The sequence below is a fragment of the Micromys minutus genome, assembly GCF_963924665.1.
Source record: "Micromys minutus genome assembly, chromosome: 2".
Lineage (NCBI taxonomy): Eukaryota > Metazoa > Chordata > Mammalia > Rodentia > Muridae > Micromys > Micromys minutus.
Window position 1 is genome coordinate 63,646,935 of NC_137971.1, and position 72,089 is coordinate 63,719,023.

At 43.4% G+C, this 72,089-nt stretch overlaps 1 protein-coding gene and 1 pseudogene across 2 annotated transcripts; one reads left to right on the forward strand and one right to left on the reverse strand.

Annotated features, from left to right (window-relative positions):
- Window positions 1–10,631: 10,631 nt before the first annotated feature.
- On the reverse strand, window positions 10,632–12,197 carry FOXI2 (forkhead box I2; the record flags this gene model as incomplete). The annotated part of the gene is made up of 2 exons (XM_080912401.1): window positions 10,632–11,065; window positions 11,693–12,197. 2 exons carry the CDS (start codon window positions 12,195–12,197, stop codon window positions 10,632–10,634), a joined length of 939 nt encoding a protein of 312 aa, XP_080768527.1.
- A 9,040-nt stretch (window positions 12,198–21,237) lies between these two features.
- LOC308417632 (KH homology domain-containing protein 4-like) lies at window positions 21,238–32,422 on the forward strand (annotated as a pseudogene). Its single transcript has 5 exons — window positions 21,238–21,319; window positions 21,667–21,765; window positions 22,641–22,783; window positions 30,215–31,475; window positions 32,240–32,422. The product of its transcript is annotated as a KH homology domain-containing protein 4-like (transcript).
- The last annotated feature ends 39,667 nt before the right edge of the window (window positions 32,423–72,089 follow it).

Consider the following 72,089-nt stretch of genomic DNA (forward strand, 5'->3'; position numbering starts at 1 on the left):
ACAGAGTGTGGGAATCCATTCGCTCCACTCCATTTTGGAGTAGCATCTGCGGAGTGAGACCACAGGGGGAGATAAAAGGATAAGCCATTCATTTAATATTTACTGCAACAAACAGATTTAACCCTACAACTTATATATATATATATAACAAATATATATATGCAATAGCTCCTTTAAGGGAAATAATGAGAAAGGTTCTGAAGCTGAGTGAAGATAGAGTAGGCTACAGTCTGGTGATTGATTATTCATGTCTGCACAGGAGTAAACATGGGCACATAAGTACAATGCATTTGAATGGAGTCATGTCTCAAAAAGACTTCCTAGCTCTCAGATACTTAGAATTTTAAACTGCTTTAAACCATTGCAATATCTGCTATAACTTCTAGTTAGGAACAACTATTTGAAGACATTCACCATAGATTTTTAGGTTTTAGGCCATACCTCAATGCTTCTTTTTCTCTGCTTTATTATGGGATTTCGACCAAAATAATGAGCCTGTCCTTATCCTCATTTGGACTCCTGACAGCAACCCTAATGCTTTTAGGGACATGAAGTTCCTCCTTTGCTGTTTTCCATTCATATCCATCCTCCTTAAGACTCACTTCTTGATACTTAATTTCTCTATTACTCCCTCCCTACTAACTCCTGCTGCTCAAAAAATAGTGTCACCTTTAAAACTTCTAATTTACTGATTTAGTTACTTTTAGTGTGTGGTATATCACCCATGTACCCTCCTCTGTCACTCCACACACACACACACACACACACACACACACACACACACACACACACACTTTATTTCTTGAAACAAGGTCTTTCCATGAACCTAGAGCTCACTGTTTTGGCAAGGCTGGCTGGTCAGCAAACTCCCATGATCTACCTGTCTTGGCCCCATGATGTTCAGGTGACCAGAACACATGGCTGGCTATGCCTGGCTCTGTGGATGCTCTTGCTCACTAAGGAATCTCTCATTCTTAGCTTCACCTTCTGATTTCCAGAGAAAGCAGAGATTGGTATGAGGATCCCTGCTCCCCCCTCTCAGGAAATGGCAACTATTCTTAGCACCTTTTCCCTCTAGTCTAAAAGGAGAAAATGGCTTCTCCTTTTCCAGACCAATGCCTTTGCTGTGCACACAGTAGCCTGCTGCTCTCTTGGGGACATTTCCTCTCTGGTCTTCAGTCTGCCTTTTACTTTTTGTCTCCTGTTGTCACTTTGTCCTCGCATCTCAGCATGATCTTGCAAACACCAAGTCAAACTGAAGACTGACTTTGACCTTCTCCTCTCCTTCTTCTCCATCCTCTAAACCCATCATCCACCCCTGCATCTGTTGAAACTGCCTGTTTCTCCCTAGGTGTCCACTGAGAAATGAGCAGGTCAAGAGAGGGTACTACGGAGAAGTAGTTCATTCTTGAGGACATCTGCGCTTCCTTTGCCTTTCTCACCTGTGCTGTGGATCCTCCCGTTCTCTTCATTTTTCAAAGCCAACATTTGGCTTTGGGGATCGTCCCTATCAATGTCTGTTTCATGAGTCTCTTCTTATGAATTTTCTTCCTTATTTAAAGCCATTTTTCTTTTCCTTCCCCCACATTCCCTTTCTCCTTTTTTGTTTTGGAATAGAGTTTTATTAATAGTCCAAGTTGGCTTCAAAGTCAGGCTCCTCTTCTCCCAGCCTCCTCGGTGTGGGGATTAAAAGTATGTTACTGTGTACCCAGCATCTACTTAGTGTAGAATCTAATGGAGCTGGGGAGATGGCTCAGAGGTTAAGAGCACTTGCTGCTTTTACAGAGGACCTGAGTTCCTAGCATCTATATGAAGGCTCACAACAGTCTATAATTCCCATGTCAGGAGATCCAACAACCTCTTCTGACTTCCAGGCACTGTATGCATGTGGTATAAACATATACAAGCTAGAAAAAAACCATCCCTCCCCATAAAAAAACCCCAAAGCTCATACATAATAAAATTTAAAAGTCTTTGTTTTTTTTTAACAAAATAAATCATATCAGTTTTTCTTCTTTTTAGGTGGTTGATTTGCTAGATAGATAAAAGTGTGTTCAAATTGCTTACCCTATAAATATATTCATTTTATTTACTTCTTTAAGCTTTTCTTCATTCCTTGGGAATTATTGTGTGTTCCTGATAGTCAACTATTTTTATCACTGTTGATCTCTGTCTTTGCCATATTAACGTGTCTACATTAAGTTATATTTTAAAGTTAATATTGCTATAGCTTTTCAAATGCTTGAAATGTGCCTGCTAGGTCTTTTTATGTGCCTTTCGATTTTCTTTGAGGTTTTATTCCATGCATATTTCTTCTTGACAGCCTACTAGGTGGGAAATACAAACACTAGATCCTCTGGCTTAAGAAAAGAATGTATATCCTACATCTGTTATCATGACCACTGTGCATTTGCATGTCTTTCTCTGGGGTTGCTCTTAACTCTTCACCTTCTTCTTTTTTATATCCCAGCCGGTCAGAGATCAGCAATTTCATTCTGATAGCATTTGGTAATCTCTGGTAAACATCTTAGGCTTTGGGGGCCAAAGGCCAAAAGCAGTGATGTCTCATGATTCCCATTTGACAACAGAGAGACAAATTTCCACAGCAGAGTTTGTCTGCTGTGTTTTTGTTGTTGTGTTAAAATCCTAGTCTGGAATGGCTTGGTATGGTATGGTGATGCATCCTTGTAATCTCAGCACTTGAGGGAATGAGTCTGGAGACATGCCATAAGTTCAAGGCCAGCCTGGGTTATATAATAAGAGCCCATTTAAGAAAGAAATAGTAACTAATCACATATAATAATAAAAACAGTACCGAGGACAAAAAGCTTATCATCTGGAATCGATTTGTTTTCTCCGTGCCCTTTCTGGCCACAATTCTTTGATTCCTGCACTCAGACTTGACTTAATCAGTAAATGGCCTTTACTGATAAGAGAACCCCTTAAAACATTGTTGGTGGAGGCTTCATTTTCGGTTTTGTGCTCTTGTGAAGACAGTCTGTTTTGCCGAGACAGTTTCGGTTAATTTGTTTTCCCCATCATGGCTCCCATGAGGCATAAACAACCATGTCTTAAAATGTACAAGAGAGAGCAGTGAGCTGAATATAAAAAAGAGCACATTCTATACATACCTGAGAGTTTCACAGCAAACCTCACGATTGTCTACAGTTAACATACACTAAGACTGCAAATTACAAATTTGATTTTTTTCTCTTCTCTTTGACATGTAGGATTTATCTGGGTTATAGAAAAATAGATAGGACACATCTATGCATGTGACCCTGATGATGCTGCGATATGGGTGACCAAGTCCTGCCCCCTTCGGTTTGCAGTGTGTAGCCACAGAAAAGCCACACTGGTTTTATCCAGCTTCTCAACTCTGTCTATTGAACAGAGGCAATCATATCTCAACAACTGAGCAAGCCAACCCTCAGTAAAACCACATTTATGGATTCTGAAATTTTAATTTTATGTCATGGAATAGTCTTCTTCATTTGAGTTTCTCCAGCTGGTAAGCATCATGAAAATAATCCAATGATAAACTGGAGAAATAACTTTATATTATGTCCTGATAGATTCATTTCTTTTGGAAACCATAGATTATATTCATTTAGTAGTCTTGTTTAAATTCTAAAGTCCTGCTTACTAAAGTAGAGTTAATTTTTAAAGGATTAATTGTTTTATATGTATGACTGTTTTGCCTGTGTGTATATATGTGAACCTCTTGTGTGTCTGATGCCCATGGCAGTCAGAAGAGGGCATTAATATTGGTTCTTCCAATGCTGGGAAATGAACTGGGGTCCTCTACAACAGCAATAAATACTCTTAACTTCTGAGCTATCCCTCTATTCCCTAAACTAAAGTTATAGAACAAAACCCCAAATATAACCATATTTATATTTCAATTCACCCTTTCTGGATTGTTCTATGTCTGTTCAACTATGCACTTATATTCATTCCCATCTCATGGAGCTGGTCTTTGTAAAAGCCGGCACAGTCATCTAAATGCTCTCGGTGAAGTTTTAGTGGGTCCAAGCACATGGCATTTCCTGACTACTTCCAGTTAGTGTATAAACAGGCAATGCAGACAGTGGGGGACAAGGGACTTTAGGTCAGACAAAGAAGGCTTTAAATTTGTCCCGCTGCCCTCAGGATGTCATTAAATTCTGTGAACCACAAGTTTGTCATTTCTAAGGCTGGGCTGGCAACACTCGTCTCTTACTACCGTGCACGGCTGTCCCAATGCCGCAGCTCGTAGTAGAGACTACATGGAGTTTGCTATTACTCTGACTTCACACAGTCCTGACTGGTGCTTTGCCGTGAGGTTATCTGGGTGCCCGGTACAAGACCCCTGTTCTGAACTGTGCCTTTGAACAGGTAGGAAGACTGTAGGGGAGTTCACCCAGTCTTTCTCAGGAGGGCATCTGCAGCACATGTGACTCTCCATGTACCTAACCCCAAAAAACCCTAACCCTTCTTAAAAGGCCACAGAGTCATGATTAGCCTGGTGGCTGCAGAACAGGATGGTACAACCCCACAAAGACTCCTTGTCATTCAGGTATGTGAAGAGCCATTTTCTCTGTGGACTCCCCATTAAACTGTCAAAGAGGCACTGGGTTTGCTGTGCGGATCAGCCCTCATGAAATCATCAGAGCTTAAGAGTAAGCTCCCTCTGAGCAGGTCGGCAAGTGGAAGCACCCGTATATATTCCTCGTTATCTGAAAATCTATGGCTCTTTTCTGGTCTAGATCTCATTTCCGTCTTCTGCTTGAGATGGAGGCACACAGTGTGTGTGCTAACAGACTCACAGTTGGAGCCCAGCAATTGGAATACCCTTGCAAAAAAGAGAAGTCCTATCTTGTTAGGAAAATATTGCACTGGTACAAGTTCTTTCTCATGATGCTTACATTTTGCTCATGTACTAAACCTATTAGCCAGGGCACCAGAGGGGGGGGGGAGTAAGAAGACTAAAAGAGAAGCCAAAATTTATTTCTAGATTATTATGCAACCAACAATTCTTTTAAAACTTTTTTAAAAAATTTCTTTCTTTTTTTGTTATATTGTTAAAACATCAGGACAAATAAGTTTTTTTTTTTTTACCTTCCAGTTAAAAAATACACAATTCACAACATACAGGCTTTTCACCCTAGACTTTAAAATGAAGAAATCAGATAAAGCAATGTATGCCAAAGAACAAAACAGCTAAGTGTGTGGTTTTCAGGACTCCTGAAACTAAAACCTCTCATTAAAGTATTCATTCTACTGACTCCGGAGTCCATCCTCCCCTGGGATCTGCCCGTAGGCTCCTTGTTGTCAAGTGGTCTCAGTCGGGGCAGGTGAGTTTCAGTCAAAGGTCCAGGCTGCTTGGCTCAGGTGTTGACACTAATAGGTGCCTCAGGCAGCTCCCAGCCACTGGTGCGTGCAGGAGTGAGGGTCTCTGGGAGTGGGTGATGGATTGGGGAGCCATTAAAGGCTTGGGGACAAGCACTTCCAGAGGGCATAAAACTGAGCTTTTACTCATGCATCCCATTTGTCTCCCACTCAGTAATTGAGCCAAGTGAGAGCCCATGAAAGATCCCAGCAGTGGGACAATGTAGTGTCTTCAAGTCCTTGCTGCCTATGTGGGAGCTAAGGCTGGTCTTCTTGGATAAGGAGATGGGGATCAGAAGCATGGGGTAGAGGATGGGGTGGTCTGGAAAAATGCTTCAAGGGGAGATATGCACGTCTGGTTAATCACTAAGGTGAGAGAGACCACAGAGGGGATACCCTAAATATTCCATGACAAAGCAGACACCTTCATGCATGGCTGCTTCTGTGTTTGCACTGGAGCACACGAACCCAAGATCTAACCAGATCATACTGACCCTGTCAACTTTAGCTCTGCCCTCGCTCTATCTCAGATCTGTGTCCTAGAATGGCACCCAAACCCTAACACAGGGCGCTCAGCTGCAGGGGCGTCCAAGGTTGTATCTGGATCACATCTGGGTCACTGAGGTCCAGTAAGATTGTCTTCTGTAAGGGGACTCAGAGTCTGGGATGGAAGAGTGTATGGGACACACTGGGTACAGGGGTGCTTTGCTCTCCATTCACTCATTCAGTCATTCATTCAACAATTACCAGCTGCCCAGGTTGCCTTTACAGTGCAGATATTGACTTTGGGGAAAGGACAAAGGAGAGCCAGGGAAGTTGGGTGCAGAGAAGAAGCTAAGTTTCTTGGGACTTAGCTCAGTATTTGCTGTGATCCCCCACCTCAAAATGCTGTGTTGGTATCATGGGAACAAGCATGCTCTCCTGAGACTTGAGAATGTAAGGAAACAATGCACTTTAAACATCAGTAACACTCTTGACACTCTGGTGTTAGTGTGTCTGGTGGATGAATGGGGGACCCTAATCTTTAGGAAAGAACACAGGCTTCATTTGTTCAGTCTTGAGGCAGGGATAGAAGTCTCGTGTGCGAAAGTCTAATTTAGTATAGCATTCGTTTATTATCTTCAGAGAAAGGGTAAAGCTTTCGGTGGACTGTGTTCAGAAGTTACAAAGCTGGCCAATGGGAGCAGTTTCTGCATTGCAGAGGGCTTGGCCTCAATGATACTGCTTAACATGCTGGGACTCAAGGCTCTCAGTGTTTCAGCTCATGGATGCAGAGAAGCCCCAGTGGAGTTCTACCCTAGAAAGCTTGGATCCAGTTCCATAGATGACAGGTCTCCCAACAAGAGGACAGGTCTTCAGTTAAACTCAGCATATGCTGCTGTGGGGAGGGGAACAAAGCAGACACACACTAGCTAGGGTACACATGCCTATACCCAAACCTTGAGGTTAGGGAGAGGGAGCCGAGCATGGAACACAGGTGGTGCAGCTAGTCAGTGCAATCGCTCTGGAGCCAAATAACTTCCATCCAGCCTGTGCTGGGGCTGCTCTTCATCTTTGTCCTAACCATGGGGAGGAGGCTCTTGCAGGGCAGCAACTGGCACATACCAGTTTTGGCTAGACTGACAAAGATAGATTCTCAGTTGGTCCTCCAAAAAAAAAAAGAAGTATTGGCTGAATCACATTTTCTAAACTTGTGGTACTCAAATTCTGCTCTATTCTGTAATGTTTCTGTGATTTTCACCCATCTTGGTCCAGTTCTCAATGCAAGCATGGCCTTCTCAGAGTATTGTCTGAAGACATCATGGGTAGAAGGAGTGTAATGAGTGAATTTTCCTTTGAGGATTCTGGCTGGGACAGTTCTCTATTAGTGTGTGTGTGTGTGTGTGTGTGTGTGTGTGTGTGTGTGTGTGTGTGCGCAGAGGGAGAGAGAGAGAGAGAGAGAAGAAAAGCAAAAGAAAAAGAGGATCAAAAAAAAGAACTAGGCAAGGTGTCTGTAATCCCAGCATTCAGGCAGCCTGAGTGGGCTCTCTCTCTCTCTCTCTCTCTCTCTCTCTCTCTCTCTCTCTCTCTCTCTCTCTCTCTCTTTCTCACATAGAGTAAAGCAGGATATGTTGGAAAGTGTTAGTGTTAAACCCCTTCAAAACAAAAAGGAAGGAAGGGAGGAAGGAAGGAAGGGAGGAAGGGAGGAAGGGAGGAGGGAGAGAGGAAGGAAGGGGGGAAGGGAGGAGGGAGGGAGGAAGGGAGGAAGGAAGGAAGGAAGGAAGGAAGGAAGGAAGGAAGGAAGACCCACAACAGAAGCTATGGTCATCACAGACACACTCCATGTTTATTTGACATGTGAAATGAGAACTCACATCTTGAAGTCAAGAGCTCCCTCTCACTTTCTCAAACACGCTGAAGGAACATTGGGGTTCCTTGGGAATATCTATTTTAGATTGGAGATTTTTTTCCTCACTCAGTGACCAATTCATATCTAGGGAGATTATGGCTCATGCTATTAGTTATGCCCTTTGGCTTTTAAAATCCCAAGACTATTATGACTTAGTTGGTGGTGGTCAGAATTCCAAATAACCCAATGTGCAGGCATTTTGAATTGACATTTCCCTCTTAATTTGAACCTTGTTTCTGTGTTTGAAATGGTTCAGTTGCATTTAGCTGTCTTTTCAGATGAAGAACTAGGTGTCCAGTAGGACACCATCATTTGCTGTGACATCTTATGCTGTGGGCTCACAGTTACCTTAAAATGTTGGCATTTTATGTAAGTTACACCATTTCAAAGGCAACAAAGAGGGGGAGAAGCGGGGCATAAGTACCATGACGGGGTCTTTAGCAACATGCTCTTTGCCTTGCCAGTGACACCCTGGTTTATTCATGTGCAGCTTTAGAGAGAAGGTCAAGCTCGCCCAGTCTGCTTTGTTTGGTTTCTGGTTTTGCTTTCAGCAGAGTTTTCCTCTACGAAAATAGTCCTTTGAGATGCTGGAGTTGGTAGCACCAGCACCTGTGAGTGCCTCCCCTGCAAATATTCACCCAGACACGTGGACTGTCTTCGAGAAAGAATAGATTCTGTTTGACTTTTGACACCACCACTTTCCAAATATCCACTTTCCAATATCCATTACTACTTGTGTGGTGTGTGTGTGTGTGTGTGTGTGTGTGTGTGTGTGTGTGAGAGAGAGAGAGAGAGAGAGAGAGAGAGAGAGAGAGAGGGAGGGAGACAGAGACAGAGACAGAAAGACAGAGAGAGATGGAGAGTGAAAAAGACAGAGAGAAGGGGTGAGGGAGAGAGAGAGAGTATTCTTGTGACAGTGTCAGATGTAGCCCAGGCTTGCCTCAAGTTCACTATGTAGCTAAGGCTGACCTTGATTTTTTTTGTCTCTGACTCTTTTTGTTTGTTTGTTTGTTTATTTGTTTGTTTTGTTTCTGAATCTTAAGTGCTAGAATTACATTCATTTGTAACCACACTCTACTGGAGTATTTTAAATTATGTTTTTCTCATAGAGAGCTCATCTGATATACCATTACTTGTTAGTACTATATAACTTTGAATGACCAATCCATCTTTAAGTACCCCGAACTGGCATTTAGGCAAACAAAACACTGGAAAAAAGATGTTTTCCCCTCTCAATTTTAATAGAAAATCTAGCATTAGAAGCAAAAAATAAACACAACTTCCCATGATGCAACTGTCACACAGCCATGACACCGTATAGTATCCAATTTTGTGGAAGCCCTGATGTAAGTTGCATTGTATTTCTTCTTGTTGCAGCTAGTTATTTTTTTTCCTTTCTAATGTTCATGCAAAGACAGAGTGTAATGTGGGATGTTCCTTTTTAGTGTGCCATTCTACTAAAACAGGCTCCTAAATCCAAAACCCCTTTTATTTATCTTTCCAATAACTTATATTCTCCTGAATTTTAAAAAATCGAATTCCTTTTGGAGAGAGTACGGGTTGACTGCAAGCTTGGCTAAGCAACACCAAGGCCACCCACTCAAGCACACAGGTCACCTTTTCATGGTAGCCACTGAGATAACACAGCACCCAGCAACCTGGAGCCAGGGCTCTTGCTGTTCCTCTCCAGGACACTGCAGGTTCAGAGGACCATGGTTCTCCCAGTGGGCAGATCTGGGATAAGCCAAGGCAAACCTGCCATGTTGGTGCAAGTGGGCCGGTCTCACTAAAAGGGCAAGGCTGATGTGGCTTAAGAGTTTGTTTGCTCCCTGCTCTCTTCCAGGAAAAGTACTTCTCCTATCTGTCCTGGAGTAGTGTGCCTATGAATCCCTGTCTCCAGGGTCCATATTCCCAGAGAATGCCAGATGACACAAAGATTCATGACAGATAGCTGGGACTTCAAGGAGCTCCAGAAAGCACAGAGATCCAAATAATTTTGAGTTCCCTGCCAGTCGCTGTGAATATGAACAGGGCCTGGAAAGATTCTGCTTGTCTGAGAGCAGCCACAGTAATGCGGAAGGTAGGCATAGACAGACACCCAAAACACCTGTTTCAGGTGAGCTTTAGTGAAGTGTGGGCGGTGGTGGTGATGGTGGTGGTGATGGTGGTGGGGGTGGGGGTGGGAGTAGTGGTCAGGTAAGGCAAACCCAAAGCTATCCAGGGATTCCTAGGTGCCAGCCCCTCTGTGGTCTGGGGACAGTGAGGTTCTGTAAGAAGGGCACTAATAATGCCAGAAGGACAGTGACAGGGGAGGGGGCTGGTGTCTCCAGGTACCCATCTCTGTTGAAACTGCTCTTTCCGACCTCCCAGATTTGGAAAGATCCCCTTTCTATGCAGCCTAAACACAAAAGTCCTGGACTCCCCTCAGTGTGCAATCTCATGAGGGTGGGAAGCAGCCACCAGTCCTCACCTCAGGGTTGCTGCACCCCTACCCCATTTCTCAGCTGCCCCAAAACAGGTGGGCCAGAGACGGGAGCCAATCACAGAAGGGCCCTCTGGATGCTCTTGCAGCTCATCTTCCTCCCATCCTCTTACCAGCTGCAAGACATCTGTCTGGAACCTGGAGACCTCCAGACTTCTTTAGGAACCTATTGCCCTTTAAGAAGGCCCTCTGGGCTCTCTGTCAGAAGTGTATAAGAAGAGGGTATATTCCGCCTGGTTGATGGGTACCCAGCAAGCTGTACCTGCCTCAGCCAGTCCACACAAAGCTCTGCCATTTCCTATGCAGCACCCGTGGGGCTCCCAGGAGAGACTGATTCAGGACCTGAGCTCAGTGTTGGAACAGAGTACCTAGCTAGTCCCCAGCCTTTCTTCAAACTTCAGTCCCATCCCGACTGTAGATGAGGTGCCCCACCCTAAAGCCAGTAGCCCCTGTCTGATAGGCTGGAGCGAAGCCCTGGGAGGTGTTAGGAATCTGAGGACCATGGGCAGCCAAGGTTGGTGGCCTTCGCAAAGAAAAGTCTTGGGCCAGTCCATCAGGGAGAGTGCTAAAGCCGCAGGCCAGGGCTCCTAAGGCCTTGGAGAAGCTGGAGAGGCAAGTCGCAGCTTCTGGTGCTGGCGGGGATGGCGAGGTCTGCGGGTCCTGGGAAGCCAAGCTACGGGGCTCCAGTGCAGCTCCCTCCGGCCTGCTGGCTCCGGGCACAGCTGCCTCACTAGTCTCCCCTCTCCGCCTCCTCTTCCTTCGGAAGTTCCCGTTGTCGAACATTTTCTCGCAGTTTGGGTCCAGCGTCCAATAATTACCTTTTCCTGCAGAGGAAGGTAGTTCAGAAAGTCCTGTATTGCACTGGTCCCTGCAAAGGGTCCTGAGCGCTTTTCCTCCCAAGCCTTGAGGGTTCACTTTGTGTTGGGAATGGGCCTCCACAATCGGACTGCAAGAATTGAGTGTACCAGAAAGACCCAGCCATAGACCCTTGAAATATCCAAGCAAATCAAGTTGGAGGCTGGAGAGACTGCCCAAGAGATCTGATCTGGGCTCAGACAGTAGAGCCCAGCTCACCACATCTGGCCTCTGTGTGGGATCCAAAGCTCTCCAGAGGCACATCACTCCTTAGCCTGCCCAGATCTTAAAAGGTGGTTCTATTTCATTTTACAGGGAGGTGTTTCAAGGTCCAGAGACCTTAAACTCCCAAGGCTACTCACTCAGTTGACTATCTCTAAGTAGGTCTCAAGCAGACTACCAGAGAACATAGAGCTGGAAACTAAGACCTGAAAACTCTGCAGCCATCTGGGAAACTGTCCTTGCCTAAAACGTCTTCCCCCACTCCCAGCCCCCGCCCCCGTGTCACCCCACCAGAGCTCTCTGGTTTGCGACAGCGCGTTCCCCCCAGGGTCGCTTCCACCCCAGCTGTCCCGGGCACATGTGCTGCTGTTTACCTGGGTCGTTCTCATCTCGGGGCACCTTCTTGAAGCAGTCATTGAGCGACAGGTTGTGGCGGATGGAGTTCTGCCAGCCCGCCTTGCTGCGCTTGTAGAAGGGGAAGTTGCCCGCCACATACTGGTAGATCTGGCTGAGCGTCAACCTGCGCAGCGGCGCGCTTTGGATGGCCATGGCGATGAGCGCCGAGTAGGAGTAGGGGGGCCTTACCAGCCTCAGCAGCTCCTGCTGTCCCGATAGGCTCAGCCACGCGAGATCGGTGCCCGCGAGACCGCCCGAAGCGCCGCCGAGAAGCGAACCCGGCATGGCGAGGGCCGCTGCAGCATAGGATGCAGCCGGTCCTGGTCCCGCCGTGTAGGGCGCCGGGCTAAGCGCGGGCGAGTTCACCCACAGGCGCCGGCCAGATCCCAGATCCGCGCGACCATAGCTCGGGGGATGCGCGATGGCCCGGGGTAGGCTGTGAGGGACTGAGCAGGAGCCCAGGCCATCGCAGAACCCAGCCATATCCAGCTCTCCTCCGGCCTGGGCCGGTGCAGTTGGCTCCGTGCCGAAGCTCATGGGTGCTCCATTCACCCAGCAAGGTTTCCCTCACACTCCTAACCTGGGTTCTTTAAATGCCACTGGGGGAGGAGGGGGCACTGGGTGAGAATATCCTAGGTGGTGAGTCTCCTCCCTTGTCACCTTGGTGGAGTGAAGTCCATGTCCCCGCCCTCCCTCGGGTCAGTTTTCAGCCCCGCCCTGGGACACCCAGACAAACAGTCCTGGAACTCTCCCAGGGTACCTAGGTCCCTCTGGGTTCAGAGTCCTTCAAGGCCTGAAGTGTTCCTGAGGATGAGTACTCAAAAGTTTTCTCAGATCCCAGCTCCTAAGGCTAGGGAGCTCTGCTCTCAGCACTGGCCCGGTTTGCCCACCTCAGATCCAAATTGAGAGCAATTGTCATGCGCATAAGTTCCTATTGAAGTCCTTGGGTGTCAAGAAGAGGCCTCAAGAAGAGGTATAGAGAGAGCGTTGTCTGGAGTCCTGCCCCATACCAGAAGGCAGCCTGGTTCATTTCACTGGAAATCCCAGAAATCTCCTGCCCAAGGAATCCTGATTTTCAGATGCTGGAAGAGTCTGGGCCCTTACTTGATGTGTTTGTCGTATAGCCTGGACACCTAGTACAAGCAGCAGTGGCAAAGGCCTTCCTGGGCATTCCCTGAAGAACTTATAAAACTGACGTCTTCCTTGCAGTTGTGCCAGCCGCTATTCCTCCCTCCCTCTGTTTGCTGAGGAACAAGGCTGCAGGCTTTCCTAGTTGTCAGACTCTGGGCTTCTCTCCTGTCCCAGATCCTGGTTCACCAGCACATTCAGTTTCCCAGATGCCCTTGTCTTAGGTATCATGGGGGCTCAGCAACAAATAAGGGTATGGCTGTGGCGCAGAGTGGTACAGTCCCAGCTAGGGTGTCTCCGAATCGTTTACTGAGGCCAACTGACTGGAGAGACAGGATTTCTGGCACAGAAGAAATAAGAGGGTGGGGAGGGGTGGGTACCACTGTGGGTCCCATCATCCCCCAAATTATCGTCTCCAGTATGAGAGACCAAACTGTTGAAATTGGGCTGACCTAGGGACCCTTCCTGGTTACCACAGCAACTTGATTTGTTGGTTAATAAAGGGAAAGGTTCGATCCGGCCTGGCTTTTGGCTGAGGAGGTGTCTGCTGGTTGGGACAGTAGTTTGGCCTGTCCTTGAAATGAAGGACTTCTGTGCTGTAATGATAAATAGACACCATGTGACACCATCAGTGAATGAGGCAGTTTGGCAGGTGCAGGAGGAGGTGAGATTCCGTCTAGCGCAAATGTGGCCTCTGTACCTTAGGAAGACATTGGTAAAGTAAGGAGAGGTAGTGGCCAGCCAGTGACAAAAGCAGCCTGGAATTGACTCATGAGGCCTCTCTAGCCAGACTGTGGCCCTGCCTCCATTCCCCAGATGGCTGGTTGGGGGAGCAAGTACCCTCATATACCTCTGATACTACTAACCCTCTCCAACACACACCACACACACACACACACACACACACACACACACACACACACTCACACTCAGGGAGGGGAAGAGGAGGGGCAGGGATAGAGACAGATAGAGACAGAGGGACCCAGTGAGAGAGCTTCCCCTCCCTCCCTGGCTTCTCAAGAGGTGTTATATATTGCATTTCCCTAAATAGCACCCAATGCCACCAGCCTCTCTATTGGACCATTTCTACCAGGTGCTCACAATTTTAAACATGTTCTCTGTGGGTTTAAAGAGAACTTTAGTAACCACCTTTTGAGGGGAGTTTCTTTCCACCAGCAAATGTGGTAGGGTTCTCCACAATGTCAGCAAAGGGGCACCCACCCCCTTCCTTAACCTGTCACTGGTTTGGGACCTTTCTCCACCTGCTGGAATTTTGCTGTAGATGAGGAAGCATCTTCTAACAGTCTGAGTATCACAAGATAGCATCACAGAGGCTGTGGCTCTGCCTCAGCCACATGGTCCCCAAGACAGTCCATTATGAGAGCCACAGCCAGACAGTGGGGTCATGTGAATTTATCTTTAAGAATTCACCTGCTTTCTCTGGTTTCTCTGTTGAGAGGTGTCTGTCAGGAACGTGGCTGTTCCTTAAGGAGGTTTTGATGATCCAAGGTATTAATCGGAGAAGACGTTTGCCTCACACTGTGATGTGAGAGGGAAGTTTTGTTTTAACCACAGTTGACTGTAATATAAGTAAAATGCTGCAGTCCTCGGAGAACATGTCACTGGCACAGAGACAGGCTAACAAACCAATGGAGTGCAATGGAGAGATGGGCTCACCCATGTACAGCCAGCTGACTTTCCATAATGAGCCGAAGAGGGTACATCAGGAAAAAGGGTCACGTTTCCAATAAACAGTGCTGGGAGAAACTCATATCTACATGCAGAAGGAGGCTTGACTCTCATCTGTCAAAAGTTGACTTTTAAACGATCAAAGGCTAAAGCATGAGACATGGAACAACGGAACTGTAGGTGAAAAACACAAAATCCTCCAGGAAAGAGTACATCCTTCTAAAAAACAATCCTTAAATCATGCACACAAAAGCAAAAAAAGGCAAACCAGATTGTGTTTCACTGAAAAGCTTCTGCACAGTAATGTCATAAGCTACTGAATGAAAGAGAGTGTTTGTGAGTCGTGTGTCTGAAAGGGGGGATGATAAATATCTGGAATAGACAAGGAACTCCAAACTCAACAGCAAGTAATAATAACCCGGTCCAAAACGGACAATAAACTCAAATGCCTAAATTCTTTCTTCAAAAGATAGTGTGCGGACAGACAACAGGTATACAAAGATACCCGACACTAACAGCCACCAGAATGATGCAAATCAGAACAGCACAATGAGACAGCAACAAACGAAAGGAAGACTAGCTGTCATCATGGAGGTAAGAGATAACCGGTGTGCTGAGGAAGTAGATAACAGGAAACCCTTCAACACTCTTGGGGAAAGTGCACATTGATGCAACCTTTGTGAAGAACATTCCAGGGGATCCTTAAAAAAAGATAACTAGATAACTGCGTATAGTTCATCAATCTTCCCAGTATGTGTTCACCAAGAAGCTAAATAGTCACTACCACAGCCACATTTATTGTGGCTCTATTCACAATAGCCAAAAAATAAGAGTGCAAGCTTGCAGCAACAAATAAGATGTGGTATGTACACACAATGAAATACTCTAAACACATAAAAGAAGGAATATACCATTTATGACAACATGCTGGACTGGAGGTCAGGTTCAATAAAATGAGCAGAGCACAGAAAGATAAGCACTGTATGATGCTGCTCATGTATAGGATGCAGAAGTCTTGGCCTCATAGAAATTGAGAGACAAATGGTGCTTAACAAGAGGCTGAGAGTCTACCATGGAAACTAAAGTGCAGGGAGAGATAGGGGTAAGAAGTCTTGGGTGCTAGGATGCAGTGAGCAAGGTGACCACAGATAGAAGTTGTGAACTATTTCCAGAAGTAGAAGAAGGAATTTGGGATGTTTTTTATCATGAAGGAGCAGAGGAGGAGAAGAAGGAGGAGGAGAAGGAGAAGGGAGGAGAAGAAGGAGGGAGGGGAGGAGGAGGAGGAGAAGGAGAAGAAGGAGGAGGAGGAGGAGGATAAGGAGGGAAGGAGGAAGAGGAGGAGGAGGAGGAGAAGGAGGAGGAGGAGGAGAGGAGAAGGAGGAGAAGGAGGAGGGAGAAGGAGGAGGAGAAGGAGGAGGGAGAAGGAGGAGGAGGAGGAGGAGGAGGAAAAAGGAGAAAATATGATGAGTACTTGACAAACTACATGGGTGAATCTGTGTATTTAAACATGACCCCATGATTCCTTGTAGTATGTGCAATTTTGGCTATGTGGACTAGTTAAAAATAAAGTTAAAACCGTTCCCCTGGGTTGGGGGACATACACACAGTTCTGAGAGTCAATTCAGTGTGAAGTTTTAAGAGCATGTTGAGTAGTCTCTTGCAATGCAAACAAATAGAGGATAGCCTTTCTCTTTGCAGGTACTTGTCTTTACAGATTCTTTCTGTTGAGGCTTTAACTCATGAACACTGTGGGCTCTAGGACCTCCAAGATCAAGTAAACCTTCCTGTAACAAACATTACAATTTGTACTAAATTTTTTATCCCCCCTTCTCTGATGGTCCAGCCTGCTGCCTGCCTTTAGAGTGATAGCTTTCTCAGCTTTCAACAGACTGGACCACAAAATGACTTCCAGTGGACAGAGTACAGTAATTTTTGGGAAAATGTTTTAACACCTGAATCATCTTTGAAGAACCCCGATGAGAATTTTTCAAAGAGAAAAATAAGTCTAAAAGAGAACTCACAGGGCTGAGATCATGCCCTAGTGAGTGTCAGGGCAGGAAAACAGCCCTAGGCCATTTTCTAATCTCTGACCCTTTTGAAGTGACCCCATATACCTTGTGGACAGTACCTACCTTCCAGACATCTACCACCAAACACAAGCTCACCTATAGGTGTGCTCACACCTGTACCCACACCCACACCTGCAGCTGCACCCATGACTGTGCCCACAACTACACCCACACCTACAGATGCACCACTCCTGCAGCTGCACTCAAACCTTCAGCTGCACCTGCACCTGTAATCACACCTACACCCACACCTGTACCTACACCTGCACCCACATGTGCCTACACTTGTACCCACACCTGCTAATGCCCCATGCCTACAGCTGCACCCACACCTGTTGCTGCTATTATAACTCCTCTTTTACCGGCCAAGCCTCTCCTGTGGGCAGCAGTGGTGTGCAGCACAGAGACACTGAGGTGTGTGGCTCTGTGGCCTGTGCTTCTACTTAGGCTTCTCAGCCATTAGAGATTCAGTTGGAGGAACTTTATCACGTGAGGCATGTCACTGGGGAAGGAGGAGTGTCTTGTTCTGTCTTTTATCTCCTGTCTACCACGAGATGAATATAGTTTCTTTCTCCCCACTCCCATGCCGCTCCTACTACCATTATGTATGGCATTATGCCTGAGCTTGAGCTTGTGGAGCCAAAAACAAAGATGTGTTGAAAGCCCTGAAACTGTGAACTAAGATAAGTCTTTCCTTTTCTAAGCTTTTGTCTTAAGTAATGATGATACAAAAGTAATATGCTCAGTTAAACATTTGACTGTTTATGCACGTTAAACTCTATTCCAAATACGCTATTATCTATCTATCTATCTATCTTATCTATCTATCTATCTATCTATCTATCTATCTATCCATCCATCCATCCATCCATCCATCCATCCATCCATCCATCCATCTATCTATCTATCTATCTATCTATCTATCTATCTATCTTTTATCTGTCACTAGGGACTGAACTCAGGACCTTTCATGTGCTAGGAAGACATTCTATACCTCTGGCCTAAGCACACACATCCTTGATATAAAACTGAAGAATGAGTTTGCATCTGATGCATTTTTCTCTCAACTTCCTTTTACTGGGGGAAGCACTGGCCAGGATTTAAGTATAGCTCGTTTAATTAATTTCAAGACTTGTTTTGCTTTTTGTGTATTTTAACTTTTATTCTAAAATAAAAAATCTCAAACATAAAATTAAGACATAAAAAGTACTGCTACTTAATTTTTGTTTTATTCTGTAGCAATCAGTATTCATCAAAAACAAAACCTTTATGTTTTCAGATCAGAGTCCTGTGCCTTAAGTTCTAGAACAGTCCCTGCCTCCCATTCCTGGCATTGTATATAAACTTATATAAACTCTGGGACAAATTCTGTACATTGAGTGTGGAGAGAGGCCCACATTTGAGCCTGTCCGGTGACATATTTCTAAGACTCCTGCATCCCACAAATGCTGGAAGCCAGGGCTGATAAAGCTGCCCTGAGAGGTAGCATGAAAGCTGCTAATGTTTGTCACACAGAAAAGCACAGGCCGCAGTACAAGAGGCTGGGAACCTGCTGTGAAGAGGCTTCTTCCACAATGGCCATGGCCAAGGCCTCAGTGCACTTCATAACCCTAGGGGGTGGGTGTGTCACCCTGCTTTGGGATTGTTCACTGTGTATCAACCTTTCTCAAGTTAGAAAAAAAACTGTTGGCTGACAAGGGCATGAAGCTTGCATTTTGTATTTCAGTTGTGGTGAGAAAATAGGGTTTTGAGGGAAATTAGAATGATGTAGGTACAATTAGTGAGTCATGGTCAGTGGGTCTTTGGTGTACCTAACCTGTGGACTTTTCATCTTCCTGACGCCTCTGAAGTTCTGTTTGAGTTAAGGTGGTTTCAGTCCTTATGCTGAGGAGAGATGTGATGCTGTGAGGCTGAGGCTGGACCACTGTCCCTGACATGGAGCTTGGCCTGGAATTTTGGGGGTGATGGCAACTGGGCCCCAAGATGGTGCGTGGACTTTTACAATTCCAGTCCACAGGAAGTCTTCCCATATGAACTGCTGCTGGCTTTGTCCTCAAGCGGTGGTCTCTGACTGAATCAGCCACCCCACCAGGAGTTACAAAGTGGAAGTTTTAATCTGCCATTTCTCTACCATCCGTTAACTGACAAGTCTCTACTTAAAAAAACTATCAGCGAAGCGAATATGACAATTCTCTCGACTCGTCTGAACTACAGCTCCTAGATGATCTTCACAGGACTCTTTCCCTTATTGAATAGTTTTATTATAATTTCTTTGGAGGTAAGATGTTTTTCAGCAGTCCAGGCTGGCTTCACACTTACTGTGTAGCCCAGGCTGGTTTTGAATTTGGCAATCTTCCTGCATCTACTTCTGAGAACTGGGATGACAGCGTGGCGTCACCTGGCATTTATTTCCCAAGTGTCAGAGGACGATGACAATGATAATGATGGCAATGGTGGTGATTTGGACAGGGTCTCATTGTATAGTATTGGCTGGTCTGTAACTTGCTATGTGGAAGAGACTGGACTAGAACTCACAGAGATTCAAATGCTTTTGCTCTCTGGGAGTAAAGGTATGCATCACCATGCTCAGGCAATTCTTACAAGCAATGCACTCACAAAAGTCAGTTAAGTCACTGCTAATTTCATATTATTGCTTCTACCTCTCTCTCATTGCCATTATTAATCTTTATATGTTTACTGTTTCAATATATTGCAATTAAATGATTTTTATATTTTTCAAAAGCAGTCTTGGGTTTTTTCATAGGCCTAGGGTTTTAGTATAAGGTCCTGGCTCTTTTTCCACTGAAGCATTAATACAAAACCAAAATATAGAGGTGGGGAGAGGGCTTGTTTTCCTTGGAAGAAGTAACCTCTGAAGTTAATATACTTTTGATTTAAATCAAATGCTTAGAGTTTTTTTTATTTTTTAATCAACGTTTACTCTACACTTGAAGCTAGATAAATTGGTTGCTAATAAGGTCACCATAATTCCTACTTGTTTTATTAGATAAGTAGACGAACGTTAGCATTAACAGGATACTAAATGAGGCTTAGATATCTTCTGTACACACACACACACACACACACACACACACACTAACTTATACCCCAAGAGTCATGCATTGCTGAAACCATGCCCAGAACCTGTAGCTTTTTCATGGGTGGGTCTATTTCTCTGCATGACTCACTACAGCAATGGCTCCTGGTCAGGTTCACCTTTCTCCACTTCACTTATGCTCACAGCTTTGAATTGGCTGAGAAGTTAGAATACATGGTAATATATTCTATGTATCTACACAGGTAATTCACCTTTGCAGATTTTTCTTTCCTGTATATATTTACTAATTAGGTATGATGGAATTACTTAGACATTTAGAGTTATGAAAAACCTAGAAATCAGCAAAGGACACAGGCAGGAGACAAGGGTATTTGCAGGTAGCGAGCTGTCCTAAAGTCTGAGTAGACTGAAAAAGGAAATAGTGGGCAAAAGATCCAGTTCACTCAGGTACAATTGGTTGTGTTAACTATTGCCTGTGTGATCTGGGATGCCTTATCTCGGCCTCTCAGTTTCTTCCTCTTTAGATTGGCAAGAGGAATCAGCTCCCAGGGCTCAGCCTCAAACCCAGGATCAATGTGTGAATTTGATCTCTGGAGCTGGACGGGGGGCAGTGTTATAATGCAGTTAAGTAGGAGCTTTCAAAAGTTGCATTGCATGTTCTTTGTTCAGAACAACAAATGAGAAACCGAGTCTGGAAAGAGAGAGGCTACCTTCCTTACACTCCAGACTTAGTCAAGAGGGACCTCTTTCCTCCAGGGAGCTTCTTGCCTGTGATTATGTGGTTGTGCCGCCATCTAGTGGTAAATAACAGTCTGCTTGGATAAGGGATGTGATAACTGACAAAATTAAGGGTGTATGAAGAATTCATAGACATTAAAAAAGATATCTTTGAATCAAATTTATCTTAAATATATAACCTTTCTTCTCTGGACTTAGCTAATTAAAAGTAAAAAAAACCCACAGAACAAAGTTGTTTGTTACAAAGTTTTCTTTAGTATTTGTTTCTTAAAACTTGAATATTAATTTTTGTGACATGTGTGTTGATATTTTGAACACAGTGTAGTACAGCAGTTAATCATAGGGCTCGGGGTTGGCCAGTTCACACCAGCACAGACAGGACAGGAGGTCCCATCCACCCTTCTTAGCACTCAAAGAACCGGGCTGGCCACAGCATCTTGAATTCTGCACTTGCTGCTTCTCTACCTTGAAGTTTCACCCAAAAACACTCATGAAGGTACAAGCTGTGACCAGAGAGCAGGGGACACTCTGAAGTTCTGGCACATTATTATTATTATTATTATTATTATTATTATTATTATTATACCTTTTAGGCATGTGCCTTAAATATATATGTGCATCTCTCCCATCTCCCCTCCCCCCTTTCATAAAACCCAGGTTGGTCCTAAATTCAAGCTCTTCTTGCTGGTATCACAGCTGTATGTCACTTCCCCAGACAATAAGGATTTTCTGAAGCACTGGGAAGGAAAGGCTGGACCTTTGGCACACAGGACAAGTGCTCTGCCACTGAGCTACACCCTAGCCTTCAAACCTTCTCGAGCTTTAGTTTTGTGTCGATAAAATGGGCCTCACCTCGAGTCACGTCTATCAGAAGCATAAAGATGTCGTGGGAACCTCTGTAACCTATGCCGAGTTTTGCAAGGGTATAAAAGGTTTTCTTTTGTGAAAGACACATCCTTGAGAAGTGTGGGTACGTATTATTCAATGTGGTTTTGTAAAAGTGGAACATTTTAAAGATTTTTTTGAAATGTGTCTCTGGGCATATGCAGGAGCTTGAGAAAGCCAGAGGCATCAGGTCTCCTGGAGCTACAGGTCCAGGTGGTTATCAGCTGCTGGATGTGGTGCTGAGAACCAAACCTCAGTCTTCTGCATGAGAAAGAAGTGCTCCCCCACACTAAGCCATCTCCATCACCCAAACTTAAATTCAGTTTTGCCCTTCTCACCAGAAGTCTGCTGAAAACTCAACCTTTGTTTGTGTTTTTCTCTGCAGACGGCGGTGTGGTCAGTCTTGTGGATCAGAGAAATCTTAAAGCAGGTTTCAAAAGTTGTGCCAGGGGCTGTCCAAGTACTTACTGCTACGTTTGCCCTGGTAGGGTCTTCCTGTGTATTCTTATTCTGCTGGCAAAAAAGCCTTCATAAGAAGCTGGGGTCCCATAAAGGCTTTCGGCTGCCGAGATCTCATACCCGGCAGGAAGCAGTGAGAGAACTCTTGTTTCCGAGGATGCTCTAGACAGAAATGGCAACTGAACTCCAATTCAAGACAGCGGAGGGGGTGGGGGAGCAGGAGACTCCACAGCACCTCCTGTAAGTGTTGACAGGTGACAGTGGATGTCTTCTTGCATGGGTGGCAGCCTGGTCTGGGCTTGCTCTAGCAGAGGTGTGTAGCCTTAGCAATGGCTAATACCATCATAACCCTTTCTCCTTCAGCTCTTTCTATTATTTTATAAGTTGATGTCTGTCAAACAACCCTGCTTGTGACCCTAACTCATCACTAAGGAAAGCATAATACACATTTGCACACATGGTTGGAACATTTGAACACCTGTCATGGTGGTTGCTTGCGGTGAGGTTTCCCACAGTCACTCCATTAACTTGAGACCACGGGACTCAGTAAATCTCTAAACTATGAACATCTCCCCTCCCCCACCAGTCACTGGTGAGTGGTCAGTTCACATGTCCCATGCTTGTGAACTCTAGAGGTAACTTCCAGGGAAAAGGAGCCCCCCCCCCCCCCTTTAGACAGGCTTCTTTACTCCTGACTGCAAACAGCTTGGGGACTTTTCTTTCTTCAAGACATGGCACTATTAATAGTCTAACAAGTTACAGTGCATTTTATGTGTGCATTGGGCTTAGCTCATTCCTAGGATAGCTTCATGGCCACACCAAAGAGGTCTCACAGACTCCACGCAGAAACATGCTACTTCAACATCAACACAATAAACTAAACACCTTGGATTACACCAGCTTCTGTGCTAAAGCCCGTGGGGCGGACAGCTGTCTGTGAAGACGTGAGGCAAGTGTCTAAGGGTGCTGTGGAGCAGAACAAAGAGCAAGGTACCCTGCTGGTTCACAACAGAGATGCTATGGGCTTAAGTCTGGGAGCGGAAGTGATGGCTCAGTGGTTAAGAGCTATAGCCGCTCTTCCAGAGGACACTGATTGTGTTTGTTTGTTTGTTTTCCAGTGCCTCCACGGTGGCTTGCAACTATCTGTGATTCCAGTTACAGGGGATCCAATGCCTTCTTCTCACCTCTGCAAATGGTATACAGATATTCATTCAGGCAAAACTTCTCTTCACATACAATATAATAATAATGATAATAATAATAATAATAATAATAGACACAAAAGCCTTGGGCTTGTTTGGAGAGCATTTGCTATAATAAAAGCAATTTGGGCCAGAAAGATAGCTCAGTGGGTAGAGGCCTCATGACTTGAGTTTTATACCCAAATCTGGTGGAAGGAAATGATTTACTCTAAAAAAAAAATCCTCTGATTTCCACATGCATGCCATGGCCTGCTCCCCTCCATTAGTATGATTAGGATTATAGTATATGAATATAATAGAATTATATAGTACTAGTAATGATTATAATAAACATAAATAATTAAAAATAAAAATAGGCACTATGATTGTAAAAAACTCAATTTTTTGTTAGTTTTTAATGTGCCTTCTCCACCGACTCCTTGATTCCTGAGCATTTAAGCTTAGGCAATTATAAAGAAACCACCAGAACCAGCCCTTCTACTCTGGTTCTGCCCAACAGTGAGTCTAAACATTTAGTCTAGCCCTCTGGGTTGAGTGCTTAGCCACCTTGTTTTCTTATCTAACTGGAGGAAAGGTGTGTGGGAGAACCTCACTGGGTCCTGTGAGTGTGTATACCCTCCTATTAGGGGGTAGTATATGGTATACTTTATAATATCCAGATATCAACTGTCTCTTGAGTAGAGACTGAATTGATTCCGTCTTTTTGTGACTTAAGAGAGAACCTGTCTGGTTCTTGGGCACACATATCAGAGATGTGGGAGAAATTGATATCTTGTCTCAGGAAACCATAGGACAGTACCTCCCATGCCCTTAACAGCCCAGATGGAGACTGTCCTCAAAGCGTCTGTCTATGATGAACAGACCCTCTGCAAAGCCACAGGTAACTTAATTGCCAAGACACCTTAACTGATAGTCTCCAAGCCCTGGACACACTTTGACCACTCCCACCCAGAAACCAAACTCTCATTTGGCTGCTGAGTCCCTACCTGCCATCAAGACTCTACTTTTAAACAATTCATCACTCCAGAGGAAAAAGAAATCAAGTCTCATGAATCAAAGCAAGATAGCTTTACATTTCTTCTAAGAACTTTCCTGGGGTCCAGAATCTGCCTGCAGGGAATCCTGGCTTTATTTCCCAGGCACATTCTTCTGAGACCAAAGGTGATCTAATTTCTAATTACAAAGGACCTTTGAGCAGCTCAGAACTAACAGCCCAAATAAGCTTTGACCCCTGGCTGCTTTACCTTCCAAAGATGAGAGCACAGTTCCTGCAATTCAACTCCCAGCTTCTGAAAGCACATCCACAATAGTAACAGCCTGAGTTCTCAGAGAGGAGGTCTCCGGCTTAACCTTTGCTTACAGTGAGGTGGATATGCTTTACTGGGCTCTTTACAAGACCACAGCTTTCTGGGGAAAGTAACAGCCGTGTCATGCTTCCCATACGCTGACGGATTAAATAGTTGTCACAACCCCCACTGCATCCTTCTGGCTTTGATTTCTATCAGAGGCAGAATTGAACGGTTCACACATGGCCAGGTTTAGTGCACCATCCAGCTGTGTCCTGGGCAGGACAGCAGCCTTGTAGCTCTGCAGTTCCCACTTCTGGTCCATCTCTGTCACCATGACACTATACTAGAAACATTAATTTAAAAATTATTTTTATTTACAGAGTTCATTCATAGCTTGTTAAAAAGAAGAATGTATAAATCTCACACAATTCTTTTAAGTACAAGGTCCCTTTTTATTAAATAGAATAACAGGACCTCAAGAGCATGTTGTAGAATAATTTTCTGGTGACTAAATGTGTGTAGAATTGTCTGAAGATAATGCCACCAGAACTTCTTTTATATATTTAAAGACACAGCCAAGGATATACTAATTATTTAAAAGATTAGTCATAGTGAGTAAAATGATTAAAAGCTATCTATAATACTTCTTTATTATTTCTTTTTGTTACATTTATCCTGAGGGGTGGGACATGGGTGTTGGGACTTGTGTGTTGAGCTCAGAGGACAACTTTGAGGAATCAGTTCTCTCCCTCAACCACATGAGTTGGGATGAAACTCAGATATTCAGGCTTGGTGGCAACTTCTACCAGCTGAGCCATCTCACCAGCCTAATATTTCTTGGTGTGGTAGACTACTCTTGTCTTCTTATGTTCTGAAGTTATTGGAGGGCAATTTAAGTGGAGTTGGTACAAATTAGCCCTCACTTAAAATTCTTAAATAAGAAGTTGGTAACTTTGTACACCGAATTGTGGTAATTTTTACCACCTTACTGTGAAACCTTTCTCCCCAGCAAGCCATCCTTCTACTTTAATCTCTTAGTAATTTGTTTGGTTGTTTACCTGCTGAATTTAAATGCCTGCCTTTTGGAGTAGTTTTCCTTTGCAGATTGATTTACATACTGCTAATTTCCTCTTTTTGTTTTTTTGTTTTTTTTGAGATTGATCTTTTTTTTTTTTCCTTAAGAATAAAACATCTCAGTTCATTGATGTGTTTTAGTCTCTTTCCCTGAACCCTGAAGGCTTAGAGAGGACTAGGAAGTGGAGCCATCTTTTTAATGTATACATTAAAGATGAGCACTTGAGTCTAATTTTAGGCCCATCAACCTTGACAGCTCCTTTTTAATCACCTGGAATTGAACAGATATGTAAATTCAGGAAGGAGAGTAAAGGGATCCAAACTGAGAAGTCAAATCATCTCGAACATTGCCCGAGAGGCACACAGGCTGGAGATCCCTTCACGATGCTCTGATTCCAGAAATCTACAATTGTAAAAGTGGAAGAGGGAAACCATCTAGACTGAGCAAACCCAGTGAATGGCGTGCATTTGTTAACTGAGAAGCTGAGGACGTCTCCCACACAGAAATCCCTGGTCTTGCTTGTTGATACTGGGGAAATCCGGGGTCCCATCATAAGTTTCTTATTCTCCTTAATAAAAGAATTCATGAACGAACTCAAACAGAAGTTTAAACGGTAAAACAAAACAAACAAACAAACAAAACAGGGCAGGCACACTGTAACTCTCAGCAGCTGCCACAGGAGGAAAATGAAGGAGGGAAGGAAATAAGCCATGGTGTTTAAGTTATCAGCGTGGAGGTGCACCTTGACTACAGATAGCCACATTTGGGGGATAGGAGCTGGCTGAGTAAAGAAACTCAAAATTCTAGAAAAAGCAACTTAGACTCTGGTCAGCATGTGAAAGAGATAGAAAAGAGAAAGGAAAATGTTGCACCTTTTTGAGTCTTCACTCAGAAGGGCGATTGGGCAGACAGAGCCAAACCTCTGGTTGGCTCGGCTCCTAGAGGCTGGGCTGTGGGTGGGGTGGGGTCCGGGGAGTTCTGGGACAGAGTAGTATAGTATCTCATTAAAGGAATAATTATTCCACTCATTTCTTTAACATGGCTTGAGGTGAACATACCTTCTTAGGGGTGCCTACTGCCTACTTTAGCTACTTTACTCTAGTCTGCTAGAATATTATGTCTCCACCCAGGCCAGAGATTCTATTCTCTTTACCAGGAGTTTTTTCCTTAATGGGCTTTCATTGCTGCTCCAACACTGTGACTCTGGTGTTTGCCATATTCTTTGGTGCTGGGGAACTGAAGACTGATAAATAAATGGAGCTATTTAATATCTTCCACTACAACTCTTTGCTACTGAAAATAGGCTGTTTCTTTGTCTATTTAAAGACCATTACCCATTTAAATAACATTATTGCTGTTATTACCGAACTTAAATTAACATTAAGTCTGTTACTGTTATTGCTCGCACTTGTAGGTCAAAGTCAGCCATGTGCCCTGGAGGACATCCTAGGTGTGAAATGAGAACTCAGTGGGTCTCAGTGTCCTGCAGTCATGGACAGCATTAAAGGGAAAAAAGACAGCATCTAGCCAGGTAAGCTGTATATTTCATCTTCTGGATTAAGCAGGACACTGGGTGGCTGGATGGTATCCAAGAGCATTGCATTAAATCACAGCCTCCCTGAGCTCCCGACACAGAGGCTAGGGCAACACAATTCATCTGTCTTCCTAGCTACTAAACCACTGTGTGATCAATTCCTCTGCAAAGGATGGCCATAAAAAATTTGTAACGGTAACTGCAGAATTCTCATTTCATGAACCATCATGAGGAGATGCCTGATGATCAATGTTTAAGCACAGGGCAAGAATTAAAATATACAGCATAAGATCGTTACAGAGGTGGGCTCCAGGGTTGGAGGCCAGCAGACAGGCAGCAGAGGTGACTGGGCCAGTTTAATCACATGGTTTCCAGGAAGTGACTTTGGGCTTCACTGAGGGCTTCTTTGCCACGCTTCTGCCCATCCCGCCCAGCTTGACGTTGTTCTGTGAAAACATCTCTCTGATGGAATTTTCTGGCAATCAGACTTGATCTCACCAGGCTGGAAGAATCATGACCCCCTATCCAAAGGTCAGAGGAGTACAGTCTTGAGGGGTCTCAGGGGCAGCTGTCCATGCAGACGCTGTATTAAGCGCTTAGTTCTTAGGCAGAGCTGTTTTCTATCAGGCCTTTGCAAATGGAATAGGGCTAGGCATAGAATGGCAGGAAATCTGGAAGGCCCTTTAAGTTCTAGAGTGATTGACAGACAAGAACTCTAATGAGAATTAAGACCTTCATATTGTACAGTCCCAGGGGCGGGGACACAAACACCATGCATTCTTACTGATTTCCTTTGTCTTATGAGTGAGGACGGTATTAGGAAGGGACAGAACCGCAGAAGCTGAGTGTTCTGACTTCTAAGGGCATCCGAGAGATGTCTTGGATACCGCCTATTGCAGAATTTCATCCCACATCACTGAGGGAGTTTCATCAAGCCTGAGCTGGGAGCGGGGCTGGGGTGGGGGGTGAGCACGAGTGTTGAGTACCTGTTCTCTCCCTTCCACTGGCAGGCGTCCGCTATCAGAGCTGAAGCTTGTTGGGTCATCCTGACAGCCTGCAGGCTGCTCGTACCCTTCCCACCCATCACCCGGGACTCTCCGTGTCTTTCCTGTCTCTCTCCTTCCCTCTTTGCCTTGAACTGTTACATTTCCCACCATGTCTATGACGCATTCTTATTCAGTATGATCCTATCTATGTCTTGCCTACATTTTATTCAACTTAGAGCCCTAAGAAGCTTTGTCATTGCATTGTATTTTTTTTTTTAATGTTTGCTATATTCTTTTTCTGGCTTTCTGTGTACATGCATGCATGTGTGTGTGGGGGGGTATACTTCTGTGAGTGTGCATGAGTATGTGTGTATGTGTATGGATGTAGTGAATGTGTGTGGTAAACTTATGTGTGTATGTGTATATGCATGTGTGTGTGAGTGTATGTGTGTGAAATGTGGCAAATGTGTGTGTATAGGCACCTGTATACAATGGAGTCCAGAGAAGGACACTGGTTGTTCTAGTTTATGTTGCCCTACCTTACCTTGGGGGAGGAGTGGGTGGGTGAGATCTCTCATTAAAGATGGAGCTAGGCTGGGCTGGTGGCCGGCAAGCAAACCCCCCAGCTTTCACCTGGCTTCATCTCTACCTATCCCAGCCCTGAGATGTGTAAAAAAAATAAAATATGAAATACCATTTAAATATTCTATTTGGTAAAACAATGCATGCTTCTATTTGTAAACACTAGCTTAAAGACGTAAACACATACACATATGCATATATTTGCATATTCATAAGCACATGCATATGAATTGTTTTATGCATTTTGCATTTTGTATAACATTTCATTTTTAGTTGCATAGTATCTCAAACATCTGTCGCTTTGCACAAGGATTGGCTTGCTACCTTCTGTTTGCTTGTGACGAAAATCTGATTTATTTTCTTTTGAGGCTAAAACTGAAAGTAAATAAAAAATATTAAATTTCAACTGGAAAAATTGGCACCTATCCTTCATAGATTAAATATATACTTTTATTTATTTTGCTTGATTTTTAATTTCTTACTTTACTTCTATGGCTTAACAAAGCATATTTCACTTAAAAAATAAAACAGCTGTGAATGTTTTTAACTGAGTTTCAGTGTTTCTAACTGAGCTGGATTCCCATATCCTGATTGTATTAGCTTAGTTCTTTTTTCCCTTGTTGTGGGTAAAATGTTCAGATAAAAGGAACTTAGTGAAGAAAGTTATTTTTCTGGCTCACAGTCCCAAGCTCATGTCTACCATAAAAGAGAAGCTACAGCAGCAGGAACTTCAGAGCGCTGGTCACATGCCACCTGCACTTTTGAAGCAGAGTGACAAATGTTTATTCAGTGCCATGTCCTCATCTTGATAGCCCAGGATCTCCTGCTCACAACTGGGATGGCAGGATGTCTCAGTGGGTAGAGGTGCGTGTCCTGCAAACCTGGAAATGTGAGTGGACTTCCTGGAAACCTTGCAAAGGTAGAAGGGGAGAATAGACTGTCTATTGTCCTCTAACATGCTGGGCCACACACCACCCCAACATCACACATGCATACACATGTTTGATTTGAGTTATCACAGAAATGATCTTCCCAAGTCAACTAACATAATCAATGTAATCCCCAAAGGCCCTCCCAGAGGATCCCAGGGTCTATCAAACTGACAATCAACACTAAACACCACAGCTGTCTACAGCAATTACTGTTGCATTTCAAAAAATGTCAGTAAACACATACTTTCTGTGGAGTGACTCGAAGCCTCTCTACCTTCCCTGAGAGCTCACACAGCCCAGGATTTTGTGTGTGTGTGTGTGTGTAAAATCTATTTCTTAGCACATTTTAGTTCGATTAGCAGGTTGGCGGGACATTTGTCATTTACTTAGCAAACTTATGGCTGTAAATGATCTTCCTTTAAGTCTCTGTACTGAATACTTATTATAATTAAACATTTTACTCAGATCAGTTTATTTTGTATTGCAATTGTTTCATTACACTTAAAATGTGAATTTAGAAAATGTGAATTTAGAAAATGGGCCTGGAAGTAGTTGGTGGGCGTTGACTACAGCTGGCTGCCCCCTGTCCGCAGGGAGAGTAACACACCCTGCTGCTGGTAGGCGCTGTAGAAAATGAGATCAGCCTGTCCCAGCTCCCTTCTCTTCCTGCCACCAGGGGGCCCCAGGTGAGGAAATCACTAGCAGGGGGTGGGGTGGGGGGGTGGGGGGGTGGGGGGGTGGGGGGTGGGGGGGGTGGGGGGGTGGGGGGGCGGGGGGGTGGGGGATTGGGGGGGTGGGGGGTGGGAGGGGACTCCCCATGGGCACCACCACAGCTCAGGAGCCTCATATGCTGCTGCTGTGGCGCCAAGATTAGCTGAAACCATCTCAGAATGCAGCTGAGAAGCTTCAGGTCCCTGGCAAAAGCCCAACCAGCAATAAAAGCAAAGATGGTGGGGACTGAAGTATCAAGGGCGTGCCTCTGATGTGTAAGAACTTTCGAACGAGAGGACGGACACAGGATGAGATCAGCTGACTTAGTGGGGCTGCTGTGTCAACTCCGGACGGTTCATATCGACTGAGGAGAAGGCCAAAGTGGGACCTGGAGACAGACACCGGGACAAGTCCAACTGTTACCGGTGAGGACAGTCAATGTCTATCCCCAACCGGCTCCCATTGCTCAGTTGTCCCCTGCTAGTCACCAGAAGCCTGCCTCCCAGTCAGGAATGCATTATGTTCAAGATAAACTATTTGTGGGTCTAGAACATGCCGCGCCCAGTTTTGATGTTAAGGAGAAAGTAGAAGGTCCAGGCTGCTCTTATTTGAACCTGGTGCCAAAGTCTTCCTAGGAGGCAAAGGCTCAGGCTGCATTGAGCCAGGCCAAGAAGCTTTGGAACCCATGTATATTTGTGTCAGCCATCCCAAACCTGAAGGCCTGGCTGCTGAGGAAGCTCTGAGAATCTCTGACAAACAGTTCATGCCGAGTGTTCTAAGTTTGTGAATCAAATAAGTACTGCTGTACCATTTACCAGGCTAAACACAACTCTGCTTTTGAGCATCCCTTCGCAGCCTCCATATTATCTATCTAAGGGCTAGCAGTCTGGTTACCCTGTTGTTCCCTCTCCTCAGCAGCCGGTTCTGCCTCCGTCTGGAGTGCCAAGTATAGTGCCACCAGCTGTTTCACTGGCACCTGGAGTCTTGCCGGCATTACCTACCGATGTCCCACCGGTGCCAACACAGTATCCGGCAATACACGTGCAGCCTCCAGCTAGCACTAGACAGAGCCCGGTAAGTGCCCCTTTTATCCCTACTGCTCCGTCAGAACTGCCTTGCCTGCTGGCCCCCTGCCCAGCCCCCACTCCCAGCTCAACCAAAGTCATGGAGGAGCTGCGGATGAGCGGGAATCTGGACTGCCTGGGTGCTGCATGGACCCATTCATATGAGGAGTCTAGGCACAGGCCGCTCCAGTCAGAATGAGGTAAAAGGTGCAGGATTGAAGCCGGCAAGTTCCTCAGGAAAAGAGCGAGAGAGGGACAGGCAGTCGATGTCTCTACCAGCCTTTCCAGTGATTGGAATAAAAACTGAGTCTGATGAAAGGAACGGGTCTGGGGCCTTAACAGGAAGCCATGTTGAGTACAGTGGAGGGGGGACTGGGACGACAAGTAGGGTGGTATAAACTGACCTGGTGGTCAATCAGATTTAATCCAATCCCGGTCATCTACTGGCTAATAAGAACACTCCTTTTTTTAGTTCATAAAGACAGTATATAGCTTTCTATTTTAAGCCCTTCTGTGTCAGGAATAAATAGAGTTTCCTGATTTATATTTTGTATGTACCAGTGGCATTAAAGTTGTAGGAAATACTAAGGATTGGGGGGGGGGGGTAACTTTAAAATCCCGTTGCTTGTTTTGTCTGATTGGGCGCCATCTGGTGTAGATTTAGGAAAAGCTAATTTCCTATGTGTTGGGAGCTGAGCTTATCACCCAGCAGCATCCCAGGACTCTGCATCCTGTGCGCGCATGGGATCATTGCATTCCTTGTCTCTAGTTGATAAAAGTGAACAGAAGGGAAAAAAAAGTTTTTCTTTTCTTTTTTCTTTTATCTCTTTAAGAGGTGAAATATTAGTCTTCAGAAACTCACTTGCTAGCTTTCCTTTTTTATTTCCTTTTTTTTTTCTTTCTCTGTTTTCTTCCACAGTTCTAGTGGACTGTCATTTGCTGGTACTGGCTGTTTTTCATTTGATCGTCAACATTATGAAGTGTCCACTGACCCTGTTGCTACAAAATGGTGTCCAACCAGCCACTTGTAATTAACATCTGTTTTTTTTAATTAATGAATTTATGTATTTCTTTTTCTTGGTGGGGAATGGGGTTGAGGTTGTTCCCTCTTCTACTTTATCCAGTCAAGAAGATGAAAACAGCAGAGAAGGGATTTGGTTTAGTAGCTTACGCAGAAGATTCCTCTGATGAAGAGTAGAACACGGAGGTCATAAAAATGCAAGTGTCTTTCCATAGGGCTGGAGTTTGGGTTCCCTTCATCTCAGCCACGAGCTAAGCAGCAGATGCTGCTCTGGATGCCCCCATAGGAAATAGCGGACAGAGCTTTGACACTCTTCTTAGAAATAATGCATGCACTTGATTAAACAAGACTCTGGGGGCCATCTTGAACCTTTGAAGACATTAGGGATGCAGTGTCCCCTGTCATAAAAGGATGTCATTCTTTTCAAAGCCCTGTTTCTGCAGTGGCATAACATCCCTTAAACTTCACTTAGAATCACAAATTTTCGTCCAGCTTTTTAACAGCTGATGAACTGTCCTTGTCCAGTGAAATATCAGGACAGAGTCATTGCTACAGATGTTTGACGTGGTCTAGCCTTCTCCAAATGAATAACCTGTGCTCTGTTGTAAAGGAAGTTTTGTTTGTATTTTACTAGTACCAGGTCAGTTTTGATAACTGGTTACAAACAGAGCATTAACTAGTTGGTAGTGAGAAATGGTTTTGAGACCCTTCCTTCCATACTTAGGTGTCACGCTAAGATCCACCTTCCTTCTTTCCACTTGGATTCTTTGTTTGAAAAATGCTGTTTTACTAATTTAGAATGGTCAAATACAACTGGATCCTGAATAGGAAAAAGAAGTTATTTTTGCGTTGTTTCTTTCCTGGGCTGATCCGAAGCGGGGTCCTGTAGGCACTGGTTTCAGATAGCCATTGCTGTTGCCACTGCCCTTCTAAGCTCCTGTTTGAAGCAGGGTCAAAGAAAGCGTGAGGTGAAGCTGCTCAGAGCTCATCTCACAAATGAAACACTCATCCGTCTCTCTCAGAAATGGCGTCATCGAGCAGAGAGATGTGATGTCACCGATAGAACGTGACCCTTACTGGAATTGAGACTTGTCCTCTTCTCTTGACATGGCGGGTTTTGTGGAAGGAACCTTTTTGTATCCAATACTGATGTGTGGAAGTGGAGGAATTGATGGCTGAGCCAGGGGTATTTGAGACACAGACTGTCATTTTTGCACAATTTTTGAATACTTTGCCCGCTTGCTTTGTACAAACTCTAATTTCCTATATGTTGTAAATAATTAGACCATAATTTCCTTATAAATAAATGTATAAATATTCTGAAAAAAAAAGAAAATGTGACTGGAGATAGAGGGTGGAGATTGACTGAACACCCTGTAAAAGTGCTCTTCTATCTAAAAATATGCCCCCCCCCAAACACACACACATTCACACACAAGACATGTGGCTCGGAGGCCCACGGCACAAGGGAAGGTAGGAACGGTAAGTTGATCTCTTTGTCAAATCTTTCTCCCAACATATTTCCATTGCAATTCACAACAGTAGCAAACTTAGAGTCAGGAAGTAGCAATAAAATGATTTTATGGCTGGGGGTCACCACAACATTGGGAACAGTATAGATTTCCATTTTGAATAGGGGCAGCAGTGTAGCCATACCAACTTTGTGTCTGTAATATGTACAAAACGTGGAGAAAATATTCACAGGAGTCTGTTAGCTCATTTGTGAAGTGGCACGCAGAAGGCTGGTCAAAAAGAATGGGTACTAAGACACACATCATACAAAGAATTTACCAACATACACTTAAGAGAGCAATGAATGAGATCCCACCCCTACCCCCCCACCTCCCACTTCTGGAAAGAAGACTGTAGAGCTGAGAGTGGGGTTCAACAGCAGCAGAGAGAAGGTGCTTGGTCCTACCGTGAGGCTCCTGGGTGGACAGGAGACAATCTTTATCTGGTTGAGTAATAAACTTTACAGCATCAGTTACTTTCCACGAAACTGGCTATTTGTGTAAGTCGCCATGGGTCAACTGGGGTTGCGCTCTGGATGGTTAGATCTGATCACTGAAGTGTGAGGATTTAGCTTTTTTTTCTCCCTGTAAATTAATCTCATACATTTAAAGTAATTGCCCCCTGGGTTGAGTCCCAGCAGGCAGCAGCATGTTAAAGCCCCATTCCTGAGGGCACTTTGGTGCCAGCAATGAGAACAGCGCCTCAGATGGGAGCATCAGGTTAGCATAAGGGTCAGATCCAAAGGGTAATTTATAATGAATTGGATACACACTTCAAGTAAACAGCAGGAAGAAGGCTGTTTGCCAAAGCACATAGCAACATTTTAGACAGGGCTTTAGGGGCAGACAGTGCAAGCGTAGGAGAGAGCATAGCTGCCATCTTAAGTCATAATTCTTGATAGATTGAGACAAGAAGCCGAAGAAGACAAAGACAAGAAGGAAAAAAAAACCCTCAAAGAACAGCAAAATAATCTTCTGTGGATGTATTCCTAGTCTGAGAATCTTCCATTCAGGACTGAACTCATAAAAGAAAACTGGGTTTTTATGACTTATACAACTAAAATAAGAAAAGTAAAATTCAAAGTCAAGTCAAAGGCAACAGGCATACCTGTAAGACATGTCTGTGACCCAAAACTGCAAGATAAGAGCCCACTTCCCTCATCTCTGAAACCACAGAAAGTAAAAGAAGGAAAGACAAATACCCGGTAGGAAAGACAAACAGCCAGCAGGCAGGAATGCAAGTAGCAGGAAGAATTGGGGCTTTCCTGGCACGGAAAGCATATTAATTAATCTAAGAAAACCTTATGCATAATTAAAGAAATGCAAATAAATATAAAGGCAGACCATTTTCTTAGTTTCTCTGATAGTTAAAAATTAAACAATACCCTGATAATCTATGAAAGTCAAAATCATTCCTGCTGCTTGTCAGAAACCAGGGCAATTTTTAGAAGGCTGCATTGTTATCTTAAGGTTTTAAAAAATTATGAGCTTGTTCCAGATAAATCCATCCATTCAAACAAGATACAGAGATGGCTGGACAGGTGGCTCACTGGTTAATATCATGGGCTGCTCTTCTGGGGAAATGGAGCTCACTTGATTCCCAGCACCCTCATGTAGCCGACAACCATCTATAACTCAATTCCAGGAAATCTGACCCCCTCTTCTGGCTTCTGTGGGCACTGCTGCATATACATGTTATACAGATCTACATGCAAACCAAACATCTATACACTTAATAAAAATAAAAACAAAAATAATTTTAAAAGGAGATGCACTGATTGTCTGTCTATCTATCTATCTATCTATCTATCTATCTATCTATCTATCTATCTATCTGTCTGTCTGTCTGTCTATTTACCTACTTATCTAATTATGAGGACTAAACCCAAGACCTCACATAAGAGTTCAACAATTGAGTCAACTTCTTTTTGACTTTGGAATAAGATGTAGAATTCTCAGCTCCCCCAGAGCCATGCCTGCCTGGATGCTGCCATGCTTCCTGCCTTGATGATAATGGACTGAACTTCTAAACCTGTAAACGAGCCCTAATAAAATGCTGTTCTTTATAAGAGTTGCCTTGATCATGGTGTCTCTTCATAGCACTGGAAACCCTAACTAAGACAGAAGTTGGTACCAGAGTATTGCTGTGAAAGGCCTGACCATGCTTTTGTTTGGAAGAATATGGATTTTAGAACTTGGATTTGGAAAGCTGTGGAATGGTTTAAGTGGTGTTTAATGGGCTCCCGTAGTAGGGCTAGGGTAGACTTTGTTGCTGAGGGTGATTTGAACTGTGGTACCCCTGGCTTTAGAGATCTCAGAGGAAAATAATTTTAGTATGAGTCTGTTCTTGTGTCATTTTGGTGAAGAACGTAGCTGCTTTTTGCCCTTGTCTGAAGAGTCTGCCTGAAGCTAAGGTGAAGTGAGTCAAATTAATTGCATTGACAAGGAGGTCTGAAAACAACCCGGTTTAGACTCTGCTGTGGTTTAGTCTCATGAAGAGCGTTTTGATGAAGCAAAGCATGCTTAGAAAGAAAAATGCAAAACGTGTGGTTTGAGTAATAAAAGGGCACCAGGAAGTGCAATGGAGAGAAACAGATTAAGAAAGTGGTGACCTCAGGGCAAGACCCTCCCAGCTAAGCTTGCTGTTTATGAGTTTGCATCTGGACAAGGAATAGTTGTATCGTGTTAGGCATTAATACCTGGTTATTGTTTTCATTTGGACTTTTAATCTGGAATAAACTACAATCCAGAAATAGAGAGCACACATGATAAAAGCTTGAAGCTTTTATCAAGGTCTTGAGGAATAATGGCCCTAAAAAGCTTTGGCCCAGGCATGGTGGTACACACCTTTAATCCCAAGAGACAGAGTCAAGCAGATCTCGGAGTTTAAGGCCATCATGGAACAGAGCAAGTTTGAGGTGAAGAAAAGCTTAAGTACAAGTGTGATGGTACACACCTTTGATCCCAGCATTCAGGAGACAGAGCCATGCAGTTCTCCGAGTTCAGGGTCAATCTACAGAGCAAGTTCCAGGACAACCAAGCTTAGGCAGTGAAGGAGTTGGAAAACACAAAGCTGGTGATAAAGGGGCCGTGTTCCAACTCCAGCAAGCGGCAGCTCTCAGCCGCTTAGGCCATGTGGCTCTGGCTTTAGAGTCAAACATTAGAAGACTGGGGTAATTGATGCTGGTTAGCTGAAGCTAAGAAATTAGCGGAGATTAAGAAGAGACCAAAGAGACAGGAAAACCCGCCCCATCTCTGTGCATCAAGTCCTGCATTCTCCTGTCTCTGTGAGGAGCCAGGGCAGTCAGCACATGCTTCCCAGCATAGATGCCTCTGGCTGTTGGAGAGGAAAGGGAGCCTGGCCTGTTGCAATCCCCCTTTGACAGCACTCCCCCCAACCCACAACACTGACCTCCCTGGGCAGATGCTGGCCTTGGGAACAGACAGCCAACTCCAGCCTCAGCCACTTCAAGACTTGTCCTCCCTCCCCCTGATTAACATCCAGCATTTCTCCATGTGGATGGCTCCTACCTTTAAAGGAAGCAGGAGCCAATAAGTGATAAAAGTCCACTCTTGAACTATGGGAAAGAGGCAATTAAGTATTCCCAGAGAGCTGTGACCAGTTTGTAAACTACACTAGCTTCTGATAACACAGTGTTCCTCAGGTCTGAACAAACAGGTTTGAAGGACAGCACTCTCACCCCCCTCCCCAACTGTGTAACACTGAAGCTCGAGAATGCTAGCTTGAGATACCTATATTCAAGCCTCTGGGCATGAGCATCACATTCCTAACCTGTGGAGCAAGAAGACTCATACAATAATGACTGGTTTTTTGCATCAGAATTGCAATTCCTGGCAGTCTCCTGGGGTTCTTGTGAACTAGGCATAACAAGACGAGCATCACTGAGGTGGTCTTCTGAGAAATCTTCTGAAAAGTGTTTTCTGAGCGCACAAAGAAGGCATGTTCCAGAAATAGCCAAGGTTTTGTGCTGCAGCCAGACTTGGTAATGTGTAAGAATCACCCAGGTGGTACTGGTTTTGAAGGTATGAAGGAGCCATGAAGAGCAGCTGAGGCTTGGCACGGTGAGAGGCCATGGAAGGCCATTGGTGAATGTGTAGCCTCAGTTGCAATTGATGGCCCAGGACAGAAGGGGTCATATAAAGGATTTGAGTTTTGGCACCATGAAGAGAGCCTATAAGAGGCTGCTGGTGAAGCCTAGCTGCCTCAGGAGACCCCAGTGTATTGGAAATGCCAGTACCATGGGATGATCACCAAGAACAGCAGCAGCAGTAGAGTGAATCAAACTGAGCTTAGAGTGCTACAGAGGGCAGAGCTGGAGAAGTTACACAAGCCTTTTGGAGGAGCCCAGAAGATCATGTGTGGATCCCAGACATTGGAACAAGAAGCAGTAACATTGGAGCTGCCTTGGAGACCCCAAGATATTCAAGATGCCAGAGCTATAGGATATCTCTTGAATAAAGCTGCTAACAGGGAGTGGAACCAGCCTAGAAAAAGAAGTTTTGATGCAAAAAAATAAAAAAGGAGTTGGAGATCTGAAGACAGCTTTAAATCAGACATGGAGATACAGAGCTTGGAGTTTGCCCAGCTGGTTTTTGGTCTTGTTTGCTCCAGTTTTATTATCACATTTTGAAATCATAGTATATAGTCTGAATAATGTTGGAGGTATGTGATCTGCTTTTTGATTTTGACTTTATAGGGGATTACAGGTAAGTGATAGAATGAATCTCAGAAAAAACATTGGTTGAACTTTGTACTTTTAGCATTATTGAGACAGCTATAGACTGTGGTGTCTTTTGAAGTTGGACTAAATGTATTTTTTCTTATACTATGGGTAGGTAATGGCCCCCATAAACTCAGATTAAAACAGCCTATGGAGGCCAGGATATATATTCTTGACACAGGGATGGCACTATATGGAGGTGTGGCCTCATTGGAATATGTGTGTCACTGTGACCGTGAACTTTAATACCATCATCCTAGCTCTCTGGAAGTCTTTTCTTAGAGGCCTGCAGATGAAGATGAAGAGCTCTCTGTTTCTCCTACACCATGTTTGCCTGGGTACTGCCATACTCTAACCTTGATGATAATAGACTGAATCTCTGAACCTGTATGCCAGTCCCTATTAAATGTTGTCCTTATTTGAGTTGCCTTAATCATGGTGTCTCTTCACAGCAGTAAAACCCTAACAAAGATACCCGGGCTCAGTGGGTAGAGTACATTCTATGAAAGAGTGAGGATCCAGTTGGAATGTCCAGAACCAAGATAAAGCTTAGCATAGTAGCACACTTCTGTAAGCCTAGTTCTACAAGGAAGAGATGGGAGGTGTGGGCAGACAATCTTTGGAAGCTTGAGTGTCAGCTTGCCTGGCACACAGGGCAGTGAACAACCAAAGAGACCCTGTCTCAAACAAGATGGAAGACAAGCACTGATAGTCAGGGCTGTTCAATGACCTCCACATATGCAGCAAGGCCGTGTGCTCTCTGTCTGTGTCTGTCTCTGTCTGTTTCTCTATCTCTGTCTCTGTCTCTGTCTCTGTCTCTGTCTCCCTCCCCCCCACTCTCTCTCACTCACAGTTATTGTGGTGTCAGGCAGAAATAAATGTAAGACATCTTTGAAGGACTAGAACCTGATGACCATGATGGTGGATAATATAATTATCAGCAAAAGATCTTTTCGTGAATTTCATAGTGTTTCTATAATTATGAAAGAAAATATGCCTGAATTAAAAAATGCTTAAATAGAATACAGTTCATGATACATTTTCAAAAAAACTAGAGAACAGCAGACCATTTACCCCTTTTGGTATAGGACAGTTATAAGGGCTTATAGAAACAGCATTGCTCAGAACAAATTTTTATTACTTTAAAAAGATTATGTGAACATGCTCTCTGATGCATGTGTGGAAGTCAAAGAAAAAGTTGCAGGAGTCCATTTTTTCAGTCTACCATAAGAGTCTCTGGGATTCAACTCAGATATTCTGGGTTGGTTCCAAGCACATTTACACACTGAGCCATCTTGCTGGTTTCAGCAACATCATTTTTTAATGTTGAAACAGGAAATATCTCTTAAAGTCAGGCACAAGTTAAGAATGTTTGCATTTCGTACTCTTAGTCAGCATGTATGAGGGACAGTTGAGCAACAAAAGTAAATAAAAGACACATAATGTTTCTTTCTTTTCTTTTTTCTTTTTTTTTAGATGCAGTATAGGCTAGATTAGACCAGTTTAAAAATGAAGGAAGATTTATAGACACTACTCCTGGGCAGGTTCACTGGTCCCAAGGAATGTGCCTGGGGAAATTGTGCACCCAAACTAAGAAAGGGATGTTTAATAGGTCTTAGGCAAGAGGTGATATCTGTTATCTAGGAGTTGGGATTGTGCCCATGTATGGTCAAAAACTGAGCCTCTGGGTGGGCACTCTTTTGTAAAGTTCCAGAAATGCAGATACAAGGGATGATAACATGTTACCTTTTCTCTGTAAGGGTAGATGCAGTTTCTCAGATCATGTAGGCAAGCAGGGGTTCCAGCCAAACAGTAGATATCAAAAAGTAGAGGGAAAATCTGCCTTTATTTATAGATAAGATGTATATACATAGAGAATATTAGAGAATCCAAAAGCTTTTACCTATTTTTAATGGAACAAATTAATCTAGGTCTAGTGGCTTAGAAACCTTGTTAGCTAACAGGTCTAGTGGTTGGAAGTATAAAATGAGGTTTTGAATTGACAGAAGCCATCTAGGAAAGACTATGGCAAGCAAGTGAGTTTCTTGGAGATGACTCACCATTTTGCATGGCTAGAGTGTTACACTCTGGAGAGGCACATCCCCAGAGGCTTCATCCCAGGATTTCTTCCTGCTGCTGATATGCCTTTCCTGCTACTATTACATAGCCTATTGATTTTGGGACTGATAGTCCACCCTTCTGAGCAAATTTCTTGCAGATCAACATGAAGATAAACTTTCATAAATTAATGTTGTCTGGATAAATTAATAACTACAAAATTTCTAATTTGATTCAAATAATTTTAGGAAAAAAGTTTAAGGAGATTGTTTTAGTTGTTTTGCCAGAGAAATGTAAAAAAGTTAGAATCAAAAATAGAATGTGCCCCCTCCTCATAGAATAGTAAGTAAAAGCTGCATAATAAGAAATACAATGAGCTTTTATAAATTACACTAAGAAGGAAAATAAACTTGGGACAGATTTATTATCAAGGAAACGCATTCATTGTAGGTCAGGTCCAAGGATAAAGCCACTATATGTGTGCACTATAATAAAGCAAAGCCCTGTGAAACTGTTGCTTTGAACTTATAATGAACTTATAGAATGAAACACTGCTTTCAACTTACTATCAACATCCTTCTGTAACTCCCCTATTGTGTAACATTTTTGTCTACGAGGCAACTTAATATGAAACTTTTGTCCAAGAAGATATAAGAAGGCTAGAGAGAAGAAATAAAGTGTGGCATTTGGGGCTCAGCCCCATCCACAAAATGTAAAAAAAGAAAAAAAGTTCTACAACTGAGTTACATTTTCAGAATTTACAAAATATTTATTAAACAACTGTAAGAGTACACTAGTAATTGTCTGAACAAAGGCAAAATATAGAGGCAGTAAAGAAAATCCAGTGAGGATTATATTCAGGCAACTCTTTGCTTGGAGACACTGATAAATTATCATGTGGGTGAACTGGAGATGCAGCCACCCTCTACAAACTGCCATAGTTATGTTAGTGTGACTGGACAGTGAGAAAAAGGAAGCTGTCCAGTAAGGAAAGGGGGACTGTGAGGCGACCTAAAATCTGAATATAAACACTTTTTATTCCTGGCTTATCTTTAAAATGCATAAGGAGAGAAAGACCAAGGAGACCTGGAAGAAAGCAACATACAGAAAGAAGCAATGAATGGATGGATGGATGCATGGATAGATGGATGAATGGATATATGGATGGATGAATAGAGGGAAGCACAGAGACTTTAGCTTCTGGTTACCCAGGGAAGTCAGCCTGGAGATTAATTCAGCCCAGTTTGTTGCATGAAGAGATATACAGTCTTTAAAAAAAAAGAAAAGAAAAAGGAAAGGAAAATAATCTAGAGTCTATACAACAGATCACCCATGTGGCTTAGCACACAACAAGGAGCTGACAAAGAATGGAAAGAAAAAGATACAGCCGGAAGTGAGAAAGACACTAGAAACTGAAGTTTGCAAATGACCCAGATATTAGTGCATAAGGAGTTCAAGGCCATTGATATAAGCTTGCTCCAGGACACAAAAGACAGTGTAGCATTATGAATACACTGGTGGGAATCCTACAGGAGAGACGGAAACAGAAGACAAGGGGATGTCAACAAAGTGATCACTCTAGAGGCAAAATAATGTGAAGTCAATGTTTATAAGATGGACTTAATATATAGTTAATAAATGCAAGAAATTATGCAAGCTTAATAATAATAATTGTGGGTTGATGTCTATATGCAGGTGAGGGCAGGGACAAGTTAAGGTAAGGCTTGTGATTGGGCAATGAAAAAGAAAGATGGGCTAACAGTTTTAGAGACAAGACAGAGAGTATAGAGAGGAGACAGAAAGGAGATGGAAGAAGAGAAGGATGACCCAGTTCTGTATAGCCACAGATAGTTATGAATATCTTATAAGGAATAGATAATTATAGGATAGTTTGTCTTATCTAGGTGGGTAGTTTATATCAATGTCAATTGGCTCTGAGTTTATTTTGTGGATGTTTTGAGAGGTGAGAATTTACTGACATAAATCTGCTTGATAAATTATAAGCCTCTAGAATTTTGACTTTGCTGGGTTACTAAGAACTGTGACTATAACCACAGAGGGTGGATGTTGAGAATGTGAGCAGAGTTCACAAGAGAGCCGCGAGATAAGCCCTCCCTGTATGGGGATAGTCATGGAGGCAGTGAGACCACCGCTGGGGCCAGACAGTAGCCAGCACTAGCGTATCTTGGTACCTTTTAAAAAATTATTTAGCACAACAACAACAACTAATAATAATAATATTAATAACAATATTAATAATAAATGATCACTAGTGAAAATGAAAGAATCCTTGTGGTCTTCACAATGATATCAATTAGATGATCATTGCAAAAAGAGAAAGACAATGAAGAGAAGCAGAGAATAAATACTGACATTTTCTAATACTGATGTCCTCTCTCCTTCTCTCCTTTTTTTTCCTTCCTCTCCATCCCTTTCTTTCTACCTTTCTCTCTCCTTTCCTTTCCTCTTTCTCCCCCTCTCTCCTTCCCCCCCCTCTCATTCTATTCTTTCTTCTCTTCACCTCTCCCTTCTTTCCTTTCCTCCCTCCCTTCCTTCTTCCCTCCTTCCTTCCCTCCCTCTCTTCCTTCTTTTTTTTCCTTTATTCCCTCCTTTTCTTTCCTCCTTTTCTTCTCCTCCTCCTTATTTCCTATCTGTCTTCCTTTGCAGCCAGGATCTCACTATGTAGTTCAGGCTAGTCTGAAACTTGCTATATAGCTCAGGCTGGCCTCAAGCTCATAATTTTCCCACCCCAGCCTCTCAAACACTGTTGTGTGCATCACCATCTATGATAAAATCTTAAACTTATATCTCAGAGACCAGTGGATGTCCAGAAGAACACATATTTTAAATTTATATAGGCATGTGACTGGTGGATTTGAGAAAACCCAAGAAAAAGAGAAGACCACACACACACACACACACACACACACAGAGAGAGAGAGAGAGAGAGAGAGAGAGAGAGAGAAGAGCCAGCGTATCAGTGACAGGGCCTGTTCACCACTTTCAATGAGGATAAAAGGTAACAGGATGATGTTCTCAAAACATCAAAAGAAAGAATTCCTGCACAAAAACCTACACTTGTCCAGAAAGGGGGTGGGGTGAGGAGGGAGGAGGAGAGAGGGAGGAAGGGAGGGAGAGAGAAAGAGACCAGAATAAAAGCATTTTCAAATGTGTGAAACATAAAGAACTTTTCATCCACAGAGCTACAACGAACAAATGTAAGAGGAATTTCCATGAAATTCAAGGAAACCTCATCTCAAAATTACAGAAGGGAACAGAGGGCTGGGCTTGTTAGAGCAAACCTGTTACCCCAGCACTTAGGATAGTGAGCTGCAGGCCAGCCTGGGCTACATAGTATTTTTAAAACACTAAAACAGGATACACCAATGTACAAGAAACGGGTAGTGCATATATGTACACATTTCTGGTATGTGTATGTTTTCATTTTTCTTGTTTCTATCAGGTTAGTATATCTGAGGCAGGTCACAGCTATGCCTAAGCATTATAAGACCTTCCAGACTTTTCTAAAGCAGTGTTAGCATTTTATTATTAATATTCCAGTATCTTCAACATGTGTTATTGTTTTAATCTTGCCATACAGTAGCAGATGAAATGGTGTTGATGAACATTTCCCTGAGGATTGACATCAGATCCTCTCCCCCATGTCCTTTGGCCACTTGTATACCTTCTTGGGAGAACTTTGCTCAACTTTGTAGCTGGGCTATTTGCCTTCTTACTGAGTTGTTAAAGCATTCATTATGTGCTTTACATACTCAAAGTTCTCCTGGTGGAAGAAATCATTACCTGGATGATGGGGAGCTGTAATGCTATGTGGGTATTGTCTGTCTAAAAATATATGCACTTCTCTGTGGTGTGTATCCCTGTACAAAACAGCAGAAGACCTTTACAGTTTTGAGCTTGGTGGTTGCAATTTGCACAGTGATCATTTGGGATTCTGCCAGGAACCAAGCTCTGGCCTGTCAAGTTTACCTGCCCTTATTTTCCTTGCCTAAGCTGAGACTCCACAAAGCTCCAGATCCCTTTTTTTAATTTGTAACACCTTCTTCTGTTTGGGAACAACTGATATTGGGCACTAGCAGCAGCCTTGAAAACTGGAAGATGGAGACAGGACACAGAATTCTGTTACTAGGAGTGTTGGCCTTCTACATCCCCTCAGGGTCACCTGGCCCACCAGCTTAGCAGTGACCTTCTTAAAGGTTCAGGTCCCAGCTCCATTATGACTCGCCTCCAAGTTTTCAAATCCCAATAACTCTCATTGTTTCTTCGTGACTCCCAAACTCTATACCTTGGTTTTTGCTCTTTTTCTTTTTCTTTTCTATAGTAGAAAGATAACAATTCTTAATACTAAAATCTCCTGTTAAGTAACTAGAGTCATCTCTCTCAGCAACAGGCCTTCTGGATAGCAGGGTGGCTTTTGTTTTTATCTTAACCGCCCATCTACTTCCCACATTTTAGAAAAAGAGATGGGCATCTTCCTTAGGCAACAAGGAGAAATCCCAGGGTATAATGCTGAGAATCAACAGAGATGGTGCATCCCATAGCAGTGTGTGATATCTCTGGATTCACCAGGGTCTTCTGTCCAGAGGGGAGCTGAGAGCTGGTTTTCATCTGGGCAGTTAGATCAGGCATCTCCTGGTCTGTGGGTCATTTTGATGCCCCTTCTGTGAATCTGCTAATCTCCTTTGGAGTGGGACTGAAGAATTAAATACTGGCCTATGGTTTGTGACACTGCTGGCATCCTTGTCACCTCATCTCCCTCTCTGATTGGCTATTGAAGCCACCCAGCCTTTGACTGACCCTACACAGAGGTTTCGCTAAACCACAGCTCCAATCACTTCAATCCCCTTATCAAGACTATGTGTTTGCATGTGTGTGCTCTCGAGCCCTCTTCTACCTCTTCAATCTCCTGCCTTCAGCCCCTATGCTGGAGTTAGACACACACTACCCCACCCAGCTTTTTTCACAGATGCCAGGATCCAAATTCAGCTCCTTATGACTTCACAGCAAGCATGTTACCCACTGAGTTAACTCCCTAGACCATCTAGAGACTTTTGACTGTCTCTCTGAACATGAACTCAGCCACATCCACTGAGTCACCTTGGTGGGCACTAGTCACCTGATCCACAGCAGCTGCTCCTGTTTCTCTCAGGCTCTAACTGTGTTGGCAGAGTGTCAGCTTCTTAGAAACCCTTTGAATCCTCCACCTTGAAAGTCACTTTTCAGAATGATCTTCTCTGGAGTCTTTTCCTATTCACATTCATTCTTCAGGCTTCAGTTTGACAGTCCCCAGAGTAGGCGACCCTGACCACTGTCCCAAATACAGTCTTCTCTTTCCAGAATTCCCGCACCTTCCTCAATAAACTTTATTGCAACCTGTAACTGTATTTTTATTTGTATGGTTATTAGACACAGCGTCCTTGGGAACGTTATATACTCCCAGCTAAGTTGGGGAACAGATGTGTTCTGGTTTTCACATAATTTCCAAGCAATATGGACCAATGGTGATACACTAAAGAAAAAAAGGGAAGAAGAGACGGCTCTTAGGACTCAGAGGTTCTGACCCAGAATCAGGGCTCACAGGGAGGCTGCAGCATTAGCAGGGGTGGTTTGAGTAATGTCTGCCATAGGCTCATGTATGTGAACATTTAGAATCTAGTTGGTGGTGTGGTTTGGGGAGGTTATGGAGCCTTGAAGAAATAGGGCCTTGCTGGGGGTGGGCTTGAGGTTTTACAGTCTCAACCCACTTCTCATTCTTTCTCTCTGCTTCCCGTGTATGGTTGACATGAGATCTCTCGGCTTCCTGTTCTTGTTGCCATGCCTTCTCTGCCATTATGGGTACCTAACCACGTGGAACCGTAAAGTCAAAACAAACTCTCTCTTCAGGTACCTTTTGACATGATATTTTATCACAGCAACAGAAAAGTAACAGATTTAGGTGAGTCTCCAGGCCTCTTCTGGATAGCTAAGTGTGCAATCCACATACTATGTCCCTTTTTGGATCTTGTCTAGGCCTGTATTTTCTGCTGCTGTTGCTTCACCAAGACTACAGCTTTGAGCCACAGCCTTGATAAGTCCTTCCCGATATCACAGGCAATCAACTTGTTTCTGATTACTTCTATCTACCATGAATAATTATTACTGTTATTATTAGACCTAAAACATAACAAGTAAACAGCCATCTTAGAAGGCCTCTCACATTACAGCACACACAGACCCTCAAGGTGTTGTCGACATTGAATTTGACAGTGGAGTTTGCCATACATTATTATTTTGAGAGCCAGAGAGAGGAGGGGGAACAGGAGGAAGAGGAGGAGAGACAGGTGGAGGGGGTTCTTTCTAGAGAGGTTTAAGGCTTCAGTCCTGGAGGTTAACCATGAGAACTCTGATCCCTCAAATGTCAGTGTTCACCGGGTACATTCTCCATAGCTCTTCACATGATTCGGTTAACAACGTCTGATAGATAAGGACCCAGCAGAGAGCAAAAACACAATCACTCTGGGGTGTTCTGAAAGTCAGAGGTCGAAGTTGAAAGGCAAACCCACTCTAGAAGCTGTTCTTTCCAAAGCAGTCTTGCTGTTGGCTTGTCTATTTGTTAACACTCTAGAAACCCCATGTGATGGTTGATGGTAAAGTAGATATGACCTGAATCACCTTGGAGACACACTTCTGAGCATGTGTGAGAGGGAATTTCTAGGTTAGGTTGATTGGGTTGGGATGCCCTACCCTAAGTACTGGCAGTGCCATGATATAGGCTGGGGTTTTAGATTGGATAAAAAGCAAAAGGCAAGCTAAGCAGCATCCACTTCTCCCTGCTTCCTGATTGCTGAGCAACATGACCAGCTGCCTCACACAACTGTTGCTGCATCCTCCCTGCAGTGATGGACCCCTAAAACTAGGAACCAGAATAAACCCTTCCCTCCTTAAATTGCTTTAGTCATGTGTTTCTGTTATTAAAGAAATAGGGAAAGTAACTGGTATACTCATTACAAAAAACAAGCATGGACCAATAAGATGGCTCAGTGGGTAAAGGCCATTGCTGCCAAGGCTGATGACCCCAGTTTGATCTCTAGTACCTGTATATGGTAGGAGAAAACTAACCTCTACACTTGTTCTGTGAGACAGTCATATGGGCTCCTCTCCATAGAAAATCAGTGCAGTTTGGGTAGAAGCAAGAACCCTGTTCTTTCCCAAGAAACTGTACAAGACTCTTACTTTTGGTGAGAAAGCAGTAGTTTGATTCTCTGCCCCCTGCCCCTCCTGGAGTGGTTTGAATAAGAATGGACCACAGAGGTTCGTATAATTAAATGTTTTATCACCTGGGAGTGGTACTATTAGAAAGAATTAAAGAGTGGGAGGTTTGGGCTTGGAGAAGGTGTGTCATTGGGTTAGGGGTGAACTTTAAGGTTTCAAAAGTCCATGCCATGCCCAGACATTCTCTCTCTGCATATGGATCAGGATGTAGAATCTCAGCTACTTCTTCAGCACCATGCCTGTTGGGGTCCCATTGTGCTTCTGCCATTGTGGTAGTGAACGCACCCCTGAAACAGTAAGCGAGAGTTCAAGTAGATGCTTTCTTTTATAGGAGTTGCCTTAGTCCTGGTGTCACAGCAATAGACCAGCAACTAAGACACATCCCAAAGTGGAGTCCAATTATATAACATTAAAAAAATCCTTTTAGATTTTTATTTTACAATCTCCTTCAGGATAGTCAGTTGAAGTGAAGAGCACTAAAAAGTGAAATCCTTATGCTTGGAGAAGCACAGCAATTGTGAGCTTTAGGAAGATGCCCACAAACAAACGCCAGCATCTGGGAAGGCAGAAGAATTGTCAGATTCAAAGATGTTAAGAAAACAAACAGCCTTGGAGTCCAGATTTGTCAGCACTCAGAGCGGCAGCAGAGATGAAAGCCAACCTGCCTCTGTCTCTCTAGGGTCACACTTACTACCTCTTCCCCACAGAGCTCTTCTTGCAAGGAAGTAATCCATTCTCATTTACATCTGGTGACTGGGTTAGAGATGATAGAACTCTCCACCCCCACCCCTGCCCCAGGCTCCTGGATTCCATTTCACTAGCTTACATCCTGTGTTCAATGGTTCAACCTCTTCTTTCTCTTCAACACTAAGAGCCTGCCATAGTTGTTCTTTTATGATGGGCCTAACGCATCAGGTTAGATATTTGCACTGTTGGGGGGGGGGGAGTTGTAAGATGCTTTCCCCTATGTACTTCTTATCCTCCAGACCCAGAATTCCTTGAAGGCAGATATATAACCAAAGCAGACCTGGCAGATCTGAAGAGGCACAAGGAAAATAAATCCCTGTAACCCCAAATGTAAACGATAACTTCAGCAGATAAAAGTTATACTATAAACATTTTTATTTGCAGCGAAACTGTAGCATAGTTGATACCCCTCCCTCCCACCCCACCCCACGCCAAGGAAAAAATATCTTTGGAAAAAGGCTGATCTAATACATTACAGAAATTGAAGCCAATATTTTAAAACTCTATTTTCTTTGCACTTAAAAACAATTGTCTGCTGTTACTCAGAGTAATTCTTGGAGAGAGATAAGTAAATTAGCTTGCTTCCTTATTTGTATTTTGATGATCAGTACTAATCTGGGTTGAAAATCAAAAAGTCCAAAGCTCTTCTCATTAGCTTTTCAGTAGAGAAATAAACCTGATCATCACTGGCTGAGATGGACTTATCTGGAAGCTTTCCCCATTCACTCATTCCCGATTCCGTGTGAGCACTGTGGGATACAGTCCTTTAGAGCAGAGGACAGCTTGGCAATGAGTTAATAAATTCATTCAAAAGAAAGGTCTACAGCACAGTTCGCGTTGAAGTTAAGTCTTCTTGCTCACCGTTTACCCCATACCATATAACTGGAAGGACGCCCCAAGATGGATTGTCATTTTGGGCAATTTTTGAAGGAAAAAAGACTCAAGGACATTACCTGCCAGAAGTAATGTTTCTATACAAGGCAGAACATATTTGTGAGGCTTCCTTTATGGCAGCAATTCCCCCTGAATCACATCTGTAAGAGCTGTGACTCCTTCCTTCTCCCTGCCTTCCCTTGGACCCTGGTTGATTACCAGAGCTGTGGGTGGCTATTGATTGTTCTCAGGGGACCAGCCATCCTAGCGAGGGGCTGCAATGCCAGATGCTGGGATCTGCATGCAAGGGTGTCTCACTGCCTTGGACCTGAGCACAGCAGATAAATTCCAAGAGGAAGAATGAAGCTTAATTTTCAAGCCCACTGACTCTCTGGCCTCTTTATAAAATCTGCCATTCTGTGGAGGAGCTCCTTGACAGGCGAGGGAAATGTGCTGTGCGCACGAAGCCTGCTGTGTGGTGTGTGGTGTTGAAGGATCTTGATTGTCAGCCAGGGCCGTCTCTCAGAAAGAGTTCAGCAAATGCCAAAAACAGGAGAGAAGGAGAAGGAAATTCCAACTTCAAAGAGTTTAAACTTTGGCAGGTGTGAGGAGAGCCATGCATTAGTCACTGGCTGTGACCTGATACTTGACAAAAGCAACCTAAGGAAGCAAGGGCTTGTTCTGCTTCACAGTTTAAGGGTACATGCAGTCTATTGTGGAGGGAAAGCATGGTGGCACAGAAGTGAGGTGGCCTAGCTGCACCACACCCATAGTCAGGAAGCTTGAGAGTGTGCTCAGCTTTATTTTGGTTACTTTTTCTTCAGTCCAGGAACCTATGGGATGGTGTTGCCCAAACTCAGGATGATGTGTGTCTCCTGAGGATTCCGCACCCAGTCAAATTGATGGGGACAGTTGATTATTGCGCTTGCCTTCCTTTGTCCTTAAGTCAGAAGGTTGTCTGTCAAAAACATTGCTTTCTTTGGTTCCTCAGCTAATGGGTTTTGGGGTGTTGCTCAAAACATCCAATTCCCTCTGATGGAATTCAGTGCCAATTGCATATAGTATGTGGATGACTTGGGGCCATCAAAGCACCCGAAAATGTGATGCTGCTCTCACACAAGGATGTCAGAGACCACTAGACAACCTTAGGACCCTTGTTGGATGAGAGCTGCCTTGGTGAAGAAGAGGATAGAAGTGTATTTGGAGAGACCTGGTTGTGTGTCATTCTAGCTCATGACAATCTTAGTTCACTTCCCTAACACAGTCCTTGGATGGACATGGATGGCTTGTGAGACAAGGTATTTTCTGCCGAGGTTCTTCCAGTGACATGGTGCTGTGGTTCAGCCTAGTCTTCCGCAGAGGAAGAGGTATTTCTTTATGTACTTGAATTACAGAGTTGGGTTTCATCAGTGAAGGCAAGATGGGGATGTGTCTTCAGGAAAAAAGAGTTCATTTTGCCCCTGGATGGTGTTCAACTTAATAGGACATTTAAAAATCATTGCTAGTAGCCAGACAGTGGTGACACATGACTTTAATCCCAGCACTTCAGAGGCAGAGGCAGGAAGATCTCTTGAGTTCAAGGTTAGCCTGCTCTACAGAGGGAATTCCCAGAGAGCCAGGACTCAATAGGAACATTGTCTCAAAAAAATTAAAAAAAAAAAAAAAAAAAAGAAAAGAAAAAGAAAGAAAGAAAAGAAAAAGCCAGGCAGTGGTGATGTGCAGCTTTAATCCTTTGGAGGCAGAGGCAGGGGAATCTCTGTGAGTTCAAGATCAGTCTGGCAGAGAAACCCTGTCTGAAAAAAATAAAACAAAAAATATTGCTTTATTATTATTATTTAAAAAACAAGGTCTCTGTCTATAATATGGACTGACTTTGAAATCGTGGTCATGTAACCTCAGGTACCTGAGGGGTGGAATTACAGGCATGTGTGTGTCCATAGGCCCCTTAGTACAGCTTTGTTCATTTATGTACTGATACCAGGGATGGAACTAGAAAAGTGCTCTACTGAAAGCTATAATCCTAGCTTCCATAGGATCGTAAAGTAAGATGACTTGATGAAGTGTTATATATATCTAAAAGCTTTCCACCCTGAATAAATATCTTAATGCCTATTACCAAGAAATATTACCATATTTAGAAAATAGGGTTCATATATATATGTATATATACACATACATACATATATATACGTATACACACATATATATGTATACACACACACACACACACACACACACACACATATATATATATATATATATATACATATATGATATGATCAGTTGGGACAAGGCCATATTGCAATAATGTGGGCTCCTTATGTCCTTGTCTAAAATGACTGATGTCCTCATGAACATGAAGATGGAATCTGAAGAAAGCCTATAGGTCAAGGAGAGAGGCCAAGCACAGTGCCTTCCTTCAGAATGGGCCAGCCCTGCTTGCATCCTGACCTTGGATTTCCCAGGCTTTACAATGTAAGATCATGAGTCACCATTGTTTAGAAATTGGCTCGTGACTGCCCTGGCAGATGAGAACAGGAAGGGGATTCAAAAAGGCCATAGGAAGAGTTGGAAGGTTTTATGTGGCATAAACCACAGGAGAGAAGTGGGATCCTCAGGTAGAAAAGGGACCTGTGCATGCTGTAGTTCAGGATGTCAAGGAGATGCCCGCTACTGTGGAGGGATCTGAGACTGAGAAGCAGACAGTCCATGGACCTCGCAGAGGAGGAGGTTCCTGCATAGAAGCAGTGTGGCAGCACGGCAGGAACCTTGTTTGATGGGTTTGAATATATGGGAGGCAAGACACCAAGCCCCATTCATTTGAGATAGGTCACAGTGGATTTAGGGCTAGGCTGATTGTCAGCAAACCCTGGCTACCCTCCTGTCTCTATAATACCACGCACAGCAAAAGCAAAACCCCAAAGATGGGTTTTTGAGGCCTGAATCTGATCAATAAGAAGGGGTTGCTCAGGTTTCATTTTGATGTGTGTGTGTGTGTGTGTGTGTGTGTATGTGTGTGTGTGTGTGTATGTGTGTGTGTGTGTGTGTGTATGTGTGTGTGTATGTGCGTGTGTGTGTGTGTAGGGGGATGGGCACCCACCTGTATGGAAATTTCTGAGTCTATTATTAGTTTGGATCAGATCCTCTGGGCAAAGGAGGAAGTATCTATTCCACTGCGAAGCAGCTTTAGACTTCAACTGGGGCTACCGCATGTGGATAAAAACCCTGAGTAGGGTGAACATGGCCACGGACAAGTGCAGTGTCTCCCTAGAATGTGTCCCCAACGGGGAATTCTTGGAAGTGAAATTAGTAGGTGCAGCCGGTGTATATGCTTAGGCTTCTTAACATGTAGCAGAAATGACTCTCCCGGAGGATTGTGCCAATTTATTATGCCACACGGTTGCGCTGTGTAAGTGAATCTTTTCCTATTAGGTTTTAAAATCTCCTTGCATTTCCTGCTCTGAACTGTCTTCACTTCCCTGGGTTAAATCTTGCTTCATCAAGATGAATTAGTCTTAGCGTTCATGGCTTAATTTCCTTTATCAGAGCGGTGCATGGCTCACTTCTTGTAATTTAAGCCGTAACCACTTCAGCATCAGTCTCATGGAAGCCGCCACTTGTCGCCTGAAGAGCCGAGACTCAGTCCGAGGCAGGCGGAGAGCAAAGCTCTCTTCCCCAGCTCTGAGTTACCCAATGCTTCAGTGTGACTAGGAGCCTGGAGCTAGGCTGGCCACACAGGAACCTGTGAGATCTGTTCTAAGGAGAGAAGAAAAAGAAGTAGAAACCGAGGCAGCCAAGAAAACGAAGCTGGGTTGAAGCTTCCCTGATAGGTATGGCTTCCCTGATGCTGTGCTGCTTCTGTTCAATAGTGCGCCCCCTCCAGGCCAACCACACCACAACCTGGTCATTCCAGCGGTCCAGGCTCACACATTATCTGAAATTATCACCAGGTCTTAGTCTGTTTGAATTGATATAACAAAGTACCCAAGACAGGGTCATTTATATAAATACCGGAAATATATTTCCTACAGCTCAGGAGGCTAGAAGTCTAAGCTCAGGGCTGCAGACTGGATGCTGAATGAAGACTGCTTTAGTGGTGTGCCTTGCTGGAAGGAGTAGGAAGAGTGGAGGAAGGGGCGTAACCAGTGCCCATGAGCCCACTTACTAGGAAATCTATCCATGAGGATGGATAGATGGCTCATGACTTATACATATCCTCAAGGTCTTATTTCTTAATACCTATGTGAATTTTACTGGGACTCATGCTTTCAAATTATAGTAGTCTAAAGCCCTATCCTTTGGGTCTCCTGCCCTGGACTACTTTCCTAAGAATGCAGCACACGGCCTATGTGTCTGGGGGACCCTAGCCTGGCCCACTGGGTCTGTCCATGTTTAGAAGGGTCCGATCCACATATTACTGGTGGAGGATGCTGAGGCTTGGCTGGAGAGATACACGCAGACCAGCCTCACCCACAGGAGCACTGGAACTGTTGGATTAGCATGCTGGCTTCCTTTGTAACTCAACTGCTTGCATTAGGCTTCCTTCGAGGCAGATCTAATTCATGGCCAAATGATGACAAATGTCACTGCCCTGTGACTGTTGCCCTGAGGAGCTCAACCCTGCCAAAGAGCAATCCCATCAACTGAGAACAATTAGTAGAGCAGACTTTTATACTTACCTTGATGCGCCTATTATTCTTTAGAAGGTACAGTTGCTATGATGTAAATGCTACGTTCTAATTAGTTTTTATGGATGTAGTCATCCAATTAGTAGCGTTTCTACAAAGCCTGATGAGGCAAGCTTGGTTAAGGAGGAGGTGCGCATGCGCAGGCAGGAGACGGAGGATGATGGATGGTCCCACACATGTGGCGAATAAAACATTTGACAAGTAATCTTCTGTTTTTAATAACATGAAACATTGTGAGGGAAAAAGGACAGGGAAGGAAATAAATCTATTTTTATAGATCTGGGGAAGCAATGGAATCATTATGAGAAGAACAAGTATGCCTCCAATGAGATTATAATTATAGGTGGTTTCAATTATTCCAAATAATTGAAAAATCTCTAAGGTATTCTGCACCGTAAGTCCCCTAAGAAACAGACACACAGAGGAGGTCTTGCCTGGTTTTTGACCATAGAGTATCCCAGAGCATCTCTTTGCTAACCAAGATGGAACCTTATTAGAATTACCCAAGACACCAAGGTCAAACCAGGCTAGAAATTTATTAGCAAAATAACAGAATATTTAATGTACAGCCAGAATCCTTCTCAGTTGCTAAGAAAGTAGCTTCCGTTGTGCAATGCCTGTTGACTGAATAGATTTTGTGGAAGCCTTCCAGCTGCCTTCAGAGGTGCCTAAGAGCTTCCTGGAACCCCGCTTCCGTAAGCCAGGCCATCCTTTGAGTAATACATTAATAGTGTGTCCTGGGAGATTGTCACACTAATATGTCACTAGTGGAACAACTCACTTTAGTGATGCATGACTTGGTGAAGCTGGGCAGAGCCGTTCACTCAGGGGTACACTGTCCCTGGTCCTGATGCCCTGTCCTGACCCGGAGTGAGGGAGGGGAAGATTGTGGTCTCTTTTATTTAAGGCACAGTTTTCTCTCAGGGTTCATTGTAGATCACTCCAGAACATAATATGTGTTCTGACTGCCAGGTGATACAAGAACAATGTTTATAAATTCTTCATCTAGAGCAGTCCTTAAACGCCGAGGTCTGGCCTGGGCAGTAGCGCACACCTTTGATCCTAGCAGCCAGGAGGCGGAGCCCTGGCTCTCTTGAGTTCCAGGCCAGCATGGGATACATAGTTGGACTCTGTCATAAAAATAAAAAAGTAGTTAAAAAAAAAAACCCTGGAATCTTGGTGGAGCCAAACTGAATATTTAGAAGCGATGTTTCTTTCCAGAGGAACATGCCTCAAACAGGGGTAGCAACTGCTTCTCTTTGATTCCACATAAGAGCATTAATCTTGGTAGCTCCTACACTCATCTTTCCAAAGTGTAGCTATGGTATATGTGTGTGTGTGTGTGTGTGTGTGTGAGAGAGAGAGAGAGAGAGAGAGAGAGACAGAGAGAGAGAGAGAGAGGGAGAGAGACAGAGAGAGAGACAGAGAGAGAGACAGAGAGAGAGAGACAGAGAGAGACAGAGACAGAGAGAGACAGAGAGAGACAGAGAGAGAGAGTGAGAGAGGGAGGGAGGGAAGAGGATGATGATGATGAGGAGGAGGAGGATGCACCCACAGAAAGAATGGAAGGCAGTGTTGAGTATTATTTCTCAGGCATCCACTTTTGGTTTAGGATGGAATCTCTTGTTAGCATTTTGTCTAAGCCCCACCTACAGTTACCTGGCAACAGTCAGGTATGCCTGACTCACTATAAAAGGGGCTGTTTGCCCCTCCTCTCTCTCTGGCTCTTCTCTTCCCCTTGCTCTTACCTCTCTCCCCATTCCCTCCCCCCTCTCTCTCCATGTGCTCATGGCTGGCCTCTGGACTCTACTTCTCTACCTACCTACCTACCTACCCTGCCTTTATTACCCTCTTAACCCACTCCCCAAACACTGAATAAACTCTATTCTATACTATACCATCATGTGGCTGGTCCTTCAGGGGGAAGGGATGCCTCAGCATGGGCCCGTGGAAGCACCCCTTTCCCCCATACTTGACTACACTTCCATTGAACATATCCCCCACTCTCTATCTTTTTATAAACACATCATTACTGACCTGGAATTCCCCAAGCAGGGCTGGCTTCTCCAGTGCTGGGATTGCAGATAAACATGACAGTTCTTTTTAATATAGCTGCTGGGGACTGTACTCAAGTCTTCATACGTGCACAGAAAGCACACTTTGCCAACTGTGCCTTTGTTCTTCCTAGGGGCTGGAAAATGAACCAATTTAGGGCAAGTCAGAACTTCCTGCTTCTGGGTTCTGGGCAGAGAGCCCCCTCAATTCAGAAATGGTAACATGTTACTTAATATCATTAAACTAAATTGTAATGTTATTCTTTGATACTCATATTGGATGCTGCTATGTAGCTTTGGTTTTAAAACTATTTAAGAGGATATATATATATATATATATATATATATATATATATATATATATAATGAAATATATTCAATAAATTGTCTTACACAATTTAAATCACCACTGGAGTGATTGATGGCATCGTCATTAAAATGATCAATGTCATCTTACTAGAGTGCTTTAAATTTTACAAAGAGTAGTCATTTCATTACGTAATTTTAATAGCTCTTTTCACACCAACTCTTGCATAAATTGGGTGTGTGTCATATCATCCTTTTACAGAAAAAGGACGCTGACACAGGAAGGGTTGAGGGCTTTGTCAAAGCCCCTTAGGCCCAGGAGAAGACGCATAGCTACGCCTCTTTTCACTGCCTCTGCCTGCTGCCTCCACCTTAGGAATCATTCTAGGGTCCCTAGAACCCTAAAGCATCACTGAGAGACAGGGCCCCAGAAAAACCAGCAGCAGCTTGTGAAGTGCTGCTGTGTGCAGGCGTTTAGCTGGGGTTATTTATCACAGTCAAAACAGACATTTCTAAAGTCTGTTTGGAAGGGGAACAGGGAGGACCCGAATAGTCATACGCTGCCAGCTCCTCAGGATTGTGCAACATAGGCTGACTTACAGCCATGCTCTTTCCAACTGTATGAGCTACTGTTCTGAGTCACCCCCTTAAAGCATTCCTTTATTTTTATTTTATGTGTATGGGTGTTTTACCTGCATGCATATCTGTGCACCGCAGTCAAGCAGAGCCTGAGGAGCTCAGAAGCAGGAATTGGATTCTCTGGAACTGGAGTTATAGATGGTTATGAACCACCATCTGGGTGCTGGGAACAGAACATAGGTTCTCCAACAAGAGCAGCCAGCATTGAGTCTTCTCTCCAGCCCCTGGGCCAGCCCTTCAAGATTGATACCCCAGCCCCCACTCTACAGTCTCCTAAGTACCGAGGAGGCACATGCATTAGTCAACACCCATTCTTCCAATTAGTATGGTTTTCTCTATCAGGTGCGGCTAAGAAACATGAACCATATATACCTTTTGGCTTCCAAGCATCAATGACCATTGTGCCTGAAAGCAGGGATTTAGGAGGGACAATAAGGCACAAGGTCTAGCCTGCCTAGCTTCTCTGTCAAATTCGGGACCACTTTGGGGTGATATTACATAGCTATATTCTGGGGGTCAGGGGTAGGGAGGAATCACACTATCCATGGGGTGGTAATTCCTATGTATGCTGGCACGAGCTGGCATGGCCTGCATACTACCTGGGTGTGCCAGAGAATGAAGCTCCATGCACGATCAGGCCCAAAGAATCCAGCTAAGGGAAATACCCATCATCCCTTAACATACCTTGAATTACATAGAAGCAAGAGCTGTCTAGGTGTGAAAGATCCAGGCATTCTTTTCCTGTCAATGGCAGGAGATATAATGGCATCGGCTTGTCAAGCTTCAGGAATTTGCAAGAGCAAATGCTGATTACTTAACAAAACACAATTTGGGTTTGTGCTGAGAATTAATGACTTTGTGTCTACTGTGTGCACTAGAAACCAGCACCTGCCCAGCTCCTAGGAGGCACAGATTACGTACTTTCAGCAAAGTAGATTGGGATTCTGTGCACACATCCTATCGAAGTCACATCTGCAAAAACAGACCGGAGAACTTGCCAAGCATACCAGACTGAGGCAGGGTACAACACCCTCACTTGGACTCCATGGAGGAGGGCACGGAACCCTCACTGACCAGACTGCCCAGTGTATGCTGTCAAAGAACCAGCAGACAGAAGCTCCCAGTTGTCCCTAGCACTCAGCTCAGCACAGTGGCCAATGCCAGAGGTAGCACACTTGAACTTCCACCCATCTGCCCCCCTACCCACTGCGTTTGCTCATCTGGACCCCGTCCAGCACCTTCCCTGTAAGCACTGTGCCTCATGTGCACAGCCCTGTGTCTCTGCAGTTCAGTGAGACTCTGGGAGGCTCAGCTCTGTGCCTCCAGCAGCTCTCCAGCTGGGTCGGTCAATATCTCATTCCATCCCCTGCAGTGACTCTCTTAACACCCTCCAAAGCTTCTGGCCTCCAGTGCTTCTTCTGAACCCTGCAGCCCCTTTAACCCTTTGTAGCCAGTCATTCTGGAACTTACATGAATATCTATGGATTTAATTGCTGTGGAGTGTGTGATGTGTGAACTGAGAGTTACTATTTGTAGTTAAGATTGGAATGAAAGAGGTCATGCCTTCCAAAGGCTGGATAGCACAAAAAAAAATTTGGGACACGGGTTAAGATGCAGCCAGTGGAAGCCATATAGCTTGTAAACTGATTATTACTCAGTAGATTCTGACAGTGTGGAAAAACCACGTATGTCCATGTTCCTGGCACAGTGTAGTCACAAGGTTGGGGGCTGAACCTAGGGCTTTATGTACCCTCTGTGCTGAATGCTCTACTACAGCCACATCCCCAGACTTGTGACTTGACTTCAATTCTCAATGTGTGTAGATGATGTGTAGATCAGCTCGCGTGAGATGGCCTTTCTATTTATATCCCTTCCAGAACCCATGATTTCACAGTTGCCAGTTTGATATCGTATTAAGATGCTGGGCCAATAGGATGTTATAGAGTCATGAAGGCAGAGCTCTAGCGAATGAGATCAACACCTTTGTTAAAGAGGCTTCACTCACAATGGGTGCCATCTCCGCAGCAGAAAGCAGCCCTCAGCAGACTCCAAAGCTGGTACCTTGGTCCTGGACTCCTCTGTCTTTAGAGCTTTGAAGAAATAGATACTCCTTTCCCATACTATCTTATCGTAAGCATTTTATTACAGAGGCACAGGTGAACTAAAGCAATGGCTAACCAGTTGACAGAACAGTTTTTGAGAGGTCTATGTTCCCTGCTGAATTACCAGGAGCTACCTTTCCTTGTGTTGGGCATGTAAGCACAGCATGTAGTTCTGCCTCTGGACTCTGTTCAGTCAGTGCCTGCACCAGCATGACCCTCAAAATACCACAAAAGGGTTCAAATCTATGGTATGTTAAAAGGGTTAAAGTTTTTTGCTTCATATATGTGTGGATGTAAGTAACCCAGCCGGAAATTCTTTCTTCTGGGGAAGATTTAAAAATGTGAATCCAATTTCTTTCTTGTATGTAGAGTTGCTTCTATCTTAGTTCACTTTTGTCGGTTTTAATATATTTTTAAACAAAATTAGCATATTTCATAAAACCCACAAAATTGTCGGCCTGAGAGTATTCAGAACATCCTCTTATTATCACGTAAATGTGTTTGGCATCTTCAGTGACATCCTTTTCAATTCCAATATTGAGAAATGAAGTTTTCTCTCTTTTGACCTTGATTAATTCATTTTATTAATCTTTTTAAAATCCAGCTCTCAGCACTGTGGATGATCCCTGCTTGTATTTGATCTCCATTTCATTGATTTATTTCTTAATCTCCTTCCCACTCACTTCACTTAGGCCCCGCCTACTGCACTTTGTCCAGCTCCTTAAGAAGAACATCCCTGGAACTGGTCTCATCCTTGCCTTCTCCATCTTGTGAATTTATAGTTGCAACTTTCCCACTCAATAGTTTCAACATCATCCTTCTTCTTCCAATCTGTCTTGGTTTGGGTGTAATCGAGTCAAAACATATTCCTAATTACCTTGATCACTTACCACATGTTTCTGGGGTTAGTGTTTGGTCAGATTCCATGAAGGTCAGTTGGGTCAAACTGTTGATATTTGCAGATCTTTTGGGCCACGCCCTCAGCCACCCATAGGCTTATGTCCTTGTGCTTGCTTTAGTGTCTGTCTGTCTGTCTGTTCAGGGTGCTCTGGATACAACCCTGAGTTTTGAACATGGTAGGCAAGTGCTCTACCACTGAGCTTCATCCTTAGCCCTTGTGTCACCTCGTATAAGAACATTGATATATGAGTTGGAACTTGATCTTACAATCTTATTTCATGGTTTAGCCATGAGGTCTGTGTCTCCCAATACAGTTAGCTACTTGGAGCTTATGGGGCAAGCAGACAGGTAGGAAGTGTAAACATACAGTCTACAATACACATGCTCTCCACAGAGGTATTTCCTATTCTATTATGTGAGCGTAACACCCTCCACACACACACACATTAACAGGCTACACCTCACATTATTTTGTTGCTTATTTTTATGCCTGTATTTATTTAACCTTGCTCCTTTGGTCTGATTTATTACGGTGAATAATATTTTGAATTCCTGTCATTGGTTTGTTTCTTCCTGTCTCTCTCAACTCTCCCAACTTATGTGTTATGAAAGGTGAGGGGATTCTTCCTTAAGCATTGATGTTTCAGTGTTTCCGTCATTAATTGTAGGTTTAAACACTACTCTTAGCCATACAAACTTTTACTTTAGCTCTGTTATTTATTGACTGAATGATTGATTTTTCTCTATAATTAGGAGTGCAAGCCCCAGCTCCTCGTTGTTTTCTTTGCCTCAGGTTTTTTGTTTGTTTGTTTGTTTAGTTGGTTGATTTTTGTTAGTCCCTTCGATTTTTTTTCTGTTAGCCTTTCTAAATCACAGGGCCCTGAGTGTGCTCGTACGTAAGCTTTTTATATACGCAGTCTAGTCTAGTCTAATGTGAATAACATGAGAAACTTTCTGTTTGTGGCAGTGGGTTCAACCAGTCCACACCCACCAACATGACCGACACATCAGGTCTGTAATGTATCATGTGAGGCTTCCATCCATCCACATTGCTTATGTAAATGTCTGTCTGGTTTCATCTGTATGGGATGTGGCTTTGGTACTTAAGACAGTCTAGCTTTTTGTTTGGGTACTTGTGTTCTAGACTTCTGGCCCTGATCATCTGTTTGCCCCCTTGATATTCCCTTGGGTGTCCTTGACTTCTGCTTCATATCCATATCGTCAAAGGAGCTAACCATCTTCTCTTTCTATCTTCCCGGAGCCCTTATTTCAATGAGGTTATTTCTACTTTATCAAAAGATACACCATCTGGATGGTGGATTTTCTCCCTTTGTTTTAATCTTCTATCAGTAGTTAAATCCAATTAATTCCTACTGTTGTTTTCCCAATATTTACTGGTCAGGATTGCATTAGATTCATTTCACTAACAATTTCAAAGGTTTCAGTCCACTAAACACACACACACACACACACACACACACACACACACACACACATCCTTTGGTCAGGTTCCACCTTCAACAGATCCATCATCTCTCAATATTCTATTAAAATTTTGATCCTGCCAGCCACATTTGAAGTCACAGCCCTTATAATCTGACTCTAGAAACATTTCCTCTCTCTCTCTCTCTCTCTCTCTCTCTCTCTCTCTCTCTCTCTCTCTCTCTCTCTCTCTCTCTCTCTGTGTGTGTGTGTGTGTGTGTGTGTGTGTGTGTGTGTGTGTCCAGAGGTATGCTTCACCAATTGTCTGGGAGTTTCTCAACCTAATCCTGTTGATGACAAGACCAGTCACATGAGAAAGGTCTCCTTTTCTAGTAAAGGTTTCCAAAAATAATGGGTATAGAACTCCTTGAATTCTTATGTATTTTGACTGTCTTTCTGTAATTTAGTATTCAAAGTTCACCAGGACTGAAAAATCAAGACTTGGGCCCATTATTCTTTTCTGTGGGTTGATTTTTTTTAATTCAATCATGATTAATTATTGGCACTTAATGAATTAATTAATTCTCTGCTACTGAAACTCAAATCTAGGGCGTGCCCACCCCAGGCAAGTGCTGCCACCATTTACGCTCCCAGCTGTCTCTTGAGTTTCTTGTCAATGTTGTCCTGCTTCTGTGTTTAACTGCTCTGTTTTTATGCTGCACTTAGAAACCTGACATCAGATGGATTCTGTCCGCCTTACAAATAATTAGATCCTTGTATTTTAACAATCTTTGACTCACCCTTACAGCCTAATTCCTTTTCTTCTGTCTATCTCAGAATGAATCATTCTAGGTCTGCTCTCTGGGGTACTTGGGTGGGGAGGTACTGCCACTGCATAAGTCTTTTCTTTCTAAAAGTTTAACTGGGTTTAAGTATAGATCATAGTTTTCTTTCAATATTTGATTTCCCACTGCCAGGATTCCAATTGCATCTGTGCTGGGTCCTTCACCATCTGTTCACCAGTCTCTTTGTAAGCATCCTTCATTCTTTTCCTCTCTTTATACTCAATTTTTCCCTTTGGATTTTCTACTTTTATTTTCCTATATGCCCCTGTTAATTTTTAACCATTGTACCCTTGGGCTTTTTCTGTTCTTTTTCTTTCTTATTTAGTTTCTTTTTTTCAGACAGGGTATACAGCCCAGTCCAGGAGGAGCCAGAGCTTGAACTTCTGGCAATCCCTGTGCCTCAGCCTCCCACGGCTGGGATTACAGAAGTGATTCACACCTGACCACCACTAGTTATTTCTGTTATGACATTTCTTTTAAAATTGTTTTTGGTTTCCTAAATGTAACCATTTTAATTTAATAAATTTAATAAAGAAAGCAGTGTAGCCATTATTTTATTTATCCTTTAATTGGAAAACTGAATTTAGGGATTTTTTTTTTGCTTGTTTGTTTGTTCACAAATACTTATTTAATTATATTTAATTTAGCTCAGAATTTTTCTTTTCTCTTTTGTAAAGATTAACTGTGTGTGTGTGTGTGTGTGTGTGTGAATGCAGGTTACCTTTGGAGGACAAGAGATCTCTTAGAACTGACCTTACAGGTGGTTATGAGCCGCCAAATGTGGGTTCTGGGAATGGAACTCTAGTCTTCTGAAAGAGCAGTAATTGCTCTTAACTGTTGAGCCACTTCTCCATCCTTTAGAACTTTTTCTTACATCTTTTCTGTTTTATGGTTATTTGGGGGCAGGTGGAGGCTTGCAAGCTTTAACCTTGGGGTTGTGTTTATCTCATTGGAGATTAAGTGAATGAAGATTCTCCACACTCCTGCACTTTGTGTACATAGATGGTGGCTTGGGCAGACCCACCAATACCTGCTCTTCTTATGTGTAATGTAACCTTTTCTGTGGATGGGCAGAGGGTGTGCAGCTTGCTACTTTTGTTTTGCATTACAGACCTCTGTATCTCTCCCTTCCTATCTTTACCTCTTCTGGCTCCTTTGAACCCCACTGTCTTTCTCCAGGTCAGGCTTGGTCTTCAGTTTATTTTCCTCTAGCCATGACCCTTGTCCACAGCCAACTTTGTCACCCTCACAATTGATTTCCTATTTTCTAATCCTGTCCCCTCTGTTCCTCCAGAGCTTCTGCTTATCTTTCAAGGGAAGGTTGATGAGAGAGATTTAAACACTGGGACCTTGACAATTATTCTTCATGCTAACCCAGAGTGTTCAGCATCCTATGCCTGGGGCTTAATGTGTCTATTTTCTCTTCCTGTTGTGTGGTGAAGTTTGTGTAGAATGTAGAGAGATTTACCTTTAAAACATTTCCTTTCCTCCTCTTCTTCCTCCTCCTCTTCCTCTTCCTCTTCCTCCTCTTCTTCCTCCTGCTCTTTCTCCTCCTCCTCTTCTTCCTCCTCCTCCTCCTCCTCTTCTTCCTCCTCCTCCTCCTCCTCTTCTTCTTCCTCCTCCTCCTCTTCTTCTTCCTCCTCCTCCTCTTCTTCCTCCTCCTCCTCTTCTTCCTCCTCCTCCTCTTCTTCCTCCTCCTCCTCTTCCTTCTCCTTCTCCTTCTTCTCCCCCTTTCCCTTCCCCCTCCTCATCTTCTTCTCCTCATTTCTGAGAACTCTCCTCCTTGTGGGTTTCCTCCACACACATTTCCCAGTCATTTTTGTCTGATCACACAGTCAAAAAGGAGTTGAGTCTGTAGACTGAGAGAAGATATAAGAACAAAGTCTGGTTGTGTGAAACTGCAAACACTTGACAGTAAGATCCAAAACATGTTTAATAAACCTTTATGAACAAAAATCTGTCCAACTTTTCATAAGACCTGTCTGTCAGTGTCATGACCTCATGCTTAGTTAAAATTTCTATGGTCTATGGAATTTGAAGCTTTGAATAAAAGGTAAATCCTCTGTGTTGTAATTTACCACAATTCCAAAAATAAATTTTAAAACATCGTGTTCATGAAGCTTTTCAGAGCTGCATACAGCGATGAAAACAGGAAGGGCTGAATGAGGCTGGATCACCTGCAGGTCTTAACCTTGATAGGAACTACTCAGGGTTCCATGCTCATAAATAATTTCTTAACAGTGATTAGAAATGTGTTTATATGATAAAATTACATTTTATAATGAGTCTCCCCATTATGCAGATAATAAAGACAACTGGGATACACTTGTAGAAAATGCTGAAGTTTATTAAAGAAATAAATTATGAATCCAACCGATGCAACATAATAAGTGTGAAGCATATTATTTATGTACTCAAGTAATTATTCTCTTATTTTCTTCTAATATCCTATTGTTATTAGAAATTTTATACCCTATTCATCTCCCCTGCCTTCTTCCCATGGCATAGCATTTGTTTTAAGCACACACACATTCTCCCCATTCCTCCCATGCACAGGCATGTGCACACAAGCAGGACCCTCCCAAGAAGAGATTCTGACATGGAAGCCACATGGTAGAAGACTGGTTTTCACAGAGATAGACACGTTTCTAGAAGTTCAATAAGCTGTTTGTGAGCTTTACGCCAAACATGTGACTTAGGAAATATGGCTCCATGGTTAAGAGCATTGCCTGCTCTTACAGAGGATCTGGGTTCAGGTTCCAGCACTCATATGGCAGCTCACAACCATCTCTAACTTCAGTGCCAGGGAACCCACTGTCCTCTTCTGACCTCTGTGGGCACTGCATGCACCTGGCACACGTATATACACACAGGCAAGGCACTCATTCACATTAAATAAGTAAATAAGCAAATAAATAAGTCTTAAAAGGGACTTTGCTGTGTGATATTTTTTAGATGTATGAACTGGGAAAGCTTAGCTCGGAGGGAGTCCTTGTGTGCATGAAATAGATGCCTAGAAGTTGGGGTGATAATTTTTTGTATGAATCCTTGAGCTCAGAAGGAATTTAAAAGGATTTTGAATGGCAGCTGGTGCCTGCAGGTTCCTGAAGTATTTTCAGCCATGGAGAAGCCTTGACTAGACACATTTTCCTCTTGGAACTTTGTAATCCACCATGGAATGCACAATTCCAATTAGTTTGATGCCACCTGAGGAAAAAAGTTCAACTTATTGACTGAGGTACAGTCAGTGTAGAACATTTATTTTGTACCCATGAATAACCAGGAACTGGCTATAGGATCAGTTTGCCTGATGTTAAATCACACCTTCTCTTAAATGGAAACGTACAAACAAAAGGGCAGAAAGATGTGGAACAGCTGCCATTTCTGTGATGTTTTAGAGTTTATTTTAAATAATATTTGACTTGTTTGTGCGTTTGAGTATTTTCCCATGTTTATGTATGTGTACCACATGCATGCAGTGCTCAGAGAGAGTAAAATAGGGTATTAAATTCTTGGGAGCTTGGTTATAGGTGATTGTGAACCAGCACATGGCTGCTGGGAACTGAATCCAGGTCCTCTTATAGAGGAGCAGATGCTCGTAACTATTGATCTAGCTTGTCAGTCTGTTTTATGCTTTATGCCATTGTGGGTCAGGAGAGATGGCTCAGTTGGTGAAATAAATAGAGTGTTTTTTATTCAAGCCCGAGGACCTGAGTCTGGATGCTCAGCACGGGCAGTGTGCCACTATAGCCCCATCCTTGTCAGGAGGACAAAGACAGGAATATCCTTGCTTTCATCATTTGTGTATTCAAAGTTCAGTTTTTACAATAGCTGAACCAGTGGGCCCTTGGTTCAATAAAGAAATATTGCCTTAAAAATATCAGAGGGAGAACAATGAAAAAGGAAACTGAAGTCACCCACGTGTACATATGTACACGTGCATATGACACATATGCACACCACACGCATATACACATAAGCACACACAGTCATACTTACACATACACACACATGTGTACATACTCATATGGCACGTATGCACAACACATACATTCATGCACACACACATTTATGTACACTCTCAAATGAAGCATCTGAATCTTTTGGCTTATGCAGAATAGGGGTTCCTACTTGGGACCTGCAATTGAAGTAGCTTACTAAGAATACTTGGCCAGTCTTTCAGAATTGCTTGTATATGAGGTGTCCTGGACAGAATCACGTGTTGATTGTTTGGTTCTCTGGTTGGCGACACTTTTCAGGGGAAGTGATGGAAACCTTTGGAGGTAGGAATCAGTTGGAGACAGCTGGATGATAGCCATTGAAATGTATATTTGTTAAACACCACGACTAAAGCAGCTTACAGAAAAAAAAGAGTTTATTTTGGCTTATGGTTTCAAAGGGAGTGTCCATAATGACAGAGACAGCATGGCAGTAAGTGGCAGGCATAGCAGCAGGAGCAGGAAGTTGAGAGCAGACACCTCGAACAGCCAACATGAAGCAGACAGCAATTACAAGTGTCGTGAGTCTTTAAGCTCTAAAACCCACCTCCAATGACAGACTTCATCTAATAAAGCCCCACCTCCTGGACCTCTGCAAACAGTGCCACCAACTGGGAACCAAGTGTTCAAATGCCTGAGTCTGTGGGACGCATTCTCATTCAAACACTCACAAAGGTATCTGGCCAGTGGCTCTTTTCAAGCTTTCTTCTCCCCCCCCCCCCTTTGCCCATTATCTCTCCTACTGTGATGGTCAGCCTTCTCTCAGGCACATGGCAGTAGAAACCACCTGCCATGGGCTAAAGTGTTCAGCCAACATGAAACCAAATTGCTTCTGTCAGATATTTGCCACAAGGATGAAAGTCTGACTAAAACACTTTCTGTCTCCCTGGCTCATCTCTCAACTCACTCTTTTGGTTTCAATAGTTGCAAACCCACACAACATTGTCTACTTAAAATGTGCTTAGGAAGCCAGAAATGAAGTCTCACTGCCACAGAAAGCGTTACTGATTCAGTCTAGATGGCCTATGCTTCACAGACAGATTTGGGAAACAGATCAAGAGAAGAAATCGGGGAGGGAAGGGGTGGAAGCAGAGATTGATACCCAGCAGTGGACAAGACTCTTCCTCTTTGCACAAATCCCGCAGTGCGGGTGAGAGTTCTCTCCATTTCCTGATGCAATTCAGATCTGGATGCTCCATCAAAGAAGCAAAAGTCCTTGAAATTTCTAGCCTCTGAGATGATGCCTGAGCATTTTTCAGTCAACAGAGACTGTGATTTCCAACGAAGGCTGAAATCACTGAAAGCATTTCTTTCCAAACTATTTTCTGGACCAAATTTTACCTGTGCTCATAAGTCTTGATCAGATCAATATGAGGCCAGTGTTCACACTTTCTGACACCTTCATCTAAATCATTTTTTTTTCTGCTATGGGGAAAATATCTATCTTTAAAACAGGAGTGAAGTGTATTTTTCTGAGTCAAGATCGTGCACATAGAAAGCCATATTATTATTATTTTTGTCATGTGTAATAGACACTTATTATTTTACCCACAAGCAGTCAGATTTGACTCCTGCCAAGGAAGAATCAGTGGTAAGAACTTTATGAATCTCAAATCCCTAGTCAGGTTTTGTCAAGTAAGGTCAATGCTTACAGATCTGCTCTGAAAGCCAGTACTTGTGGGCATGCATTTATAGACACACAGACACTTGGGCACACACAAAACAAGTAAGCATGTGCGCATAAACATATATGCACAGACTCATGTGAGCACACACATACATATACATGTACCTGCACATGTACACATGCAAGCACATGAACACACATATTACACCCAGAATAATTCAAAGATTTTTAGAGCGTATAACAGATTTGGTTGTCCTCTTACATTTTTACACTGACATAAACCTTTATTGGGCTCTAACACCAGTATTTCAGATACAATATTCAGACAGGGAAAGTTATTCGATATTATTTTTTATGCCATCCTGGGAGCTGTGCACTGGAAGTTAACATCCAATTTATGGATTCATAGCTTACTGGCAGGAATATATTTCAGACAGATATTTGACGCCTACCATAAGCATTGATTGATTGGAATCCACTTGCTGAATTTTGGGAAATGGCAATAAGGATCAGAAATGTTAGCTATATTTTGATGGAAGAGATAACTAATATTTTTAAACATGTCCCTATTAGATGCTTTATAATAATCTGATGTCTAAGTTTGTAAGTTTCTTTGCTGGTCTAAGAGTGAGGCTGACCCTGGTGCAGAAGCGTGAGTCACCTGCATGTTTCTGCACCAGACCTGTAGCTGCTGTTTGATATGCATTAAGTGTACTCTTCTTCAATTGTAAAACTTTCGATTTATACACAGGTCATACAATGGCTCCCCCAGAATTCTCACTGGCTACTCAAGTTAAAAATAAATTATTGAAACTTTGGAGTTCTGAAAAAATTTCTTCTAATCAAGAAAACTCATTTCCTGGGATCTGGCCCTTGGCACTCTGGTATAAAAGAAAAGGTGAACCAGCTAGGAAAGCTAAGTGGGAAGGAGTAATGCGTGGTCCTTTTGTCTAGTGATAACCTCCTCTACAGCTAAACAAGAACAAGTATGTTTAATTTCAATAAAACATGCCTTTTTACACTATCCTAAGTCCATTGAGATAACACTAACTTTAGATTATTTTGTGTTTGTTGTAAACTTGGTTTCTGTGTCTGCCCTCTCAGCTAAGGACTTTAAACTTCCATTTGGTGTTGTGTGTGTGTGTGTGTGTGTGTGTGTGTGTGTGTGTGTGTGTGTGTGTGATATGTTGTGTGTGGTCTTTTTTTATCCTTCCTGAATTCAACATCCAGCAGAAGTTAGAGAGCTGAATTCCAATCATAAATCTATCTTCTCAAGACCCAGAGACTTGTCCCCCTAGAACATGCTAAATTTTCAGCTTTGCCCCACTAATGTGCCATTCCTAACTGCATGTTAATGGGGCTATCAGAATTCCACAGCCCGTGGATAATCTATACCCCAGGTATCAGCCTCCTAGTTGTTTGATTTGTTTACCCTGAATATTAATAATATTAGTAATTATTAGCAAAACCCTCCAATGTTTTAAGGTTTATTTTTTATTATATGTGTGAAAAACAAAAATGGGCATAATCCTGAAATTTTTAGATGTCATACATCTTTTCATCTTAGAATTACACAATTTTAACATTATTCTTATTGAATCTAATGGGATCTGGTACTGTAGTGACATGAAAGCTACCACCATCCAATTAAAAACTACACAGAGTAAAAGCAGGTCCTAGCACATACCTGCAGGCCCAGCAAGTGCCAGGCTGAGATGGGAGAACTGGAAGTTAGTGGCCATCTTGGACTAGTAGACAGTTACTACTAGACAGTTCAAGGTCAATCTGAGCTATAGAGTGAGACCTCACCTAGAGAAAATAAACATGCAGCTGACACTCTAGCAAGACGGCCTGAAAGAAGCACAGAACCATTCTAGAATCATTACAAATACGCCTATTCTTCAACAGCAACCAGTCTTCTCACTTCTGCATACAGTTTTCTCCAAGGGCCATTTATTCTGTTTATTGAGAGCATGAATCAGCCTATCCATCTCTACCATTTAAAACAGTGTTCAAATCGTTGTGATCATAAGGATCTATGTATGCTGGTCGAGGCTATTTTAAAAAGCATTGCTAATACACAATGGATCCATACAGACTTAACATAATACATATTTTAATTAGTAATTCTTAAATTTATATAACCCTTCATTGAGGAGATATCCTTTAGTAACATGGATGCATGGATGAGTATTTTTTTCAATTGTTTATATGCCCATACATGACTGTAGATAGATGTGCCTCAGGGAAAAGGTAAAATGTGGTACAATTCATTCCAAAACATAGTCAAGTGCTAAGATAATCTGTTAGCATGAGCAAAAAGACAGGAGAGTTGCAGGGTGGTATAATCAAATCAGGTTTTAGATTTTAGAAGTTTTGTGTGTGTGTGTGTGTGTGTGTGATGCATAGGTAGCCAAGCTCTTTCTCTGTTAGTCTTTTCACAGTTTCTTCTTTTTTGTGCAGAATGCTTTTGGTTTCCTGAAGTTCTGTCAGTTGGCATTATTTCCTGGGCAGTGCGATCCTTGCCTGCGCCCATGTCTTAAGTCTCGGGATCGTTCCTCTCACTGCTTCAGAGTTTCAGATCCCTGCTCCCGCAGGAGTTGATTTTTGTACAGGGCGAAAATAGAGATGTCACTTTATCCTCTGCAGGTGAACATCCAGTTTCCCACTTACTGAAGGGAGCATCTTTTCTCTAATGCGCATTTTTTGCCGTCTTTTGTCAAAAAAAATCAGGCTGCTGTAGCTACAGGGACCCACATCTGGATTTTCTGTTCTGTCCAGTTGATATGTGTGTTCGTTTCTGTGGCTGTGCAGTATTCGATTTTTAAAGTTGGATATTCTCTGTATTTGCATTTCAAATGTTATCCCCTTGCCCCCACTCCCCTCCCCCCTCCTCTTGCTTCTATGAAGGTGCTCGGTTCTCCTTGTGACTGGCACTCTCCGTGGGACAGTTTCCAAATACTTTTATCACTCTCTCTACAAAGCAGGAGCAATGTGGGGTCATCGTGGTCACCTTCACCTCCCCTTCACCGCAGGCCATTTTGCAGCTGTTTATCGCTGCTCTTTCTCCATGTTATTGAGATTCCCCGTCTCCGCGTGTAGATTTCACCAAGCCCAGATGGAGAACAATTGGAGAAAAATGGCGCTCAGCACTTGCATGGCCATGTTGGTACAGGCCACATGCAGATACTCTCCTGTCATCCCCAAATGACTTAGCACAACAGTGTGCAATGCTTACATTGCATTGGCTTCTGTGGGTCACCTAGAGATGCTTTGAAGTGTACAGGTGACAGTGGTTGCTTACAATAGTATGCCACTTTATATACGAGATGGGGACATCCATGCCCTTTTTAAAATCCTGAAACCAATCAGTAGAAGGTAAGGGTCAGCATTTCTCTTTCCTTTCCTCCTTTCTTTGCTGCCTTTTCTCTTCCCCTCCCTCACTTCTCCCTCCTCCTTCCCCTCTCCCTCCCTTCTTCACTCCCTCTCTATTCTCCCTCCTCTCTACTTCCCCTCCTCCCCGTCTTCTTTGTTTCTTACAGCCAAGGATCTCATGCATCTTAGGCAAGGACTCCACCTCTGAGGACTACCATTGGACCTAGTTTCTAAAATCTTCTTTCTGGTCTTAGCTCAAGGCTCACCTCACTGAAGACAACACTGACTCTTCCTCCCAACTAAAGTTCAGTGCTGACCTCCATCACTCCAGACTTGCTTTTTTTCTACCTCTTCTTCAAAAATAGCAGATTAGTATCTTAATATATTTCAATTTACTTGTGTATTACAGTAACAGTTCATTTTAGGCTCTACAAGTCCAGGGGACTTCAAATTTGGGTTTTGCTGACATATCCCTGCACAACAAAATAGTACTGGAAACTTAGGCATTCAGTAACTATTTGTTGATTGAGCAAATGAACTGTGAGTGGTTTTGCCCATCCCTTCGTTACTGAAAGCAGTGTTGACTTCCAATCAGCACATCAGGATTTTGAGTGGCTTGAAGCACAGTCAATGCAGGAGGCTCCACCTGAATTCCAACTTGTCTTAAGAATAAAAGTTTAAAGACAAACTCTGCCAATATTACTTTATGACTATTTTCTAACAAGAACAGGCAGAGAGATAGCACAAACGGCTGGCTCTCTTCCCAGCCCACAACTGAAGATGCTGAGGAAGGA